This window comes from Polyodon spathula, chromosome 20 (genome assembly GCF_017654505.1).
Source record: "Polyodon spathula isolate WHYD16114869_AA chromosome 20, ASM1765450v1, whole genome shotgun sequence".
NCBI lineage: Eukaryota > Metazoa > Chordata > Actinopteri > Acipenseriformes > Polyodontidae > Polyodon > Polyodon spathula.
This window is the reverse complement of record NC_054553.1, coordinates 2,051,276-2,123,364: the sequence shown is the minus strand read 5'-3', so window position 1 is coordinate 2,123,364 and position 72,089 is coordinate 2,051,276. Positions and strand designations below refer to the sequence as shown.

The 72,089-nt window shown below is 37.8% G+C and overlaps 3 protein-coding genes across 11 annotated transcripts; 1 reads left to right on the top strand and 2 right to left on the bottom strand.

Annotated features, from left to right (window-relative positions):
* Nucleotides 1-12,580: 12,580 nt before the first annotated feature.
* LOC121295237 (V-set and immunoglobulin domain-containing protein 4-like) lies at nt 12,581-24,548 on the bottom strand. Of its 3 annotated transcripts, none has more exons than XM_041219672.1 (8): nt 23,891-24,548; nt 21,273-21,635; nt 20,742-21,008; nt 19,089-19,133; nt 18,404-18,439; nt 17,305-17,415; nt 16,409-16,430; nt 12,581-15,714 (listed from the first exon to the last, which is right to left on the bottom strand). In XM_041219672.1, exons 1-8 carry the CDS (start codon nt 23,943-23,945, stop codon nt 15,588-15,590), a joined length of 1,026 nt encoding a protein of 341 aa, XP_041075606.1. In that variant the 5' UTR covers nt 23,946-24,548; the 3' UTR covers nt 12,581-15,587. The 3 variants fall into 3 exon arrangements, with proteins under 3 accessions (XP_041075606.1, XP_041075607.1, XP_041075608.1); XM_041219673.1 differs by lacking the exon at nt 23,891-24,548 and adding an exon at nt 22,463-22,498; XM_041219674.1 differs by lacking the exon at nt 17,305-17,415 and having other exon boundaries at nt 23,891-24,547.
* Nucleotides 24,549-26,140: 1,592 nt separating this feature from the next.
* On the bottom strand, nt 26,141-34,755 carry LOC121295235 (heat shock factor protein 3-like). 7 transcript variants are annotated; one of them, XM_041219670.1, is made up of 15 exons: nt 34,524-34,610; nt 33,005-33,854; nt 32,700-32,845; nt 32,215-32,342; nt 31,630-31,754; nt 31,317-31,392; nt 30,749-30,810; nt 30,584-30,665; nt 30,159-30,286; nt 29,520-29,765; nt 28,877-28,982; nt 28,354-28,422; nt 27,898-27,958; nt 26,485-26,709; nt 26,141-26,287 (listed from the first exon to the last, which is right to left on the bottom strand). In XM_041219670.1, the coding sequence occupies exons 5-15, from the start codon at nt 31,707-31,709 to the stop codon at nt 26,217-26,219; spliced, it is 1,206 nt and encodes a 401-aa protein (XP_041075604.1). In that variant the 5' UTR covers nt 31,710-31,754; nt 32,215-32,342; nt 32,700-32,845; nt 33,005-33,854; nt 34,524-34,610; the 3' UTR covers nt 26,141-26,216. The 7 variants fall into 7 exon arrangements, with proteins under 7 accessions (XP_041075604.1, XP_041075599.1, XP_041075598.1 ...); XM_041219665.1 differs by lacking the exon at nt 32,700-32,845 and having other exon boundaries at nt 26,485-26,568; nt 33,005-33,113; nt 34,524-34,755; XM_041219664.1 differs by lacking the exon at nt 32,700-32,845 and having other exon boundaries at nt 33,005-33,113; nt 34,524-34,752.
* Nucleotides 34,756-39,585: 4,830 nt separating this feature from the next.
* On the top strand, nt 39,586-58,465 carry LOC121295858 (hephaestin-like). The gene is made up of 18 exons (XM_041220959.1): nt 39,586-39,765; nt 40,582-40,826; nt 41,599-41,811; nt 42,021-42,200; nt 42,636-42,884; nt 44,226-44,394; nt 44,891-45,018; nt 45,608-45,739; nt 46,436-46,647; nt 48,359-48,509; nt 48,803-49,015; nt 49,928-50,126; nt 50,484-50,623; nt 52,997-53,128; nt 54,860-54,966; nt 56,727-56,952; nt 57,659-57,798; nt 58,265-58,465. The coding sequence occupies exons 1-18, from the start codon at nt 39,605-39,607 to the stop codon at nt 58,463-58,465; spliced, it is 3,198 nt and encodes a 1,065-aa protein (XP_041076893.1). The 5' UTR covers nt 39,586-39,604.
* Nucleotides 58,466-72,089: the final 13,624 nt, after the last annotated feature.

The following is a 72,089-nucleotide window of genomic DNA, read 5'->3' as shown; positions in this document are numbered from 1 at the left end:
CTGAATCTAAATGCTGGGACCCTTATTCTGATTAGTTTATGTAAGGGACATTTCTAATATACACTGCACATCGGTATAACGTATTCTACAACCGAAGAGTTTGAAATAGAACCATTAGGGACATTGGGCATTGAACCCTCAATTGGCATAGGTGCAGAAAGACGGCCAGCTGAGATAGTTCAAATACTGAGCTTAACATTTGAATAAAGTTAAAGTAATGGTTAGGGTTAGGACAATGGCTCGAAGAGAATGTTTCATGTGTTTGAAAGAATGTAGTACAGTTTTATACTGGCCCTTCTGTCTGCACCAGGTAAAGAGCGTGGTCCGTCTTTTCTGCACCTATGCTCCTTAATTTAAAACATCAAATTTGTCGATAGAAACAGGCCGGCTGTGCAAGCAGCTTTTCACAGCTGCTGTGTGTTTATAACACAAAGAAAGTGAAAGACAGCAGATATAGAGCCTTTAAAGCTGCCAAGTTTTCCCAACTACTCTTAATGTTACTTTAATTAATGTGAAAAGTTTGTTTTGGATTTCACACAGCTCCTTGCCACTCGTCTAGCCCAATCAGACCCGGGCCTCACAGGATTACTCAATGATATTGTCTCTCTCCTGTTCAACAGTGTAAATGATGATCAGTTCTTACTGGGTTTGAACTTGGTTAAGCAAAGCAGTGGATTGATACACTCTTTAACAAATTGAAAAAACAAACAAGAGCCCCTTTGTTTCTATAAGAGCCATCCTTTTGACCTATATTTGAGTTGGATTATTGCAAGACTCCACTTAAAAAGCACATGTCTGGCTTGTGTAAAATTAAACAAGTTTGTTAATAAAGGAGGCTGTCGTCTAGCCTCCAGGAGTTATAGCAGGATAGGCGCCCTTTAAGAGCTGATCCATTACACTGGTAGCACAGAAAGAGAATGGCTATTTTTACCTGCGTTTCCCTTCTGTTTACCAAAGACCATCTGGGAGCTTTAAGAGAAACGTTCTCATTAGATTCTTTGGCAAAACATGAACTATTTTAGAACATTTTTTTTCTCTTACTTCTTTCTTAACTCTTCCTGTCTGAGAATTTGCCTTCTGCAGCCTTTCTCCTGTGAAATAACCGAGAAGCCTTTACCGAAAGTGACGCAAATTATCAATCAAACACCAGAGGCCTGTGGATGATACCCAGTTGATCATATTCCTGAAATCAGTTCAAATTCTTGCAGCACTAATGTTTAGCAAAATAAATCAGGTTTTTATTAACCCTAACCCTTAGCTAAAATGAATAATGTTTGTTACCAGTTAATAAACTAAAAAAATGGCCCTTAAAATAAAATGTAACTGTTATATTTTTATGGAACAGCACTAGTGTTCTACCGTACCTGTGGCACTGAAACAGTAGCAGTTTGAAGAATATGCATTGCAGTATCACTAGTGGAATTCCACTGTGTAATTACAGAGCAAGGTTTTGCTGTCAGTAGGTTACCAGGTCAGTTAATATGCTGTGATTAATTAACACAGACACACACAGTACTAAAGTATCAAACTGCCTGGCTAGTATTACAGGGGCACCAGGATGCATTGGCTTTTAAAATATAGCAAAGTTTCTTTTTAGTACTTGTACATTAAATGCTGATAAGAGAACCCAGTTTATTATGGGCTCAAATAAAATCCAGGGGTGTTACAAATGTCTCTTACTTTCTCACAGTAATATGTACCTTCAAAATAATTAGGATATAGTCCAGCAATTACAGGGGGACACTTTGCATTAGGTACCTCTAACTGGACTGTAATTGCATTGTAATTGCATGTGTGTGGTTACCTAATCGTTCCTTTGTAATTACAGATGATTCTATTTTCTTATAAAATTGGTGTGTATGAATGTATTTGTCTCAAATATGCATTGTACAACCCTTTCTAAATGCTGATTTCATGCAGTGCCCTTCCTTTTTTTTTGTACAGTTTTCTATTTCTTCTCATGTTCTGTACAGGACTTGAGTCAAATCCAACACACACACACACACACACACACAATCAATCGCAGTGCAGTTTAGTTTGAATTCCTTCATCACAAAGCTATTTTTCCCATAAGGCAGTGAAGCAGAGATTCACATATAATAACGCTTCAGGACCTGGGGTCACAGGAAGTCCAAAGGGTCAAGCTCACTCCAGTGTGTCAAAGGGGAAAGGTCAAAGGTGTCTGCTCTTTGTTTTGGAAACCATGGCAACAATGTGAGTGCCTTTTTTGGAAATGTATTTTTAATCAATAGTAATGCGTTCCTGGGGGAAATGACAGCCAATAACAACTAAATCAGCCAAGCGATCAATAAAATCCTTTTTTTAATCAGCTTGGGCAAAGTACATACAGTTTCTTATTTACAAGGCAAGTGGTTAATTCCCAGGACAGTTATATGAGATGGATCTCTGTCTGGGAGCATAGTGTCTTTTGCTGAAGGTCTTTGAAACCAAAACAAATAAGATTGTCATTAGATGTCATGTATTATTTGTTACAGTGACTGTATGAGGTTGTGCTGACTTGACTGAGTTGCAGGTAGGTCATGTGGTTTTACTCAGAGGCAGGTCTGAATGCCAAACAAGGCAAACAAGGTCATTTAAGAAAATCAGTTCAAGAAACTGAGCAGGGTTATCATTGCATTTGATTGCAAGAGTACCTAAAGAAAATTTTTAAAAAACATACATATGGTGTATGTTTAAATTAGTGAATTGCTAATTAGTTTAATTTCTGTTAAATTCACTCTGTAAATATTTTATGTGCATAGATTTTTAATTAAGTTCTATAAGGGCACACAAATACCCTTTTATTGAACACTCACATTCACTTAAAAGACTGATTGCATTATAAACAAGTTGAACATGATAGAACTCGAAATACTGCCATTTCATGTTTTTGTTTGTGTTCCTGAACACAAAATGAACCTAAATAAGCATTTCCTTTTCTTTATATTTTTTTATAGAAACGCTTAATAACTTAAAGGTGAACTTTTTCCAGTGCTTTCGACTTTGCCTTACTGTGGGCTGCGTGTTCAGAACCCTCATCAGAGCAGGACAGTAAGGAATGGCTGCAGCATGGTCCTGCTCCTCTGGCGTGTGTGGAGGCTCTTGAAGTCACTCCGCTGCTGTGGCTGCTTATTCCTGTCCCTGTGCACAGACCCAGAAGCGGGCCGTTCCCATGACCAGAATTAAAACCTGCAGTCTGGGAACATTCCTCAGGGTCAAGAGCTCCCGGAGGGGGAGTGGGGGGGGGGGGGCTTCCCAAACAAAACAACTTCCGAAAAACTGTAACATGCGCAGATAACGAGGTGCGTTAAAGGAGAAGCTGTGACCTGTTCTGTGCCGTACAGTGCAGTATACCTGACCTCAGCACCTGCACTATGCACTTTACCAGCAGTGAGAGACCTGCGTCTGAACTCAGTTTATTTACAGTTAAGAGACACATACTCACACAGCACTTCCCATCACTCCACTACAGGTTAATATACAGTACTAGTTCAGGCTAGGTCCACATGTTGTTTTCTGCACTTGTCATCTTTGGGTTTCATTTTAATTCATAGGATTTTTCAATATTGTGAAGAATTGTAAAGAATATAATGGTGCTATATGCTGTAATTGTGAATGTTATTATATCCTCTTGTACTGAATCATATTTTATTGTATTGCATTATCTGAAGAGTGACACACACAAACCCCTGAAGGCTGCATGAATACAGGTAAAGCAAGTTATAATGACAACGATCATTTATAAGCTTGTTCTCATTGGCTTTATTTACTTTAACCGTTTTCTGAAATTCTTCTATCTGACCTGCAGATGGTGCCAGTTTCTGGCAAATAAATTCTGAGCCATCACCCTGGTGTAAGCATAGCAGAGTGTAGTAAAGCGTTCAGTAGTAAAAGCATATTGAATGCATGTATGTAATGTAGCTTCCAGAGCTGGGGTTGCTAAGATGAAATGCAGTAAAAATGTTGTGTGTGTGTGAGCAATCTATCTATTGATCTGCCCAGGTCTGCCTGTCTATCTCTAGGACCCATTTACATCTGCCTTGACTGTGTTTACAAGTTTCCTATTTACAATGGGTAAAGAATGCCTTGCTAAGAGGAACTAAACAATTGTAAAATGTAACAAAACGTATTTGTGCTATTATACTCCTAGAACACTGCCAGCACTCAATTAGAGGAAGAGTGCAGGCTGGTTATCTGTCTTTGATTTCAACAAAACCACTTCCGCGACAGCATTCTACACAAACAACATTTAAAAATGCATTGATTACCGGTTTGAGCAAAGAGATGGACCCTAACTGCACTTAAAAAGAACAATAAAGAAACACATGACCAAAGTTACCAAAGACATTTTACCCATGTATACTTTTTTATTTTCAGAAAAAGATTTTATCTTTCAGCAACAGGGCAGTGATCTGCATTCATGGTGATAGATCTTTCCACTTCCTCTCATCTCACTGACAGGGTCCCTAACTGCAGTGCATCACACAACTCTGCCTGTTACATTTGCTGTACACAATCTTTTTTTTAAAGAGGATCTGTGGTTTAATTGCCATCTCCATTGTGTATCTCACCATCAAGATCACCTGTTTCTGTCCTGAACTCTGCTTTCGCACACTGAAGACATCTCATTGAGGATTCTTGGTTGTGCACAGAACAGTTTTTTAATGATTCTTTATCGGCTAGTTTCACAGACCCTTATAAAGGTAGTCCAAGATTAGCGCGAATCATGGTTCTGTGAAACCAGCAGAGAACAGTTCATTTCTTTTCCTAATTTCTATTCCTAATATCCTAGCATGTGTGTTTTATATCAGCATTGTTTCTGTTTAAATTGTAACTGACCATGCTTAGTGACTATTTAAGAAACAAATAGTCAATTTTCAATAAGCGGTAAGCTGAATGTTTCATGTCAGGAGATTTGAAAAGGGCCTCTGTTGTATTCCTGTGCCCTCTGCAGCAGTGATTCTGTAAGGAGTTCAGTCAACTCTCTCACCCTTGTGGATGAGGGTGACACGGTGATAAGGTGAGTTCAGTCAACAGTTTGTCGGGATGAAGATGCACTGTGTCACCACTAGGAGCAGCGTGAGGAGAAAGAAGTGACTCATTGAGTAGAGTTCAAATTGAGTTTATTTAACCACTCTAGCGTTGTTCTCTCTCCCATTCCCTGGCAGTATGCCCTGTATGTGACAACATACTCTTATACCAGGTAAATCTAATTACACAATACATAACAATCTAAACAGATCAAGACAAATGGAAATGTTGAATACAGTTTTTGACCTTCCCAACATGGTGTCCACAGAGAGCGACCTTATTTGTGTTCCCTTTAAAGAAGTCGGTGCTACAACTACAGTATCAACCCAAATCTAAGGGCCCTAAAGCCCTAAGTGTATGGCCTAAGATGCAGACTCCTTCACAGTGAGTCAGTTTTGGTAGAAATAAAATCAAAATGGGTTGAAAGTTCATGTACTTTGGCAGAACATAACTCTCCAATGCCTACTGCTCTCATTGGCCTTACCTACCCATAACCATAACTGAATGCTGAAGACCTGGGATACTAGCTGCATGATCTACCAATTGCAACTGTTATTAATCTATCTGTGTGTGGAGCTCACTGTGGCAGAACAGGACTTGCCCTTTCCTGTATAGTTATGCAGATAACCCAGGGGAACTCAGACTGGACTGCCCTTTGCCAAACTGCTGCCTTTGTGACCGTATTTGTAAAGGTAATTTGAAGTTATTTTATACAGAAACTGAATAACTGAATGATCCATTTAGTTCAGGATGGAAATCACAAACAGTGTGGAAACAGTCTTATACTTATAGCAAGCCATGAAGAAGGGTCCTTTGCACTGACTTTCACCTTCAAAAGCCTACAACGGCATCTACCGGAGCTTAACAAGATTACCATGGCTTTATCATATTTATGGGTGATTTAGTATGTTGGTATATGCAGTATATGCTTTCACTGTGCCTTATGACACTGAACCAAGCCACTGCCTAAAGATATTAGAGATAGCAGTTCTATTTCTGTGTTTAGGTCCAAAGTGAAGTCTGGCTATGATGTTAAAGGCTGATGGCCTTGCAGTCTGGGGATGTGGTCATGGTTGGATGGGAAGGGTATGGGTTTTGTTCTATTTTGTTTTCTCTTTTAGATGGTTTGTTGTAATAAGCGTTTTGATAGACTCCATCATGACACTATTTTACCAGTGCATTGGGCTTGCTTGTGAAATGCCCTATATAAGTGTACATGTAGTTTCAACAGGTTTGAAAAGGGTTCCGTTTTTTTTTTGTATTTGTCCCTTTGAAATCAAGCTATGCTAACTAAACTGCTCAAGGTTGCAACAGTGTCTTCCCTTCATCTTTCTCTTTTACCAGCCACTCTCCTCCGATTTCAATGCTAGAATACAAATTGCCACATAAATATCCGGCTGATGAAAATCAACTGTTTTTCTTAAGCAACGCTGTTTACAAAAGCCCCCGTGGTTATGCACTTCCCTTTTATAAATGATTTGGCAACTAAAATCGAAGATGTTGAAATGGCACTAAGTGGACAGTGGACACATTATATTATTCTTTTTTAAGTGTTTATTTTCCTGCACGTTACAATATAGAACCAGAGCGTCACTGGAATGCTATTCAATAAACACAACAGCAGTGATGTTTAATCAATAAACCAGCATCCTCTGAAACCCAGCACAGCCAGCATCAATTGCAAGGCTGGGCAATTCCTTGTCTAAGACACTAGAACATGGGAACTAACAAAGTAGTTTAGCACAAAGTAAAAGGTGTGCAAGCCCATCAGGGTTAGGCACTCCGAAAGCATCCATTTGACATGGCACACTGCATTAAACTTTTGTCATTGCATGGCAATCAAATCTGAGATGCTAATTTCATCCTGGACTGGAACATTGGAAATAAATAAAGATGAATTATTTCTCACTGGAGAACCCCTCACCCCCAGCCCTGTGAATATTTAGGTTGAATATAGGAGTGCACAGAGAAGCAGTGCGAGATAGTTTAAGAACTGCTATGCATCAGCAAATTAAATATACAGTAGCCTGAAAGTGTTAAGCCTTCATTTAAATTGAGGGCTTTTCCTTTTTTTTTGGCCACCAGCTGCCTGGTTATATCTTCTACTCTCTCCTCTCTCTCAAAAGCCAATATATAATTTTATATATATATATATATATATATATATATATATATATATATAGAGAGAGAGAGAGAGAGAGAGAGAGAGAGAGAGAGAGAGAGAGAGAGAGAGAGAGAGAGAGTGTACTTGTACTGCTAGTGATTGTTTCACTTTCTCCATACATTAAATTACAATGCTACAGCAGCTATTAATTTAAGCTATGTTAATGATTGTTATATTTACATTGCACAAAACATTTGGTGATGATTTCAGTGAGCTGATTGCCACTGCCCCTGAAGCCAAAAAAGGTCAAAATTGGAGAATGGGTTCAATACTAAGAATGTGAGAACACATGTCGAGATCTGGGGTTGGTGATATGACAGGAACATATGGGCCAAAAGAATGTTCAGACCACTGCATCATTACCAATAAGTCCAGAAGTGAAAGTCAGGGAGGTTATTAATGAACACACATAGGGTAACCATATGACTCCACTTACACTTGGACCGTTTGGGTCAGCTCGACCTTTTCTGCTCACACCCCTAATGCATTCTGGTAAGTGTAGTCCTGCTGTGAAAGGTACGTGAGACAGGTAAAATGTAGTGTAAGTGGAGTCATATAAATATGGTAACATTTACAAAAAGGCCCACCCAAAAATGAGTCACAACCAAGCAGTCACAGAGCTTAACAGAACAATGAATACTGGGCTTTTTAGTGACTGGGCCTGAGGATTTGCAACAAGCTATTTTGCACCCCAAGGTTGTCAGTAAATGTTTCTCAAAGCGCATTGTTATTGCTTGACACCCACAATGTACATTTTTAAATGCAAAACCAAAGAGATAAAGCAGTGGTTATCACCTTTAGAATGTGAAAATAAATAAATAAATAAAACACCCCAAACCACACCAAGCCAAACCGAACTGATGATAAGAGGAAGTCGGTAGCATGATTTTCTTTTAGCCAGTTCAGACAAAGCCTTTTTTTTTTTTTTTGTGGGTTATTTTCCTCCCCCATCTCTCATGATCAAACTCACTGTGCTTTTGACTTGCAACATAAAGTGACCAAAATACAATCTCAATGAATAAGAAGAGACACTGCTCTCATTCGGTAGACGTGTGCATTCGAACATTAAAATGCATTCAACAAAATGCAATCCTAGAAAATGATACTAAATAACTGTTCACTAGCTCCATGCACCACAGTCATTTACACTGCACATGTGGCTTGGATGCTACCGGCTATAGATATCAGTGCTAACAAACAGGTTATATGTGTAGCAGTACTAAGCTGCATTATTTTAAAGAGTATCCATAGCACAAAAAAGTACCATCATTATGATGCTGCACAAGTTGTAAGAATACTACACCTAACCCATTCACGAACAACTTGGCCTTTCCTTGGAGTACATCAATAGCATGCGTTTCAACCTGGCGTCCATAAAATAAACACTAATATGAATGAAATACTACTGATTTAATCAAAGCTACATGACCTGTTTTTACATGTAAGTACGGTGCGTATGTATGAAACCCAGTAATAATATACAGTACATATGGGAAAAAAAATTTTAGAGAGAAGTCGCATATATCTAAATATATGATATATATATATCTATATATATATATATATATTAATTATAATGTAGACAAGTTTGCTTGGAAACTAGAAGTAATGCAGACAGTTGAAGCTGCTACCGTGTGTTTCACAACTGATATTTTGACATTTTAGTCACAGATATTTCCTGCTAACTAACCTCATGGTTATCTTCCCCATTTTTTGCTTCCTCTTGAGGCCTTCAAAATGTTCAACCTTCCTGCCCTGCTCTCACTAGCTTTTGACACGACAGAGAGAGGCAGTGAATTGTACTGCAAGGAGGAGGAGGAGAAAGAGGAGGTGCTGGGGACAGGGCTCCAGAAACAGGTGCCTGGGTACGTGAGTGCTGTCTTTTTATTGTGATCAATTATCTTACATGTATTTGTTAATATGTAACACGTATATATATATGATATATAATATATATATATAGATATATATATATATATAGATATATTTTCCTCTCCCTCTCTCTCTGTCTTAAAAGAGAGAAAAAGAATTTTCGATTTTTTCTTCGCTATTTAATGTGAAAATTGAAACATGTAAAACTGACTTTGTACATCACGAACGACTTACTTTCATTAATTGCTTGCTAAAATTTCGTTGATTCCAGTAGGTTTAACACTCCAAGGTCTCTACATTGTGAGCTATGCATAGGGTTGTATGCAACGAACCATTTCAAGAAATATTAAACTCTCTCTCTCTCTCTCTTTATATATATATATATATATATATATATATATATATATATATATATATATATATAAAGCAAGAAACAACTCAGGACAATTGAACTGATCTATCCTGGTCTGACCTGTTTCCTGAAAGTTAGTTTTATAACATGAGAAAAATTGTATTTTGTGACAACTTCACCAAAAACAAACTTGTGGTACATTAACAACATTGTGCTGTACTCATTGCTAGTTAAGGTTCAAGGTATGTAGTGTTACTGTTCACGATGATAGATATATTACAAAGAATAATGTACAAGTACCCAAATACCAATGAGCTTATTATCTATGACTCAGTATACATGACTATACCTATGGTTGCTTCGTGTTACCACGGCAGCGTGCCCATTATCCAGAGTATTAGATGTACTTCCTACACGCTAATGACTTTTATTTTATTTTCAATAAACTTGCAGAGCGGTTAATACAAAAAGTAGTAAGTAATTAAGAATGTATTTGTATATTACTGCATTGTTTTCCAGTGAAGTTTGAAAGTGTCAGTTTGTGTGAATAGTACTTGATGTGGGTGTAGTACCACAGTGAATGGAGTCACAGTGAGTGGAGTTACATTCCACCCAGGTGCTCTGCACTGTTTGGAAATGGCCGGTATTTTGAGTGGTGCTCTGCACTTGTGTGACGGATTGCTCATTAAAATATTTTGCATATTTAATAGGCTTGTGTTTACTTGCCAAAGGGAAATTTCATTTGCCTAGGTGGGACAACAATTTGACAACCAACAGTGTTAAAAAAACAGAGTGAAATCTTTTCTTAGAGGTTTGTCTTTCATGCTCTTTAGATTTATTTACATTGACATCATTACAGTCTAAATCCGTAAGGGCAAGTCCATCCTTCTTGACTCCTGCAAGTAAAGTCTGTGCAATGCAAGCTGCAAGCATGGTTTCTGACAGGCTAAGTTAGTTGTGCTGCTGTATCTGCGTGGAATCTGTGTTTGCTGTATCACCTCGCTGAGTTAGCACGACAGCTGGAATTGTCTACAGAAAGACATTCACAGAAACACTGGGATTATTTTATCAATCTTCCTCCTGTTTTTTTTTCTTTTCTTTCAGATCGATGGCCGCGCAACGCGTACTCTGCCTCTGACTCTCAGGCCTACCGCGCTCAGTGTATTTGACAAGCTGAGTTGGACACTCAATTTGGTATCAGTGTCAGTTTGTCAAATACCCCAAGCGAGGGGCTGCTTCACACACTGCAGGTACTGAGACCAGTCACCAGCGCCCATGCTGTCAAAGAAGAAACCAAACGGCAAGCGATCAAGCATGCTTGTGTTCAAGCCTATGCAGAAAGGCAGCGCGCCTTGCGTTTTACTGAGCTGCAAAAATGTGATTGTCTTATGTTCAAATACATCCCCTGCTATTCCCCAGGCTGACCCTTGTTTATCCCACTGTGTGTTTCATGTATAATTCACATATCTCTTCCCAAAGAAAAAGGTTTTTGTTTCCGTTATAATATGTGTGGTATACCCTGATAAAAGTATATCAGCAGATGTAATATAGCATACACCATATGGTAAGATAGCCAAAGCAATTTTGTTCCAAAGAGCCATTCATTTGCAGTTTGTTGGGTGTAGGTTTCAAAACTGAATTTCCTATTTAAAACAATGGTTGACAAACCAGACTCTCATTCCTCTAAAATGTGAAGCGAAAACCTCAAAGAAAGATTGTGATTCTGTTAGGAAATGCAACGTTAAACCTCTAAAAGCTAGTTTTATTTCAATAATGTAACACCAATGTTCATGTTTTAAAGGCTTGGAACACCATGTCACGTAATTGAATAATATGGAATTCTTTTGCAGTTTCTTTTTTTATAATAAGATTTCACTTGAATAAAACATTAAAGATACACTGTTTTGATAATTAAAATACTGTAAGTCACAAATAATACATATATTTATGTGTGTATGTGTGTGTGTGTGTGTGTGTGTGTGTGTGTGTGCGTGTGTATCTACATTGCCACAACACAGTTTAACTTTGTAATGAAACTTTCGTCAACTATTGACTGGTTTCCCATACCCTGACTACTACTAACCTTGGACCCCCTATGTTACTGTAGCTAAGATAGTCCAAAATTAGTGCTAATAAGAGTCTTTGAAACCAGCCAGTTGTGATCTTACATATGATCGGTTTCAGACCCCCGTTAGCCTAAAGTAACACTAGGTATTCCAAGATTAATGTTAAAACCATGGTCAATGATTAGTGTTCTGTTGGATTGAATAAAATTTAAATATAACATACTGTGAAATAGCATTTATGGGCAGATCAGATAAAGTACTCTCAGTGTTGGAAAAAGGATGCTGCAGTGTAGTGTGGTGGATCATGATTAAATGGGAAAAACCTTTGCTTTCACAAAGGATGACGCGTTATGTCCAAAGAACTGTAGTTGCGTGTTCCAGATAAAGAACTTTTCTCAGAAGTGACAGAGATTACCACAGCAGTGAAGAGGAAGCCAGAGTTTAACAGCGTCACTATTCTATGCATCGCCTGTCTATCTTGAATGACTCGAACATGAGAAAAACAACAACTTTGCTGTAGTGTCATCTAGCCCTTAATATTAACTAGAAATAAACAAACACTGCCTAAGCCCCTGCATTATATATCTGAACTGTTCGTTTCAAATTGCAAACAATAAAATAAATAAATAAATTAATTAATTAAAAAAAAAAAAAAACACTGCCCTACTTGAAACACAAGCCTCAACTCCACCCTGAGTTAAATCACAGACAGAAAGTGTTCTGGACTGTCGATATTCTTCCAACAACTTTTCTTGAAAATCAAACTTCATTTAGAAAAGAACATTTCTTAAAGCTTTGTGACTAGGCCTCTAATATGCATTTAATTCATTGACACACTTCTTAATTTTCAACTTCATTATTCGCAAGCTTCTCCTTCTCACTTCTTTTACAACTCAGCTTCACATGCTCATGCTGTTTAATGCACCTCAGTGGACACACATTTCAATAAGTCTTGTGATGCTCACTATTTATCATGCATTGCAGTTTCTTGTTGCATTATAACGGACCAAACAAAGGGCACAGGGATGGAGAAGCACCAAGAATGAAAGCAAACAACACAGCACTGACAGAAATAACCACATGACCACAGAGAGATAGATCAGAGAGATAATTTTTATCTTGCACATCCTTCCTGAGTATTCAAGTTTAAAGCTGTTGAAGATATTGATCAAGGCTAACAGTCTGTGTACAAATCCTCTTTCAGTATTGTCTTGGGGGGAGGGGGGGCATATCGGGTGAATGAACAAGACTCTCACCTCTTGGGTCACAAGCAAAATGAGTTTAGAATTCTGCCAAGGCCACAAAATCAGCTTGCTTAAAGCAGGCAGTCAGAACACAAGCAGTGATAGTTATACAGCCCAGTATAGCTAAATCTGGGGTGTCCAAAGCTGGCCTTTCCACTCCTGGTCTGTGTGCCTTATGTATCCCAATTTAGAGGGAAGAAATGTTGTAAATTAGTTTTAATAGTTAGCTCTAATATTAATAAAAATATCCAGTCATCTCCCACCTAACACAAGGTAATAACATACATACAATATTTTTTCACTTGTTTGCAACACAAAAAAAGAAAAAAACAATGAGTAAGCACTTTGTAGCTATTTGTTTTGTGCAAACGCCTACTTAGGCTCTCAATGAATGTCGATGGCCCTCATGACTTCCAATGCTAACTACGGCTTTGAGTAAAAGAGGATGTGTGATATCCTGTGATCAGATAGCTAATTATGGTTCAGTAATATCCAGAAAGGGCTACAGAAGGGTTCTTCAAAGATCTGAGGTCTTACTAATATCAGAGACCTTACTACCTGCCAAACGCATACAGTACAACACAGTACATATTAGGAGAACATGAGAAGTGTGCTCAGATCAACAAACATTATTTAATTGGGAGTCTTTATTCATTGGACTAGCAGTCTTTGTGGGCAACTACAGCTACATAACAGATCTTCAGAGAGCTGAGGCTAACAATGAGATGCTAAAGCACACACAAGGTACAATCTAGTGCACTGTAAGCATAATTGGTCACGCTTCTTCAGTCTGTGTGGGTCTGGTATAGTAAAAGAGGTCATTTTATTGGCATTCGGTTGGTCCAAAGTTCAATCATCACACTTAATGTATTGTCACTTATGTGAAGGAGACGCTCGCCACACAGGCTCTCTCAGGCTCTTTTCCCTTCAAAACACGACCCAACACACAGGAACTGAAAGAAAAGCGCTCGCGCACACTTCAATTTTTACAAAACAAATCAAAACCCTAACTCTGTTTTTGGAGCGCTGACTGCACACGTCAGGAACCTAGTTCTAGTAAGCCGGACAGCTAAGCTGCTTGCTGGCTCGAAAACACACAGTTTCACAAAAAAAAAAAAAAAAAAAAAAGGAGTAGTTACCCTTTTTTTACTACGATTGAGCACCTCTTCAATCAGGCTCCTTCACACAGCAGCAGCCCTGTAGGGACTGGCTGCTTTCTTTAAATACCCTGTACCGGGCTATAATGCACAGTACAATACAAATAATTAAACAAGTACGCTCGAGGATGTACACAGGATATTAACCCCCTCCCTGATGTGTTACACTTGCAGAAACATGCGTTTATAAATAGTGATTTAAACAATAAGCGTGACTCTGAATCATTGCAAACAAGCACAAATAAACTACCATACAAATATGATAATGGGAATTGAAGTTACCAATTCAAATTGAGTTTTAGATTTCCCAGAGCATGGCAGGATCTCTGAATGCAGACAATGCATTGGACCCTGCAGTTTTACGAGTCAAAAACATTCTGTTTTGCATTCTAGTTTGATAATGCAATGCATCCATAATATAACCACATGTAAGCTATTTGAACAGTCATTTAAATGCAAAGAAAGGGCATTTGACTAAAGATGAATTCTTAAGTTGCTGTTTTGATTTTTAAGTGTTTTTAAAATAAGGTATCGAACCCTTGTTGAGTAAAAGCAAGCCATCCTAATTGTGTTTTATTAAAACAATATACAATATTTTCAGATGAAAAAGACCATACTGTAAACAAGAATTCCAGTGCTAGACACTGGGAAACTATAAGGCTTTGTTAATTGACTGAATGCCACAAATATAATTCAAAATATAGCAAATACAAGAGCAACCCCCTTAAGTCTCAAAACACAATGTAATTACACTGTAATTAGATGTGCTGTTACAAAGTAATTATATTGTTACTACACAATGATGTGTAAGCACATTGTAATTACAAAGTATGCAAGCAACTGTCTATAGTTATCCTACTGTAATAAAAAATGTTTTTACAATGTAACTGCACAACCATGTGTAGTTACTGTGTCATTACAGTGTAATTATGACATGTATAGTAATATCAATACAACTATATTTCTGTACCTATAAAGTACATCATTGGGGAATGCATTGGACATGTTTTTTATGCTTTATCTTTTAGCTTTACAAAATGTTTCATACTTACAGTCCAATTGTTAACACAGCATGTCTTCAAAAAATAACTCTAAGAGTTGCACTCAAGCTGAAAGCATAACAATGAGCTGTTTGTAAAATATGTAGGGCAATTTGTATGGATCCCAGTACTTAATAGCTGATTTCTGCAGATAAAGGTATAATAGTTTGCTTCTGAATGCAGTTGTGCTAATGAAGGTTTTGTTTTCATGGTAATCCACTCTTTATTAAATTCAAATGCTTGTCAGAGCAGATTACCACAGATATCGACACACACGATCAGCAGATCGGTCCTAAACATGGAAATAATATGCAAGAAGCACTTTCAAAGTATGCAGAGATAAGCCACAATTGATTATGCATTGCAGTTTTCTACAAAACAGCAGTTTTAGAGGTTGCAAGACATAATAAAAGTTGTGAAAAGGTTACTGCCCCAGTGCATTGTGTAACCTAGCCCTAACATGCAACTCCTGGTGACTGAGCAGAGTTCTGGAAGATTGCAATTTTGAACTCTAAACTTTTCAAAAGTTTTTATAATAGAGATACTCAAACCACTTTGATTTTCATGATCACCATGCATGAATGCAGAACAGCACCATTCCAGATGACTTTGCTAACTAGGGCAGTTGTTTGAGTACTGATGCATTGATTCCTGAGCTGGCTCATGTCTTAGTCATGGTAGCATACTCATTCTCATTTTTGCATATCATCGCTTCATATTCGTTTTCGCGAGCACTGCATTTTTTGTCTTCCATGTTGTTCTTTGCCCCAGCAAGATGAGAGGAAAAACTACAAAAATAAGAGAAATCCTTACATGTTATAGACATTAACGAAGTTACCAAAAACAGATGTCTGATGCACAGTAAGGGTGCAGAGCAGGGGCCGCATTGTCTTCTGGTTTTCATTCCAGCTCTCAATTAACATAAGTGATGTAATTATTTGTTGAGTTGGACGTATTTATTGTTTGTCAAGGTCTTTTACAGTTGATGATTTAAAAAAAATGCACTTGATTCAAGATACATGACCTATGAAACATATTGAGATTTGGAGTGTTACATTTGTCCAATTAAGCAAATCATTAGACCAATTAAGTAATTGAGAGCTTGGGTGGAACGGAAGCCAGAAGACAGTGCGACCCTCCAGGAACTGAATTTGACACCCGTGCTTTAGAGTACACAGCTAATACATTGATAGCTGTTGTGTTAACGATTTCACTTTGTGTTACTCCTAATGTGAGCACAACCCTCCCCCAGTAACACCTTAGTCACCCCGTGTAGCTTTTCCTTTCTGCTCTGGACTTACATTTTGAATCCTCTTACCACGTTTCTTTGTGTTACCTTCTGTAAGCTAACCATAATAAAGTTAAGTGCATAAGCCTCCCACCAGTCAGGTTCTACTAAGTAAAGAAAATTAAACGTATACAGCAACTATAAAGTAAACCCAAGTGAGATTGAATTACTGCACAGTGCAGAGTCATACTTACGTTACAAGGTCATATGCATTTTCTAAGGAAGGAAGGAAAAAAGAAAGAAAGCTTTAATTAGATAATAAGAAACACCACATAATTTAGTTTAATAAATGCAGATGTTTTTTCCATTGCTTGCAAGTCATATTGTACTAATAGGCTAGCTTTCTGACTCAAGAAAACCATTCTAAAGTGTTATTAACTTTAATAGTTGCATTTATGGATCATTAGGGAGAATACATTTGAAATTGAGGCTTATTAGACACAATTAACATTGGCAAATCTATTCCAGTGAATATCAAACAGTAGGAAGGGAATGGTGTTGCAGAATAGTCATTCATACACTGTGTACTGAAACTCAGCTCCACAAGGCATCATTATACATTAAAATGATAACCTTTAAAGGAGTTATAATCAAGTTTTTATATTCTATTTCCTATCCTCTTAACAGCATTATGATTACCCCCCCCCCCCACATACACTTTCTTCAGCTACATTACTACTGTTTCACACTTCAATTTGAAATCTGCAGATATTTCAAGTATATTTCAGTTACTTCCTGGTATCTAATCATGTCATGTGACTTGCCGCACAAGAAGTGAGTAGATACCAGGAAGAAACAGTTAGTTCATTCCGGCTCAGGTTTATTGTTTTTGTTGCAAAGCCCTGGAAACAAGCTTAACAATAATTATAATGTTATTTGTCACCTCCCACATGGAGATAAAGGACAACACAACAGCCATTTAAAAAAAAAACTAAAATAACCTTCAACAGAAGAAAAGGGAGACCAGGATTATAATTCTGCCAGCCTAAACCTAGCGATAACAAAAGCACCTGCGCCTGCAAGAATGATCTCACAATAACAGTGCAACACAAACATCCCCATAGTGTCATGGTTTTGATGCCAATCATACTTTGCTTATTCCTTTTCTTCATAATTATGACGTTGGCTATGATGACAACGAAGAGCACCAGGATGCAGAGACCAGCAATCAGAATGTAGACCCTTAACAGAGTCCTGTTCCCTGGAAGAAACACAATGAAGTCACTGCAAGAGTCCAAGAGAAGCGGTACTAGTAATGCAATAACAGAGGTGTTGTGAGAGTCATGAAGAGGTTACTCAGTAAGCCTGAAAAGAAAGCTGAGACACCCACAAAGACGCTTCTCCTCTAACTTTATTGCTAAGTTTGTTTTTAGGAGGTGGATTTAGTGATAGAGAAAGTTGTTTAAACTAGCAACTAGTACCCTTTTGGAGTCATGCAATTATCTTATCAACAAGTATGCTAGCAGTTGGCATTAGGTGTATGGCCAATTCTTTTAACTGTTTAAAATAGTTTTGTGTTTTATAAAGAAATGTGATTCAAACTTGTATGTAGTTATACTGTATGCAGTGATTTGGTATACACATGTTTTTAGCATTATTTCTATCCAGCTTTATTGGCTGCAGTGACCTCTGACACAAATGGGGTCAGTGAGAAGGTTCCAGCTGGAGCAGCCTGCTCCTGTTTTACAGCAGTAGCTTCAAATGGCACTTTAGGTACCTTTTAACAAAGCGTTAATTTTCCCAATTTCTTATAACCCAGAACCACTCCAAATGATTTCGAACACCATACAATTGTGACTACTTTCTCTTTAAAATGCATATTTTCAAACTGTCTGGGCAGAATAGGTCATTGTTTTTTCCTACATGTATCACTGACCAGACACTAAGCCAGAGCAACAGTAGTGAGAGGATGTTTTTTCCGGTATGAAGAAACCTGGTGAAATGTGATGTAACATTGGGGGTATTGCAATGTATGGTAACCTGAATCTTTGAGTGGGCAGCTTCCTGGTGTCATGGACTAGAGAATTTTTTTTTGTTTTGTTTGTTTTTTTAAAAGAAATAAGCCAGTAACTTTTCATTTTTGACACATGGGTTAGTTTGTCCTAAAAGGCACCTGCACCTTGTACCCTCTGGTGTACCACACTAGTTAACAGAACATGGATCCTTGTGTTAATATACTTATTTGGTACCTTTTTGATGCGAAGCAGGAGAAACAGCATTTCCATCTGCAAAAAGTTTGTTTAAATTAGCCAAGCTTATTTCTCATTTATTTCACAAGCTACAGTCTAAACTGGCAGTTACTTTTGTAACTTTTTGTAACAAGAACTTCCTTTATTTGTAACTAAAACACGTTATTTTTACTGTTTCTGTGGAAGAGGATGGCATGTAAAAGAAGCTTAGTATTTAATCGATATAATTGCACATCAAGTGCTATGTAAGTACAAAGGTATGACCATTACAAGTTATATGTTCTTTCGTAGCCCCTATAGTACACTAGTACATTCACTATTTGTAATTACAAAATCCATTACTGACCAACAAAGAAATTATCAAAAGTATAAACTATCAATTTTCGTATGCAAGCCACATACACATTCTGTCATTACAAACTGTGTGTAAACTAACACACATCCAAATTACTATATACACTAAGTACATAACACTTACATGTTCAGACTATAGCCTAATGAACTATGAACTGACACAGTGCCTAATCATGTCAGGTCACTTCAGATAAAGCATCCACTTCACATAAATCAACCACTGTGCTGTCTCTCCTTCACTTCTCATTAGCCCACGAAGGTACATCAGTTTACTAGCACTGACATCAGCCTGTTCTGAATAAACTTCCTGAACTCCTGGTCTCGTGCTTACCTTTCTCAGCAGTACGCGCTGTAGATGCCATGGCTGATGTAACATCTGGAATTAAAAAGTAAACCAGCACAAATAAACACATTTTAAAAAAATGTCAATCTTTTAAAAATAGTTAATCAAAGCTTTGCAAGCATCAAAGCAAGATGGTTATGGAATACGGTATTGGTACATAGGGAAATCAATGGTGAGGCGGTAGAATATATATATATATATATATATATATATATATATATATATATATATATATATATATATATATATATATATATATATATATAATATAGATGGATCCCCACAACCATACAAGCTGGGGCTAGATTAACATACCAGAATACAGCAAATACCTTATTTTGGGTGCTCATTATGTGTTTACGTTACTGTTCTGTACCAATTACAGCATTGCAAGTCCGCCCACACACTCTCAGCACACTCAGGCTCCTCTCTCTGCACTCTAGAGCATTGTTATCAGCCTGTAAAGTCATAAACATTTGCAAAACCAAAACACTTGTCAAATCACAGTTAGCTCGTTCAGTGGTATAGTAGCTATAGTCTTCAGATGTCGGTTTGATCCGCTCTAAGAGAGAACATCACAAAAAGCTTTTGGTTCTTCTAGCACTAAGACATCATTTTGTTAACAAAGTCAGCTACCCAAAGTGTGTTTGGGTTTTAGTTGCCTTGTGAAGCCCATTAACATGATTAGGAATCATGACCAGGTTCAGTGCTGCTGGTTTCAATATAAGAAGTAGACGTGGGAATATTCGTTACTAAATTAGAGAAATAAAGAAACAGAAAATACAACTGTGTGTGACTGACGGTGCAAAAGAGAACTGCTGAAGGACCCTGTTTTGTACTGCAAGTGTTTCGTGCTTGTTTTGTTTGCCGTGTTAACTGTACGGTTTGTCATTTAGACAGTTCCAGAAGCTGTTGATTAAGGCCAGCACCCAAATTGGACTTCACTGAAGTCGTACTCACTGAATAAACTGTATTTCATCACTTGCACTGCAGCAATCGCTCTGGACTTGTGATCCTGTTTGTTTTCTGTGTGTGTTTAAATACTGTGTCTACTATCTCAGGACTCAAACCCGTGTTTATTTGAATGTTTGTTTAATTATATTAGCTAATAAAATCCACACAAAATTGTAGATGTTTGGTTTTACATGATTTATTTATCTCAGGGTCTCAATATTACCATTCCATCATCTCGTGATCATGAGATCATTCATATGAGGGTCTCAAGAAAAAACAGAAGTAATGACTAACATACAGAAAATCAAACCTCTACAGTAACAGTGCAAGAGAGCCCTAGGCCATTCAGGTCTATAAAAATATGTATAGCAACAGGACGGCCCCCTCTCTTTACTCTGCTGGCATTAGATACATACTGAAGTTATCTGTGGCAAGCTCTTGTTATCCTGCAGTACTCAAATAGCCATTATCTAATCGGTCAACTTTTAAAGACATTTTGAAAGGTCTGTAAGTGCTATTAAATTAAAGCATTAAAACTGTTTTAGGTAAGGCCATGCAAAGTTGTGGTAATAACGCAATGCACTGTATAATTCCTGTATTTACTTTCTTATCTGAACTGTTTCTACTGCCACTCGTGTGCTGGATATACATATCCTCTACTGTTTTATGACAAGTGGATTCGCCTACCTTGTACAATAAGTTCTATTGGATCACTCTGTTCAACTTTCTTTCCAGGAGCAACATTCTCTGCTTCACAATAGTATGTTCCTGCATCAGATATGCGGAGGTCAGCTTGTCTTGATAACCTTGTTTTGGTCCCATCTGGTTGCTTCTTGTACCACATGTATGTGATGGGTAAAGACCCAGCAGCTGTACAAGTGAGCCTGATGCTTTGACCCGCTTGGATGTAGAGTGGGGACTGGACATTGGGCATAACTGGTTTGGAAACAGGAACTAGAACACAATTAAAAATAAAACATGATCACTGACAGGAACAATGTGTATATCTATATTTAAAACCAATTCACTTGTCAAATAATGTTTTAATATAGGTAAAAGAGTTTCGTACAGACACCTTCCATCTATGGAGCAGTGCTTCAGAGGATTCATTTGTTAGGTAAATGGTATCCCGGACATGCAAACTGTATTATATATTAGCTGCATCTCCCTGGTGCAAAACTACTGCACATATATTCAAATAACACAACTGACTCTTACCCTGGATGACAGATACTTTGATGAGCGTTGTGTTCTGCACTGTGTTTTCACTCCCATTTCTCCAGGTCACTTCACACAAGTAATCTGCTCTGTCCTGGAAATACATTTCTCTCAGAGTGAGCGAGACATTCCCGACCTGGTCAGTGCTTGGGACGCTTACTCGGGATCTGTACATCGAGAGGGGAATGCTGTAGCTGAGCCTGTCCCTGTAGAGAATAGTCTTAGTGTCTCCATCCTTCCTTATTGCCCATTTTAAACTCACTTCGGAGTATCCCGGTGACAGCTGGTAAGTGCACGGTATGGTAACGTCTCTGCCCAGAACTGCAGTGATGCTGGGCACCGCGCTCAGGTTTTTATTGGCATCTGTTGGTGAAAACAAAGAAATAAATAAATAAAATGCGCAACTCATGTTCTGATATAGAGCTTTTGTGATTGATTTCACCCAATTCATTTTTTGTCCTAGAGGATTCTACTAGAATAGTTAAAAAAGGAAACAGGCCATTCATTTTTCAGTATATCATACATTTTATTGTAGTTATATATATATATGTGTGTGTGTGTGTGTGTGTGTGTGTGCGCGCGCTATGGTTCATGTGTAAAATCAGTAATTTTATAGATAAAGCAATAAATGTGTAGATTTACCAGCTCGGCAGTCAATTTATAAAATTAATAAGGAGATTGTAGTAAATGATCTCTTTTAATTACATCCATGATCACTGTCTGGCAACAATAACTATACAATTATTTTTTTTTTGCATATAGGACAAAACATTCATATATGGTCTGCTAAATACATAATATTAATAATACTAATAATAATAACACTATGCAACACAATTTTTGTTCCTGGGTAGTAAGTGTTATTTCCTAATTGCTTATGCCTCAAAAGCATAGAAAATGGCTATTATTCCCCACAAACTTTGCTTTTGTGACCAGGACAGTGATATTTTGAAATGTACCTATTTCCAATGAGAAAACAACATATGAATCCAAATTAACATGTATTTATACTAAAGTAATACAAAAACGACTACAAAAGATTTAGAAGTGAGTAGTTTTTCGAGATTTACGATTATACTGTAAATCACTTTCACGAATCAGCCCCCAAATGTAGTCTCCCATCGTGTTCTCGTTATACTGTCCTTGGTAGTGGCGTTCAAAGTCCAGTATATCCTGGTGGAAGCACTTGCCTTGCTCCTCTGAGTACGCTCCCATGTTCTCCTTGAATTTATTAAGACGAGCATCAAGGATATGGACTTTGAGGGACATCCTACAGCCCATTGTGCCGTAGTTCTTCACCAGAGTCTCAACCAGCTCCACATAGTTTTCAGCCTTGTGATTGCCCAGGAAGCCCCAAACCACTGCGACAAAGCTGTTCCAAGCCGCTTTCTCCTTACTAGTGAGCTTCTTGGGGAATTCATTGCACTCCAGGATCTTCTTTATCTGTGGTCCGACGAAGACACCGGCTTTGATGTTTGCCTCAGGCAGCTTAGGGAAGAAGTCTTGAAGGTACCTGAAGGCTGCCGACTCCTTATCTAGAGCTCTGACAAATTGTTTCATAAGGCCCAATTTGATGTGCAGTGGTGGCATATGCACCTTCCGGGGGTCCACCAGTGGTTCCCACTTGACGTTGTTCCTCCCAACAGAAAACTCGGTCCGCTGTGGCCAGTCCCGCCTGTGGTAGTGTGCCTTGGTGTCCCTGCTGTCCCAAAGGCAAAGATAGCAGGGAAACTTGGTAAAACCGCCTTGGAGACCCATCAGGAACGCCACCATTGCAGCCTCTTGATGCCATCTCAGAAAAATGCAGATATGTATGCACTTAGGCAGCTGGAACTAAACTGAACTGGTGGGCTTAAGGCACCTGTATTTATACTACTATTTATATTACTGGAAAGTTCTAGAAGTTACTCCAAGTTTACTCAGCACTGAATCTATCTGGAATGTTCTGGAAAATAGGTAAATTTCAAAATATCACTGTCCTGGTCACAAAAGCAAAGTCTGAGGGGAATAATAGCCATTTTCTATACTTTTGAGGCATAAGCAATTAGGAAATAACACTTACTACCCAGGAACCAAATAAATAAATAAATAAATAAATTGTTACACAGTGTAATAATAATAATAATAATAATAATAATAATAATACACACTATTATTATTACTACTACTACTACTACTACTAATAATAATGCAAGGAGAGATGCATTAGTTTAGAAAGACTAATCAAATAATAAAACAAAAAATCCAAAGGCTGGAGTTAAATAAATAATAAATGACTTAATTTACCCAAGTATTTACAGAAATCTTATGCCATTAAGGTAGCTTACACACCTGGATCTCACATTAGGGAGACACTGTATAATGGTAAGTAGCTAGTGAATAGATACATTAAAGACAATGAAGTGTCTCCCTATTCTGTGATCCAGGACAGGTTATATAAATATATAAACAATGTAGACTACTGTATCATTAATCAGGCAGTATAATAATATAGTGAAAACATTCAAGAACAATTACACAGCTGATTTTGCATTCTAAAACACTTCTAAAGATCATTTTAATTAGGGTTACCTACATTGTGCGAAACCTATCGATAGTGTCAAAAATAAATAACTCACCAACACTTGAAGCATTAAATGCCAGTGGCAAAATGAATATAAACAGAAGCTTCATTTTGGACAACAGACACCCAAGAGTGGAAAAAAAAAAACCTGATTTTTTTTTTTATACATTTACTGGTGACATGACTTCTCCTTTTTCTCTTTCCTCACATTATGCAAGTGGTTGTAACATAATTTTGATCCTTGTTTTTTATCTGCAGAGTTGCCGTTTTCCATTCTTTGTGCTCCTCGCTGCAGTGATATCAGCCTGAGAAAGCTAGTCTTATTTTAATACTGCTATTTCATATGCTCATCAAAATCCACCAATAATTAGGGGAATAGTGAAGCCATGAGGCATGGTGTTGTACTGCGAGAATGCCACGGTGGAGAATCTCAATAAACTACAAACAAAATCAACAATAATATTAATTCACAACAATACAAATGTGTTATTTTTGTTCCTTTGGTCATTGCTATACAGTTGACACAAGGCTCCTCTTTTTTTTTTTTTTTGCTCAGCATTTGCACCTATAATTCATGTTTAGCCATTTCCAATAGAGCCATTTAACTAAGTGAGGCGATTCTAAGACATTCAAGTAACCACAGCACCTTTCTCTCTCTGACATAAAAACAGAGAAGTATTTAAACCACAGAGGTCTTCTAGGGCAGACCGAATCTCCCACTTGTTCTAATCTAGTATTTCATGGCTAATCACTAACCTACACACTAATTAAAAAAAAAAAAAAACATGGTTTTTAGTAAAGTCTGCTGGAAAACCTTCATCACCAGGTCAGGAACCAGGTGTCCAAGGCTACATTTTAACAGTTTCACTATCACTCCGGGTGACCGCTATTATGTGATTCCGAAATAACAATAACCTCTTTAAGTTAACTGTATAATCATGCTAATAGGCACAATGGTTACTTATTTGGGGAAAGCAGTTACTCATTTGTTATGAATGAATAAGCAAATGCAGGACTTGTGCTGCAAATTATATGCTTTAATTTGCAAACGCAAGGTATGTTGTGGCAATAAAATTGTACGTAGATTTCTATTTGATTTTCACCAGCTCTGTTACGAACAGTCCACAACTTATTATCTACCATATAAAGGAAAGCTCTACGTATGTGCATATGCCTATTTGCATGATAATACAGAAATTAAAGCAGCTTTTTAGCTGGAGGAAAATTGTAAGCACAAGCAAATAAGAGGAAAAGGGGACAAATATTTATTCAGATTCGATTCGTATCTGAAGTCCCCCAATTTAAAATCGTGGCATGAGTAGGCCCCATTGCATGGAGTTACATGGTAGGCTTGAAATAAAAAAATATATATAAAAACACTAGAAAGTGACCCTACAATGTGAAATGCCTTAGTGCTGAGCGCATTTTACCACATACTCTCATGGACTGCTTATGAAAACATCTTTTTTTAATGTAGATTAAAAATATAATACATTTTAACATCAATAACATTTCTGTACAAGTAAAAAAAAAAAAAGTATCTGCTAGAGGTATTAGGAGCACCAAGGCTTCCTAACACATTAAATTAAAAATACTTTGATTCTACTGACAATGGGACACCTTAACTTGCCTTTAAAATAAATGTACTGCATATGACTAATTTCTTACACAATTCCATTGTACTTTTGAGTTTAGCAAGAAATATTTTGTAATGTAACAAAATTACCCTATGACTTCACAATTACAAAATAACAAGAACAATGTTATTATTATTACTATATATGTTTTGTAATCATTTGCTGGCAATGTAACAAACCTCCCTTGAGTTTCCATAATAAACGTGTTTGTTTAACCATTTCAAAAATAAAACAATTTCCTCAATGTGAATTCTAGTTTTGCTAATGCAGTGACTTTTACCGAAAGATGCACCGGGATAAGATGGTCACTTAGCACCTTCAATGTGTTTACAAGGTTACTGCAGACTGATGCGAAAATATTTGCAACTGGTGGGAAAATGCCTAAAGTTTGGGAAGTTTTCTGTTAAATGGATGCATGGATGACCAAGGATGTACACGGAAGCTGTTAGGTACAGCAATACTCCTCCCCTGTATCTCAAGTATTTTAATTGTAGGTATGAACTTCTGTAGGCTAGCACCTGCTAAAGCTGTTATTTTAGCTTCATGGAATCAACAGTCATCATATGGAGTCGTGTCCAAGGCTGTGGTCACTGTGACCGACACATGCTTAATGCAGCAGCTGTCACAAGGCAGACATTTAGAGAAGGTGTAAGGGTTACAAATGTCTATCGTAGCATCAAAGGTATGCAATGTTTTTTTTTTTTTTTTTTTTAAGGTTTTACAGAGATGCTTCAAAAGGAGAGTTCACAAGGTGTCCTCATTCAACATGTACAGAACATCTTTTGAAAAAGATGGATTGGGTGTGTTGCCTGGTCCTGAAACAGAAGTTACAAAAAACGTATTAGAAATACTACTATTTAATAAACAAGATACATATTACACCTCTTTCCCTTAAATTTAGACTAACATGGCATCAGTTACAATCAGAACAAAGTAACCTGTGATCTCTTCAGTTTGTTTACCAAAGACTTTATCCTTTTTTTGAGCCAGATTGAAGGGGAAAAAGAATCACCTTTGTTCTTTTCCTCGTAAAGCTCACGAATGCCAGTCGTTTGGTTGTTAGGGCTGTATTCCACTCTCATGTCAGTTGTGCAATCTGTGAATGGCACAGAAAACTCTTCCTCAAGAGACAGAAAGGAGGGCTCTGCAGGGCCAGCCACCTCTGGCTCTAAACTACAGCAAAGCTCATCCAGTAAGGTTAGCAGGGGATTGTGTGTGCACTGAACTACATGCTTCCCTGTTGGAAAAATAAAGAAAGGAAACTTTCTTAAATGTTCTTTTTTTTCAATGTACCGGAAAATCACTGACTCTTGTACATATTCTTGGAAGTAATCTAGACGTTCTCCTGTAATTGCTGAGTTACCGTTTGGGAGAATGTTTTTTTCCTTCCATATGGGACATTCCATACCAACTCAACCAAAGCTGTTGCCCGACTGTTTCAGATTTTGCTAGAAAAATTCACCTGGGGGTTTTCCGGCCAGATGAGTTCAGAAATGCTAATCATTGTGATCTAGCAAAAGTCAACCTAAAGTGAAAAAGAGACCCTGACTCGAAAAAACACCCTGGGCTGAACTTAGATGCTACCATCATGTAAAGCACCGCGTTCAACTTGTAATGAAGAGGGCTTTTGAGAATACCAGGAGCACCTAACTACCTTTTGGCAGGTTGCCAGACGATGGGGTAAGTGATGAGTTTTATTCAAACTTCAGCCCAAACCTTTACCCTGTAGGGGATGTGGGTCCTAAAATGTTAGTATTGTTGTAAGAACCCAAGGGACCAGTCTTTCAAATTTTGTGAAACACTTTTGGTTTCAAGTCCCCCCATTGGTCACTAACCCCTTCTGCAATTTGAATGTTTAGTATTTCTACTAAGTTCAATAAAACATGTCACTTGCCCCTGGTCTGACAACTTGCCAAAGTCAGTTAGGTGCTCCTGGTGTTTTTCTGTCGAAAGCCCTCTTCATTACGAGTCGATCGAGGAGCTACACGATGGAAGCGTCTAAGTTGAGCCCAGGGTGATTATTTTGGTCAGGGTCACTTCCTCACTTTAGGCTGACCTTTGCCAGGTCACAGCTTGATGGGGAAATAAAAAATAAAATAAAGATTAGCATTTCTGAACTCGAAGACCCCCCCCCCCCCCATATAAATTCTGCTTGACTTGCAATAAAAAAATATATACTTTTGCCATGCAAATCTGCCACCAAAGGAACCAAACCTAATCTAATTAAGAAGAATTAAGTTTCTTATTTTCTACACTTGAGTGATCAAATAGCCTTATAAACACAATAAACAGTCAAAAGGTATAATAGCATTGACTGTGGAAGAACATTTGAGCGGTTGATTCATTCAGCCCATGGTGTCAACCTAAGATACTGGATTTAATGTTTATTAAAATGAATAAATGATGCTGAAAACAAGCAACCTACCATTACTGCTGTCAATTTCATCTGTCTCTGCATTGTCTCTGGTTTCAAAATATTCTGACATCTAAAAAACACAACTGAGTTCATGAACTGTTCACGTGAAACACAGGTTACACACATCTATTAAAGCAACAGGTTACAGTTGTATAAGCTGTGTTATGAAAACTGACTCAAATGTGTTGGCTCAAAGCACTATTACCCTCGATAAGTCAAAATTACTATCTCTGATACCACTCCACCAATATATTGTTCCCTTCCCAGTACATCAGCTTTTTACTGTTTCAGTGTAAGTCAACTAAATCTCTGTTCCAATTTCTAAGTATAATTTGTAGATGTTCCCCTAATTCAGTAATCATCACTGATGACACTGATCTGCAGTTCAAATTTCGATTTAAATGAGAATAAAGACTAAACAAATGTATACTAATGCTACAAAAAATGCACTATTCCTTTACTCACAATTCCAACATTAGGAGAACTTGGCGATATGATGTTCATATCCTTAGCAGAAATGCCAGGATTAAAAAGCTGTAAAGAGTAATACAATGGTAAACCTCTAGTTTAACCATCAAAACAGCTAGTATAACCATCAGCATTGTACAGGATATATATATTTTTTTTTTTCAATTACGATTTCCAAGGACATTTAAATGTCTGATTAAGAGCAACATATTCCTATAAAAATGTACACATGAATACTGAACAGTTCTACGACATATACTTCTATCAGATGTTATAAAATGCATGTTTATAATAAGAAATCACAGCTATACTATAAACTGTATAAATTAAAAACTGTATACTATAAACTATAAATTAAGCTACAGTTCTGATGTAAGTTTAAACTTAAGCTCTTTCAGTACTGTACAAATATTTGAGATAAACTGACTGTACATTACATTTCTTAATATGTTTATTTATTTAATTTTTTAACATTTAGTATTTTTTGTGTTCTACATAAAATGAAAATGGAAATACTTACTTCATCAATCAATTCAGGCCTGATGTTGAACTGATTTCCAGACAGCTGTGTGTGCAAGTTTCCCAAGCTGATATCAACGCTACCCAGGAAATCCAAGACCTCATTCCTAAAGAATACATCATCCATACAAAAGAATGTGTCATTTGTTCAGTTTCTTGTCAGTGTTTAAAACAGTATGTGCACAAAAAATAAATAATAAATAAAATAAAGATCATGTAAGCTCATATGTTTGGCCCCAAGGCATGAATGGGGTTATGTCCAAATACAGAAAGGAGCAAATATGGAGAATGTGCATCCTGCAAGAATACTTGTTCATGACAAACAAACAAATAAATAAATAAATAAATAAATGACTTCTGTTTCTGCAAAAATGCAGAAATATTTATTTTCTGGCAATTATTTTACCCTTATTAAAGTTCACTATAATAAAAAGCACAGCAGTGTATTTAAGCATATGTAAATTATGGTAAAGCATAGGTAAGCATTGTAGTCCATAGAGGTACAGTAAATGATATTAAAAAACATAAACCATACAGTAATAGTATAACCATGAAAAAAATACAAAAACGTATATTCAGATTTACTGTGGTAACCCTTTATAAGGGTAAGTATTGCCTGTAGCAATGTGTTGGTATGTGGATACCTTTCCCCTATTGAATCACCCTGAAGAGCAACCTCATCCCCAGCCTCATCGAGCATGGATTCAATTAAGTTGTCTGGAAACTCAGCAGCACTGGCCTCAGTGCAGGCTGCTGTGGTGTCTGTATTTAATTGCTTGGTTTGAGGAGGACTGACTGAGGCTGAGATTGGACTGCTTGGTGCTGTCTGATCATCCTTTCCAGAAGCGGAGTCACAGGCCTCAGTCGTTACTTTACCTGACAGGCCAGCCCTGCAAAACATAAACCTTGTTAATAGATGGCCGGTTTGTCACTCTCATTAACCTACATGAAAGAAGTGACACATCAGAGAATTATCATTTACAGCTATCACCAGAGCTAAGGAGGAAGTGTATAATTCTAAGCAAAACCACACCTGCACCTGGCCCTAACAGCAGCTAATGTTCTTCTTATCCCACCCAAATTGGCATAATTGCGATACTGAAGTGGATGTGTGACGGCTAATTGGCTTTAGTTTCAAGGGTGACTAAATATCATCTTTCTAGTTGGTTTTATTGTCAGTGACATGTCATTAAAAAGGTATTGTCAAAGTACACAATGGCCTTCATTCACATGATCTACCTTTGTGTGATTGCGATTATATTATACAAGTCATTCTAACTCACCTCTTAACTTTGTCTTTTTCTGAGAGAGTTTGAAAAAGCTCACCACTTTTACCAGGCTCGGAAATATTTGTGATGTCCGTAATGACAACCCTGCTTGAAAGGGTAGCGTCATTACTGTCTGAGTAACCCTGCAAAGAGAATTGAAATCTTACAGACTAGGGGTTTTGTTCGGGTTCTTTTTAATTACTGACTATTATGAAGACTTCTATAGTTGAATTAGAATGCCATTTTAATATCAGGGGCCTATGCACAAAGCATTTATCTGTCAATGATTTTATTTTTTTCAGTCTGTTCTCGTTAATTGCATAGTTTAGTATTTAAACTGTATGTAACTAACAGACCATTTATATAATAGAGCCACAGCTACACAAACATTTATCATAATGTATTACCCTGTTCTGATTAGCTGAAATGTGGGGACTTACATTACCACTCTGTTCATCGGCTCTGAGAACATGAGGGTGGCTGTGTTTTGCGAGAGGTGCTTCTTCTGACATCATGATCGGCCTAAAAATAAATGAGACAAAAGGAGCTTGTGATCGTGCCTCTTGACTAAAGCAAGAAGACCAACAACCGCATCATGAAATTACCTTTTTCTTTTGATTCCAACAACGCAATTTTCATTGACAAGACTTGCAATGAACTGAATCACCTGAGGAACAAAAGCACACGTACATATTTAAAACACAACGGATAGTTCAGATAGCTTTTGAAATGACAGCAGCTATAGCCAGACAGCTAAAGAAACACATACATAAAATGAGGGTATGTTCTCCAGTGAACTGCTGTAAAAGAATTGCAGCTTTAATAGAGGCAAAGCTGGGCAAATAAACTTGAGTTCAGGGAGCTGGGAGTTAGTTATTAAACGAAAGTTACAAGCTTGAACCTGAGTTCAAAATGACATGACATGCTTTTGTTTCATCCTGATTCCTTCTATTTGTTTTCATTTTATACACACAAAATGTTATGTTATTACAAACAATGCAACATCAATAGAATATATACTCTCATATTTCGAAAATCACAAGAAAGTGACAAGGATTCATTAGTGCATTCAGGCAGCACAAGAATACTGGGTTACCAGTTCACAGTTCACAACACACACACACAGTGAAGAGCTGTCTGGACATCGAACGGAAACGCTCAGATTTATTTTACCTTGCTTATCATCTTCTGTTGTTGACTGTGCTTATTTCTGAGAGAAGCCAGTTCCTTCCACAAAGCTTTGTTTTCCCTAAAATAAAAGTAGGCACAGCTTATTACCTACTCGCACAGTCTGCTACATGTTTGTAGTCTTAGAATAAAAAAGAGGTAAGAAATTTGGGTTTCTACCATGCCTGAAATTGCTTAGTGTAACCTTTTTGTAATCATTAAAGAAAACTTAAATGCGTGCTGACTTTAGCAATTTAACTAAGTCACACCCAGTTACAGCAGTAATAGCAGCTTGAATTATTTTGAGATTATCAGTTACCTCTTCATGGTTGCCAGTTTCGAATCCATGTCATCCTGTTTACCTTTCACTTGATGCACATCCAACAAAACTTTGTGCATTTCTTCCTGGCTGATCTTCGTTGCCTCTGTTCTGACCGAAGACACCTACACATATGCAACGCATTAGTGTCCCTTACTTATAACTGTGAATATGCTTTATTATTAACAATTTAAAAAAAAAAAACACAGGTTAGAAACATCACCTGTAATTGACAAACCCAGCAATGGAAGACCCCAAAAGCTGTCTAACAAGGATGAGCAATACTTGAAGACAATATCCTTAAGGAATAGAAAGAAGACAAGCATTGAATTGACAACAGAACTAGCAAAAGGCACAGGTGTACCTCTCCATCAAATCAACAGTACGAAGATCACTCTTGAAATCAGGACAAACGATGTTGCAGGAAGAATACCTCTATTAATAAAGGGGAATAAGACTAAATGGCTAAAATATGCATAAGAACACAGAAATTGGAGTATCGAACAATGGTCAAAGGTGCTTTTCACTGCTGATGGATGGACAACAACACCTGTGCCTTCTGACTGTCTTAGCCCAATTGTATACCTTGCGTTTGATATTTTCCAACAGATCCTCTTTGCCTTGCTCAAAGCAAGGATGATGAAACTCAATTCCACCATCCTTTTCTTGTTTAATCAGACCACTGTCCACACTCACCACCTTTCGAAACCCATCTGCAAACAAACAAAAGAAGCTCATTTCGCTATTGGAAAAATCCCTCACAATTCAAAACTCTTTCAACACTGCAAACCAGTATACAGATTAAGGAAAGAACTCCTCTCAGAACAGCTGCCTAGTAAACTCATGCAATATGTTACATGCGGTTCTATGTTTTTCACTATTTCATTACAGTAATTATCTTGGCGACATTTTAGTTTAGGGATCCGTTATAAGTGGTTATAAACAATGGCACAAAAATGCAAAAGTGTATAATTGTGTTACTATTTCTAACCATATTCTATAATTGTAAATAGCATTATTAATCACATGTTTACAGATTGTTTATATTTACTAAAGTGTTGTTATCTTACCACAGACTTACTGTAAGGTTACTCAGGGTTTTTTTTAATCTCCACCCTGCCACGATAAGTCACTGGTTGATTGAATCAACCACCAATCTGTATTAATCAGACACTAAAAATCTGTGCCTGTTGCAACCCAGCTGGATTTTCAGGTACTATAAAAACAAACAGTCTATAAAAATTCAGTTGTGGCATTCTGGAACGATATAGGTTGATCAAGTGCTGAAATAATTAAATTTTACACATATGAAATAGATGCATAATTACATTTTTGACAAAGATTTTAACCACAAAAAAAAAAAAAAAAACTTTACACATATTGAGCTGTCGGATGAAACTTGACATGTTGTTGTGCTTGAAGTATCTTGGAAGGATTTCTGTTGTGAACTTCTGTTCATCCACCACCCTGAAATTCTGTCCTCTCTAAAGAACAGGACAGAGAACATGTCACTGCAAATGGCACTCTTTGTGATCCAACACAGAAAAATGTTATAAAATATTCTTACGGTAATATTAAAACAAACAAACAAAAAAAAAAACAGCTTAGTTGAATGAAAGTTGTTGCTTGAGTATTTTTGCAAGTCGTACAGTTATTTATTCTTGTAAAAAAAAAAAAAAAAAACTCTTTTACACTTGCATCGAAATAGTATATTATAAGTATTATTCATTAACTTAATACCAAGACATTTATAAACTCTTTAGTAAACACCAAACAATCTCTAAGAATGATGACCAGAAGTGTAGTAAGGTGCTTTTCTTCTTAGAATATATGGGCAAAATGTGGTATTCCTCAGGAGAACATCAGTACCATTATAAAGAAGGTAACTGACTGCATGGGATCTCTCTAAATGTGATGTGTGCTAGAAATGCAGGTATATTTACACAAGGTCAATAGGTTCAATACTCCCTTGTAAACCTAATCATTTACTGGCACCAGAATCAATATCATCTCTGAATTAAAACCTTGTTGCTACCAGTGCTTTGCATATTTAGTTCTGTTTTTAACATTAATGCATGGAAAACTTCCTGTTTAATTCCAAATGTCACTTCCCCTTAATGATGTACTGGCTATGTACTGTGCAGTGCTGCTGGGATGTCCTATTGCTGGCATTCTTGTCAACACAAGGGAAGAGATTTCAGCAAACACCCGTCACTGTTTGGTTACTAAGAAACAAATCATCTTAAAACAATTACTCATTGCCACACCAGTAAAACTGCCAGATTTAAGTAAAACTGTGATGTCATCAAATCAACACAGAGGAAGCAATTCTGCAATTAAAAAAAAAAATAAAATACACTAACGAAAATGTTTGGTATATTATTGCAAAACAATAAATAATTAAGTCAGAATTCAGTAATGGTTTCGTTTATTTATGTTATATATATATATATATATATATATATATATATATATATATATATATATATATACACACATACACACACACACACGTACGTACAAGGCAATATATTTGGGCTACATAAATGTGCCCTTATTAACAAATCGAGGACTTTTGTTACTGTTATACCCAATTGTTATTTTGTGAATGAAACTTCTAAATGAGCTTCATGATTAGGATACAGCTATATCGCAAAATAAATACAAGTAAATTAAAAAAGAATGCGATGCAGCCTGCTTCACGCGGCCTAGCTGAGAAGCTTTAAAGTATACAAAGTTTATGTAGCCTAAATAACAAAGCAACTAACGTGCACGCTACAACCAGGTTTATAGAGCACTGTAACTAGGGTGTGTTACAAAATACAATAAAAAAAAAACGTTATACTTAAAGAAAACTAGTCTACTCTGAATACGTGTCCGGCTTTCGGCCTTACCGAGCTCCAACATATAACATCACTGGTGCTTGGACTTTCAACCAGCGTCCAGAGCTTGGAGACAAATCCTGGAACATTGAACTTCTGCTTCATGATTTTGCAGATTGTACAGAAATAATAAATGCTTTTCTACGTTAACGAAGACAAAGATAACATTTCAACAACGTAACACGCACACAAATAAACGAATTATATAATTAATGTTCTTGCTGGGTGACGTAGCACATCTTCTTGTCTCTGACTGGCCAGGGGTCCTAGCTCCGGAAGCCGCTTACGCGGCGCAAGGAATGCTGGGGTACTGGAGGAGTTAGTCCTGAAGGCGTTTTATAATACGGCAATTGGTTTAAGGGAATGTAATGGAAATGGTATGTTTTTTTTAATTGGATGCTGTAATACAGAGAACAGTAGTTGTATTTTTGTTGTACATTACAAAGATATTCGGAGACTTTCAGTGATCATGTCTGCGGTGGACGTGAAATATACACACAGACACCTTAACATTATCTTTGCCTGTACTTCCCAAAAGCTACATGAGAGGATATTAACAGCAAACACACCAAAATAATGTGTCGTGTCTCTGCTTCACGCAACGAAAACTGCATTCAATAGCAGTTCTGGTATTTTGCAAAGATTTGTTCTCAGACCGAGAAGCTAAGCTGAGCTTGAAAAAGTGATACCGATGTTTGTCACTGAATAATCCATTAAGTTTCTTTCAACATTTTAAGTGAAGAAACGCAGTGTGTTGCACTGTGTTACAGTTTGTACATTAGTCAATGTCAGTATTTATCAGCAGGAGGAAATGTGAAGTACAGTTACTGCACTTGGAGAGGGGCGGGGTTCTGCAGTTCATACTGTCACATGAAGCAAGGAGATTGCAAAGCATCACAAACACCCACGAAGAGCCTTTTGCGTACAGACATCAACTGTACTGTATAAATCATTCAATAAGAAAGGGACTGGGGTATTTAGAGATTTCGAGTTATTGTTTATTGTGGTATGAAAGGCGCAATATACATAAAATGAAAACTAAATTGAATGAGTGCAACACGTCTTATTTCACACGAATCATTTAAAATCTGTTATATAATGAATCACTACACCAAACTATGTGAGACACCACACTGCTGTTTAAATATACAAACGTGTTGCACTGTATATTAAAATATTAGTGTACTAGCGTCCATGAATTCCAGTAATATGAAGCACATCAGCACATAACACAAAAAAAGGCAAAACGCAGATAGTCATAGAGAATTGTCAACATGAAGTCCTGTCTGCGTTCATTTCTGTCTTCTTTGTGTGTTAATGGGATCTAAAATACATTTGGGAAGTTCAGATTTAACGCAATTATATAAATGTTGCTAAGTGACATCTTACAGGTAATTGCTACTGTGTGGGAAGCTACTTATAATTTTATAATTTTTAAGGAAGTTACAGGAACAAGAAAGTAATACAATTACTAAATGGAAAAGTTGAATAGAGTAAAACACTATGAGGTTTTAAAAAGCACTAAGAAACAATTAAAACAAAACAAAAATGTACAAAGAAAAGTTAATATTCCTTGTGGGCTAATCTGCTGCCTCAACCCTGAAATGAAATGGTGCTCCCTCCAGTCCAGGACAGGCTTGAGGCTTGATCGTGGGGTAGGGTAGGTAAACTCATATTGCAGCTGTTTGTGCTATTCCTACAGAAAGGGTTATACTCAGTTTCTATTGCTACCAGCCCATCAAAAAAAATGCATCTCAGCATTTTTATTAGCTCCTACTTTTATTAGCAAACCACATGTTAAAGATACCAAGTGGCACAAACGACTGGGGTGTGCTGAAGAGGCTTTGAATTATATTGCAACTGCTTAGATTATGTGAACCGATTTTCCTGTTATTGCCTTCATAAAACCTGGTAACCCAGTCCTCCACCTTAGTGATTCATAAGAAAACAGTACTCTGAGTGTACAAAACATTAGGAACACCTGCTCTTTCCATGAAATAGACTGACGAAGCGAATCCAGGTGAAAGCTATGATCCCTTATTGATTTAATCTGTTAAATCCATTTCAATCAGTGTAGATGAAGGGGAGACAGGTTAAAGAAGGAATTTTAAGCCTTGACACAATTGAGACATGGATTGTCACTGTGAAACAAACAGACAATCTTTGGTCAAAGGGTTTGTTTTTAACTAAGAACAAACATTACTAAAACATGCCTTAGAGAAGAGCTGAATCCATACACTTACAGGCTCTTATTATTGATCCCCTGACTCAGACAATGCTATCAGTATCAACCGCACCCATTTACTTTACCTCCACTGGTAAATACATTCAAGTCGTAAATAGGCAAATTCCTCTGACTTGGAAGGTATTCTTTTATTGTTAAGACTTTGAACTGTTGGATAGCAGCAGAGCGCACTCCTGGGAGTTTCCAGTGCAGTGAGCTACACGGTCATTTCAAAATGGAACAAAGCTGCACTTTCTAGTGTTTGATAATGAAAGAAAAACCACTGAGGAAAAGTAAGTCCTTTTCAGTTAATTGTTTAGTTTTTTAATGAAACTCTGCTATCTGTGTTATAAAAGGCCTTATGTGCACAGGGGACTGGCTTAAGCCAGCAAAACTGATGAATGCAGCCATTCCTGTGCAATGGAATTTAGATTGTCCTGTGCGGCGTAGAGCCATCAAGTGTCAACTTTAATGTGATTACAATGCTTACCTCAAAGTCATATCAGTCAGATTGATATTTGTTTGATAATGTTACTAAAATAACATGCCGAAAACCTACTGTAGCTGACTTCGGATGAAAACTTTAATCTTTTTCTGACTTTGACATGTTTATGAAGAGACAAAAGTAAAAAGTAACAGTATTGCTGGAAATAGGTTGAGTTTTAGTTTTTTTTGGTTTTAACAGCGATTAAGGAACTGAATTTACAAGCCATTACAGTCTTGTGACAAACTTTGTGTTCAAGGAGTGTGTTGTGCCCTGGGACACAGTTTTGAATCAACTGTATTTCACACTAAGTTTTGAACAAGAAAGGACATGCTTTTCCAAGATTCTGTACATTGAGATCAGTATTCAAATCTCATAATTATCACAAACAATTCATTGCACATTTAAAATCCCATCATCTCTCCTGCTTGGTTTGTATGTTGGCTTTGTATTTTTAAGGGTTTAAGTATTTGAAATATATAAAATATTAACTGCCCCATCATTTATCTGGTACATGTGGTGCATATCATGTCAACATTCAACTATAATTAGAAGCAGCTATACCCCAATTGAAATAGTTTTTAGCTATCTTATTGGAGTGTCCAGTATACTAGACAAAAGCACATAGACAGGTATTGAACAAGAAAAATACAATGTGGCATACACACATACAGACATGCATACAATGAAAGAGAAGCTATTATAATCTAGTTCAACAAAGCGAAAGTGAATCCACAACGTGAATAGGGAAAGTTGTCAGAAACCCCTAGGTCACTGTGATCAAGATGGAAGTTGATCTCACAGATGGAAGAGATGCTGCTCAAAAATGAAAGAACAGATAAACTCTAAGATCAGTTAATAAAATACAATGTCTACCGTACAGCAGATGCCACATCAACTTGTTTTACTGATGGGCGAAATTTTGATTTTTGGCGAAATTACATTTGCATTTAACACATTTTTGTGCAGTACACATTACACTACCATCAGAGTACAATTTCAGCCTTCTATTACAGTCTATCTTGACTGAAACAGGGAGATGCAGCTTGTATATAGTAGAGAATACATATTGCATATACTGTACCACATTCAGTTGCACCACTATATCAACAGTAGTTGAAAAAAATAAATAAATATATACACACACACACACACACACACACAAGTCCTGTCATTTTTAACTCAAGAGTTCCATGTGCCTGACTATTATGAAACATAAACCCCTTTTTCTTTTTCTAATTGATGTTCCCATCTGGCCGCTCTTAAAACTTAAAAAGGTCCTTGAATCACATTAGTGAATTAGATGCATTATGACTCAGCCATCAGTCTTTTCGCTGTACACTGTAAAATACATGTACATTTAAATTAACTGAAGGGTTCAGTCTGCAGTCACGACCTATGCAGAGGCACAGCCAAATGACCATTAGTATACTACTGTAATATTGAAACTTTGTAGGAAGGTTAATGGTCATATACAGTATAAGTAACACCATGTGAAAAAAGATAACCCTCTTTTTAATTCATTAATTTTCTTCTTGACTGCAAGTGCAGTCATATCCAGATGATTCATTTAAGCAAACTGGACTGCCATCCCATCAGCTTTCTTATAAAGTGCTGAAAGCATTAGCCGAAACCTTTGACAACTAGATAGCATCAGCCTTTTTGATTGGATGACATGAATATAGAATGGTGAAATCATGTGTATTTTAAGCAATAGTACAGGAATTAATGGTACTGTGGATGTTAAATTAGTTTTTTCTTCATGAGAACTCTTAGCGTCTTTAGTGAAAGTCATTGCTGTAGAAATATTTGCCTGATTTTAACTCTAGTTTCTGTAGTATATCTATAAATAACTGAGACACACAGAGGTCGATTCCACAGAAGCAATATCACTGAACTGTTCTGTGTAATTGAATTGGAAAGCCCTTTTCACCTTCTCTTCCCTTTATTGCCAGGTGCTTAAATATTACACACACACACACACACACACACACACACACACACTTATATACGCACACACACACACAATCACATACACACATATACGGAAACACATGCACACACACACACACACTTTTGATTGATACATATATACAATTGCTTAGTAGATATATAAATACAATTGTAAGTATGTATACTGTATTTAATAGCCAAGTAGAAAAATAACTACAGAAAGAATACCCCAGATAACTAATTAAATATGTCTGATAATCTCATCCCCCACGTCTGGTAGCCTAGTTAAGATGTAATGGCATTAAAAAGACAGCTACCATAACCATTGCTATGAAATGCTTGGGATATGGGGGTGGGGGTGGGTGGGGTTGAGTTTCCAATTTAAACTGTGTTTTGTTGTCTTGCAAGGGTTCAACCTGGAAGCAGACACAAATGAAAATGTCTCTGGTGCTCCGAGCTTTTTGCTTTTTGAACCTGCTGGTCTCAATCAGATGTGCCACCAGACTCTATTTTTTGGGAATTCGGGAAATTGAGTGGGATTACATTCCGACTGGCAGGAATGAAATAACAGGACAAAACTTCACAGAGGACGAGTAAGTAGAATATGCTAAGGGTGTGCTCAGGTAATCTGTGGAAGTCTGCCACCATTGGTTTAACTGCAGTTGACCGTTCATGTGTACTTTCACATTCTCTTCCAGTCCTATTACAGTATAGCATTTGGATAGTTCGGTGAGAGCAGTGGACATTCATTCATTTGAAGATAATATCAGTTATGATATGTATTCCTTCTGGTGGGGGTTGTGTCACATCTTAACTACAGCTTCTGAGATCTTCTCATGACCTATCCGGTGACCTGGACTTGTACAATTATATTATACATTAGGTATATAGGTTCCAATAGTACTACCAGCAAACAGCGTGAGGTGAAGTTGTCTCCAAATGACTGCAGTTGCCCGCTGAAAGAACTGATTATTACTGCAGCTTGGATTTATAAGCAATCGCTTTCCAATTGCAAGGTGCAATCCGCCAGGGGTCTCAAAGCATTTTCAATTCTGGCAGGAAGCTTGAAAACATTTTGATAAGGGAACAAAGTGTTAAATTCAGTAAGCAACTGAGTGGAAAATCAATTCAAGATTGTTTTATTGAAATTCAAAATGAGAGTAATTAGTCACACATTGCTCTATAGAGCACATTATTTCACAGAGTGAATGAATTACCCTAAAGGCTAGAATACAAAGTGCTACATGTGGCACAACATCCTGGACTCAGGGTTCTGCAAAGAGCATTCTAATTCATCTCAATAGAACTAGCACTCGAATTCCCCTTGTACAGTGGGTACAAGTATTTAACTACCAGGCTTTCTAAAAATGCAATGTTTACTCAAATGCGTCCTCTTTTTTATTTTACAGAAAAGCTGCTAATTTCCTCTCCGGAGGTGCAGATAGGATAGGCAGTGTTTATAAGAAAGCAGTGTATAAACAATACTCTGACACCACGTACAGCACTGAAGTGACCCAGCCTGCTTGGCTCGGGTTCCTGGGGCCGTTGATCAGAGCTGAAGTGGGGGATGAGATCATCATTCACCTGAAAAACTTTGCCTTGCGGCCTTACTCCATCCATCCGCATGGTGCCTTCTACAAGAAGGACTCTGAAGGCAAGTCCTGAAACACTGGACAGATCACAGTCCTTGTTCTGTTTGTGCATGTTGTTACTATTGCAGTCTTAAGTCTTTTCATTTACTTTAATATTACTTTACATGAGTGTCCAAAGTTTGCCCTTCCATTTTTGGTCTTTGTTCCAACCATGTTTCAAATTGTTTAACTGAACTGATTAAACCTCCCTGCACACCCTGAAATTGTTCATTATCTCATTTTACCCGTGAAACCTGGAGTGGAATCACGACCCTCCAGGACTGTGATTGGACACCCCTATCTTTAGCATTTTTTGCTGCCCTTTTCCCCTAAATGTTATTTGGAGAAGTAGGCATTGAAAATCTTTTCCAGTTTGAGCTGAGTTTCAGAAGGTTTAAATTCTAGTTCCGGTAGAATATTGTTCTGAGTAAACACAGCCGAAGTGTACCAGCCCACCTTGTTGAGAAGACTTTTTACTAAAATGATCAGAGTCCAGCATTCTGAGCAATCAAACCTGTGGCACAAGCTTGCTCTGAACCGATTGGGGTTATTATAGGAATCATCAAACCTGTAGTTCTTCAAGTAATGACTGCATTTATCCAGGTAACTATGGAGGGGGTTCAGCTAGATTACTGTCCCGTGATCTTTTTAGTAATTCTTAGCAAATTATTTCTGAAAAATCAGAACTGAGTGGAGGACAGTTCCTTCCCCCTACTTTGGTTGTGTTTCCTCAGAATGGTGCATTTTGCAGTAGAACTTCAGTTTAACATTAACCCTTTGCTCCTCTTTGTCCAGGTGCTCTGTACCCAGACCTGACATCTGGCAGTGCTAAGCTGGATGATGCCGTTCCTCCAGGCGGGTCCCACAAATACACCTGGCATGTGGACGCAGACCACGCCCCAACAGCTGACGATCCCAGCTGTCTGACGTGGGCCTACCACTCCCATGTGGACGCACCTCGAGACATCGCATCCGGCCTGATTGGGGCGCTGCTCACCTGCAAGCCAGGTCAGACCTGAACCCAGGAATTTACTGTAACTGCGCCTCTGCAGTATGATTGACTACAGTGTTAAATCCTGCGGTTTATGGGATGACAGTTTAGCATGTATTACAAATATACTACTATGACTAGCACTACTATGACTACTACTACTACTACTACTAATAATAATAATAATAATAATGATAATAATGATAATATTGTGTGTGTTCTTAAGGCATCTTAGATGGTGTGTCTTTAACTCATTCCGATGTGGACAAGGATTTCCTGTTGATGTTTATGAATGTCGACGAGAACCTGAGTTGGTACCTCGAGGAGAACATTCAGAGGTTCTGCAGCGATCCCGGGACCGTGGACCGAGATGACGAGCTGTTCAGAGACAGCAACATCATGCACTGTAGGGTTTAATCCTTTAAAGGAGTGCTAATCAAGGCTGTGAAATCCGTTGACCCTATGGAAGATCTCTTGGGTCTTAGCTGGCATGTTGCACTTGATGAAAGCACTGTAGATCCATTCTTACAGGTCTCTGGTTTCCAGTCTCTGTTTGTGTTCTGGTTCAAATTTCAATAGTCAAGCTGCAATCAAATCATGTGACTAGGATACAGCTGTAGTTTTTTAGTATTTGCATAGCCTGAAAATGAAGGTAAAAAAGGTTAACCAAAATAAATGACAACAAAGGGTTGGGGGGCAGGCAGTAATAATGTTAATAAAGCTGATAAGGTAAGAAATTAGATTTGAAAGCATCGGCTAGCACTCATTTTAGAATACAATAATAAGCTATATATATATAATATTGATATCGGATGGTGTTTAAAATGTTTGTTTAATGCAGCTATCAACGGCTACATGTATGGAAATCTACCCGGCTTGGAGATGTGTGCAGGAAACTCAATATCGTGGCATTTATTGGGGATGGGAAGCGAGGCAGACATCCACACTGCCTTCTTCCATGGGCAGGCACTGACTGTGAGACACCAGCGCACTGACGTGGTCAGTCTGTTTCCAGCCACTTTTGTGACTGCCGAGATGGTGCCCAGGAACATCGGGAAATGGCTTTTGAGCTGTAATGAACACCTGCCAGGTAAACAAGGCCTTCATTTTTCTCTTGTGTTCAGTGCAGATCAATAAAACACTTATAGTATGGATTTACGAACAGTTATCTTTTGAGTGCAGGTGCAGAGATAATTACCAAGCCTAATACAAAACTAGAGTGCTTTCAGTGGAGTAATCAAGACCAGTCTTCAATTCTAACAGTGTGGCTTATTTGAAAAGGCACTTTATAGAGACACACGCAGACACGCATACACTCACACACACACACACACACACACACACACACACACACACACAAAGATAACATGCTGTCTATCTCTCTGTAATGCAATTGACTTCCTAAGAGAGATCCTAATCAATCCTAATTCAGCACGCAGCACAGGGGCAGCTTATAGTTGCAAGCTATGTTATTTTTAAGAAGCACATGAAATTGCAGGTGACAATTAGGAATCATGAAGGAGCAGGTTAGCAATACACTGACATAGGGAATGGTTAACATCTTTGAGACTAAAACAAGATCCCCGATGGGAATCATTTCCCAAGCATTCAAGACATTACTGAATCTCCTTTTGTTTTCTAAGCCGATCAGCGTGGTGAATCAGGCCATAATTAGCATTTTGTCTGATAATATCACCTGCTAGATGAGCTTCATATTAATACCTTGCAGCTTTCCTAATTAAGTACGGCTGGGTGTTGCTGATATGTTTCCTTGATAAATATTCAATATTGCAGAGTAGGCAACCATGTCTTTCCGATGTTTGAAGTTGTCATGCTCCGAAAAATGTGCAGATTATGTCACTAAATGCCACCCTGGTTAGTAATTCAATTACACGTATCTAATTTAGAGGTTTAAGGCTTTTCAAAATATGAAAGCGCTTTCTTCTCTGTGTCTGTCAGATCCCCCTAGCTAGATACAGCTGATAAAATGTGATTGCTTGTTGATAAACAATTTATATAGATAATGGAAGTGAGGCTACATTAAAAATATAACACACATTTTTCAGTATATTCTATGTATTTTGATAGATTTTAGAATGGGGGAAAAGGGTAGCACTCATAGTCTGTATATTGTTTCAGATTCAACACAGTGTAATTTTCTTGGCTGTCATTGCTCCTGTTCCTCTAAAAGCAACTGGTGCAAATTTCAAACTGAACAAGGCATGTCACTGAACTACTTACCTCAGCCTTATTACCAATGCAACACAGGTGCAACAATATTGTCAGTGCCAGTCCTCTTTCTCCCCTAGGACTGCAAGTCTGCTCACTCTCTCTCTGTCATTTCTTAAAGAAAGTTACTTTGAAAGATGTGAGATTTATGTAGCGAGACCAGCTGCTGTCAAAGGTGTTGTTTTTGCCTTGTTTTTTCCAGCTGGTTTAGGAGCCCTGTTTAATGTGAAGGAGTGTTTCAAGATGTCTTCAGTTAATCATTTGATGGAGAAAGTTCGAAAATACTTCATCGCTGCCCAGCAAGTGCTGTGGAATTATGGGTCTTCGAGGACAGAGAAAGACGCTGGGCAGGCTTTGGAAAAGGATAGTAGGTAAATGGTCCCCTGAGACAGTGAAGCACCAATCACGGCACTCCACATATGGTCACTACAGCAGTGTAGTGACCGCGGAACGCTCTGATAGGTCAGTGGTGCACAACTGTGGACATCCGGTGGCCCTGACACAGTAATACCTTGGTACTGCTTTGCTACCATGGTACCATTCAGTGTATTCATTCACACCATTACAATACCTAGGTATGCCAAGATATGAATCATACCATTCTACCAATGCCTTATAGCACTGTAAATATCCTTGTTTTAATGGCCCTTTGTAGCAGGTTCAGTTTACTACTTTAGAACTAGATAGATAATACAATTATATGTTAAAAATGTCAATTATTTATGGTCTTATTTAGTGATTTAAAGGACGGCGGTACTTAGATCTGCCATTGCTTAGATCAATTGAATCAAGCCTATAATGTGTAAATACTGGAGATAATGTACTAGGACTATAATGATATTTAAATAAATAATAATTATCTTGCAGCTATTCTGATCGTGGCGAGGACAGACTCAGTGGGGTATATTGGAAAGCGCAGTATGTGGAATATACTGATGAAACGTTTTACACTGAAAAACTCAGGACTGCTTCTGAAGAGCACCTGGGGATACTTGGTAAAGTTTATTCCACACAGCAACTACCCTCAGCTTTGTCTCGGAGGCACATTTACTCTTCATCACTCATTAAGAGTCAGGCGTAGTGCAGACTGCAGTTTCACGCAGAAGGCAAGAATGAAGCAAACAATGTCATAGTATTTTAATGTCTTCTATTTTCTATTGATTACTCTACTTAGAGAATTCTTCAGTCCTGGTAGAGAATTCTTCAGCCCTGGTCAATAACTTGTTGTAACCTGTTGTGCTGTGGGTGCTAAACAGACCTCATTATTGTACTCAGAAATATACTTATTGCAGGGTAAGACCTACCAACCCAACCAACCTAAAATCAAACATCAACACCTTGTTCTTCATGATCAGATGAGTCAGGAAAAGCTGCTGTTTAGTTCTTGAGGCAATGAGTTGGATTCAGTGGGTTTAATTGAACTGACCAGTAATTGAGAGCAAGCAGGGAAAGGAAATGATGTTTTAACAGGCCTGATAAATAGCCTTGCCTCTATTTCATTCTTTAAAAAGCCCCCTATAAGCAGCCGCAGCTTCGTTTCTCTTCATGCTGCTGCGCATGTTAATTTTTCTTCCCTCGCTGCAGGCCCAGTGATAAAGGCGGAAGTCGGAGATACGATCTTGGTCACTTTCTTAAACAGAGCGTCCCGACCTTACAGTATCCAGCCACATGGTGTCATTTACAAGAAAGAGTCTGAAGGAACCCGGTACAATGATGGTATGTGCTTGCAGTATAATCATATATATATATATATAGATATATTATATAATATATATATCTATATGAGTATATATATATTATAATATAATATATATATATATATATAATATATATAATATGGGAACCCACCTGTAAAAACCCACAACTAAAAACCCACTTTATATACTAATGCATATGCTGGTATGTGATTAACCTTAAAATGGTACACAAGCACCTTTTTGTTTTTTGCGCTACATGTTCCCATGTGTACAACTGTTTACATAAGGTGTGTGTATTGTTTTAATTTATTTTTTTGTTTTTTACATTTTGACCACTTTATTTAACTTTTGAATTGCATTCCCTGCCTCAAGATGGCTTCCCAGGTACCCGCATGGACCGCTCAGAGCTACATTTCCCACCATCATCCTGCTCACTGGTAAATCCATCTCAGTTACATGTGAGCATTTAAAAAAAAAAAAAAAATTAAAACAATACACCCACCTTGCGTAAACAGTTGTAGCAACACATGGGAACATGTAACACAATAAAATAAAAAGGTCCTTATGTACCCTTTAATAGATTTGACCTTGTTCAAAATATCACCAGTAATCCCTAATGGATGAAAAGGACCTGCATTAGACTTGGTACTAAGGACCAGCGGTATAAATGCAAGATTCAGAAATGTTAACATACACAGGGTAAATTGTTTTGCAGGTGTTTCGGGAGACGGGGAGTCTGTGGAACCTCTTCAGAGGTTCACTTACCAATGGACTGTGCCTGAGTATGCCGGACCGACCCCTAGAGACCCGCCCTGTTTGACCCGGATGTACTTCTCAGCAGTGGATACCGTCAGAGATACAAACTCAGGGCTGGTAGGGCCGCTGCTCATCTGCAAAGCTGGCACTCTGACAAGTGGGAACCACCAGGTAAAGCATGGATAGCTCTCGTTGCAGATTAAAAACCAGAGATAAACTAAGCAAATCAATTTCGGTTGCAGTGCTGTGGCACCACAGTGCCAGGGCTATGTACAAAGGGCAGTTAAAGCAAGGACATTTACAGTGCTACAAGCCATTGGTAGAATGGTATGTTTCACACCAGTGGTATCATAATGGTGTGCAGGACTACACTGAATTGTAACAAGACAGCATAGTAGTGCCAGTGTGCGGCTGACAGGAGCAACATTCAACACTTATTCCAAACCCATTGCTAGTAATGCTTGGTAATGCTTGTGGCTTAGCTTGTTACGATTTCCTGAGCTTAACAGACTGCTAATATAATACTATGCCTGTTTTAGCTTTTATCTTGGGTTACACACAGAATCAATGGTATAATGCTAATGCACTGCAACAATCAACTCCCTTAGATGCAGTTAGAATCCCCAGTGAAAGAATATCCCACAGGGGTTTTGAAAACCATGAATGTTCCACTTTGGAATTTTAGACACCTTGGTCTATATAAAAAATAATTGTAGTAATTTTCTGGCCATTAAAAAAAAAGATGACTGGGCAGTATTTAACACATGATTTATAAAACTACTGCCTGGTGATTTTACTGGCCAGTAATGATTCTAGATGTGATTTACCGTCACGGATTGTTACCGAGAGATTGTATCCAACCAATTTTCAGAGATATGCAAATGAACTGTGTCCCCTACTTAAGACGTCAATGGCATACACCATCTGTTTACACTGTCCTGTGAGTCAAGGGGAAACCCATGTACTCTCAAAGCAATCTCTCTGAGTCACAAAGCAATTGTCTCCTACTATCTATTCCTGAGGTTCTCCTCGAAACAGCCCTAGCTTCTGGCCCGGGAATCAACAACAGACTGTCCGGACATGCTAACAACATTACCCCTGGCTTAAATAATTTATGTGAATCAACTTCTCTCACAGGGAGTACATGTTTGATAAAATAAGCAAACCAATTTATTTTAGCTTGCACAATGTGGTTTCAATGAGTTTCACTCTTTATTATTATTATTATTATTATTATTATTATTATTATTATTATTATTATTATTGGCTGTTTAAACTATATAACGTTTACTAATTGGCAAATCAAAATAACTGAAATTGTACAAGGAATGCAGCTCTTCATTGTTCTTTTAAAAGTTCACCTTTGTAAATTTGCAGGGTAATACCAAGCGCAGTTCAACATGTTTTTCCCAAGCTTATGTAGCAGAGCAGAGGCTCGGTGCGAACTGGCGACCCCCCCCCCCCCCCCCCCCACCGCAAATGAGCGTGTTAACCACTATGGAAAAGACCTGGGCACATCTGTATTCACAGTTTTAGAGCTTATAACCTCATCGCATCTCATCTCACTGACGGGACACAGTCCGTAATGGCAGTGTATCACACAACACTGTCTGTTACTCTTACTGTGGTTTACCATGCTTTACCATGCAGTTTACCATGTGATTCACTGTGCATTTCTGTGCTTTGACAGGATTTCAATGGAATGTTATGCTATTGCTTTACTACGCTTTGCTAGGGCTTAAAATTACATAATGAATGTCTGTCAAAATATAGTTTTATTTGTTTTGAAAGTATACTATACTGTTCCAGTGTCAAATCCGCGGTGGTGTTTTGATATCTAAGAATCCTGATTCCATGAATCTAATGTCCTTGCTCATGCCAGAAAGAAGTAGACAAGGAGTTTTTCCTGCTGTTCTCAAAGTTTGATGAAAATCTAAGCTGGTATCTGAGACAGAGCCTGAACCACGCCTCTGTGAACGTCAACAACATCAATTTCGAAGACACTGGGTTCAGGGAATCCAACGTCATGAACGGTATGTCACAAACTGCAGGGGGTATAACATTTGAATCATTTTGTACCTTGATGCTTCACATTCACCTAACCCTAACCCTAACCCTAACCTTAACCCAAATCATAGCCTTGCTTGTATGAACTGACAGGAAACACTTATTTTTTACAGCGGTTCTTTAATTGCAATCCGTGTAGATGAATGCTAGTTTAGTTTTTTCTCCAATAATTTCAGATTCAGCCCAATTATTACCTTGTGAGTGACAATCAGTCCATACCCTTTGACTGTGATGCTCCGTGTCTTTGTGTTGATTTCAGCGATCAATGGCTTCTCTTACAACACCCTGCCGGGGCTGCAGATGTGCCAGGGGAGCAACGTGTCGTGGCAGCTGCTGGGCCTGGGCAGTAAGGAGGATTTCCATTCCGTGGTGTTCCAGGGAAACACCCTCCAGCTCCATGGCAGACACAGAGACTCGCTCACGTTGCTGACTCACACCTCCGCATCGGCTCTGATGCAGCCAGACAGCATTGGTAAGGGCAATAAGTTACAATCAATGTTCAAATGGGTTGAGAGGAGGCTGGTTGTTTATACTGTAGTACTCATAGCAGCTTCATAGTAACAAGTAAACAGTGGCATGAATCCCAGTTATTTGGCTCATTAATTGATGAAAAAAAGCCACTGTTAAAACATCTTCATCTTTTGTTAATGGCTAGTTATGATATATTATTTTAACCCTGTGTTCAATTATATGGGTTTGATGATTACCCTGTGTGTGTGCATGCATGTGTGTATTGGCATATATTCTACAAAGCCCTTACAATCTGTTCTAGGTCAAGACATGCAATAGCCTGTCTAAATGTACTATTACATTTCTTTTAAGTTTTATGACAGTTTAATCCAGATCCATCATGGTGTGCTGGGTTCCTGGGACAGACAGTAACTGATTGTGCCTCTCAAGCACCTCTTTTGTGTTCGTTTTGCTGTTGTCTGGATAATGATCTCCTGTTCAGGCGACTCTGAGAGATGGAGTGCTCTGTCTCTTTCCGTCATCTGTCTAGAGAACTCACTGTTTGTCTACCACTCGGTCATTATCATTTAAGAATAGAGTATTTTACGTAATATGTAACACAAACAAATTGTAAGAAGCGTGAGGTTATCTAAATTATAAAAGGCGCAGAACTGTCGGTATAGTGGTACATTTGATTTTAACATTAGAATAATAATCTAACTGTATTAAATAATTACCACTTTTAATGATCCATTGAACTTAAACTAAAATGGCAGTATATAGACATCACTAATAGTGAAAACAGTTACAGGTATATATAAAAACACACACACAAGAATTGAGAATTCAATTGGCTTTTTCTGTGTGATGGATTCCTATTAGGTACCATGTGGAGTGACCACTGACCCACAGAATTCTGTCTCTCTATTCCCAGGCAGTTTTGGGATCATCTGTCAAACGAGTGGAATGAAGCAGGAGTACCAGGTTCTCAAGTGTAACGAAGACGAAGCCCCTTCACTGCCGCGCTACAGGATGCAGCCGACATACTACCTGGCAGCTGAGGAGATGGAATGGGATTACTCTCCGGAGCGGGTCTGGGAGCTTGAGAAAATGAACAGCTCTGCCCAGGACAGGTGATGCAGAGAATTCTAACAAGTCTCATATAATCTGGGTTGATAAGGACAGGACTGTCTTCCACACTGAATTACAAACTTTATTACTGGCAGTTAAGCATAGTGTTAAGCAAAGTGTGCTTATTGTTTTATTAGTTGCCTGTTTTATAGCTTTCTAATAAATCCAAAAAATAGTACTTTTATGAACGGAAAACGTTTCTGTAGTCGCTGAACCTTAACAGACTTCCTCTGGAGTGAAAGCATGCCATCTTGACCTTTTTCAGTTGAGCTGTTGTTAAGATTGTGATTTTGCTGTTTTAATATTCTGGTCACAATCATTTAATTACTTGTTCTGATATTGAATAATTCCGTCCACAGTTACGGCCACGTCTTTGTTGGCAAAGAGGAGGGTCTGATTGGGTCAAAGTACCAGAAAGTTGTGTACAGAGAATATACAGACGGGACCTTTACAACACGCAGAGAACGAGCAGCCGATGAGGAGCATCTGGGAATACTGGGTATATCTCTACCTTGTAAACTTACTGGCAGTGTGGTCCAGTGGTTAAAGCCCAGGGTTTGTAACCAGAAGGTCACAGGTTCAATTCCCACCTCTCACACACTGTGTGACCCTGAGCAAGTCCCTTAACCTCCTTGCACTCTGTCTTGTGGTTGAGATGTTAAATCAATTAACCTTTGATTGATGTGCATAAAAATAATGACAAAGCATTTGCAGTTTACCTTTAAAATTTAGTAATTGTTATTATTTCAGAGACTTTTATAAACAAATGAATTAGTATGAATTTAAATTATAAAAGAGCAGCGAATAAGTCAAAGTGAGGGATCCACCATTAAATTTCAATAATAATAATAATAATAATAATTTAAACAAGTAACTTATCAGAAGAAATAGAATCTACTGATAATGTATTTCTTACAGCAACTCCACAATGATTTCTCAATAGCTCTTAGCTTGCCAGGAATTGGACTAGTTTCATGTGAATGAGGTGCTGAACCATACAATACCCATTACCAGCCTGTAACCCCCAATACATTGTGTCTATCAGCACTGTGCTTTAACATCAATCTTCCTGTGTGTCTATCTGCACTGTGCTTTAACAGCAATCTTCCTGTGTGTCTATCTGCACTGTGCTTTAACATCAATCTTCTTGTGTGTCTATCTGCACTGTGCTTTAACAGCAATCTTCCTGTGTGTCTATCTGCACTGTGCTTTAACAGCAATCTTCCTGTGTGTCTATCTGCACTGTGCTTTAACATCAATCTTCTTGTGTGTCTATCTGCATTGTGCTTTAACATCAATCTTCTTGTGTGTCTATCTGCATTGTGCTTTAACATCAATCTTCTTGTGTGTCTATCTGCATTGTGCTTTAACATCAATCTTCTTGTGTGTCTATCTGCACTGTGCTTTAACATCAATCTTCCTGTGTGTCTATCTGCATTGTGCTTTAACATCAATCTTCTTGTGTGTCTATCTGCACTGTGCTTTAACATCAATCTTCTTGTGTGTCTATCTGCACTGTGCTTTAACAGCAATCTTCCTGTGTGTCTATCTGCACTGTGCTTTAACAGCAATCTTCCTGTGTGTCTATCTGCACTGTGCTTTAACAGCAATCTTCCTGTGTGTCTATCTGCACTGTGCTTTAACAGCAATCTTCCTGTGTGTCTATCTGCACTTGTGCTTTAACATCAATCTTCCTGTGTGTCTATCTGCACTTTGCTTTAACATCAATCTTCCTGTGTGTCTATCTGCATTGTGCTTTAACAGAAATCTTCCTGTGTGTCTATCTGCACTGTGCTTTAACAGCAATCTTCCTGTGTGTCTATCTGCACTGTGCTTTAACATCAATCTTCCTGTGTGTCTATCTGCACTGTGCTTTAACATCAATCTTCCTGTGTGTCTATCTGCATTGTGCTTTAACATCAATCTTCCTGTGTGTCTATCTGCACTGTGCTTTAACAGCAATCTTCCTGTGTGTCTATCTGCACTGTGCTTTAACAGCAATCTTCCTGTGTGTCTATCTGCAGTGTGCTTTAACATCAATCTTCCTGTGTGTCTATCTGCACTGTGCTTTAACAGCAATCTTCCTGTGTGTCTATCTGCACTGTGCTTTAACATCAATCTTCTTGTGTGTCTATCTGCACTGTGCTTTAACATCAATCTTCCTGTGTGTCTATCTGCACTGTGCTTTAACAGCAATCTTCCTGTGTGTCTATCTGCACTGTGCTTTAACAGCAATCTTCCTGTGTGTCTATCTGCACTGTGCTTTAACAGCAATCTTCCTGTGTGTCTATCTGCACTGTGCTTTAACATCAATCTTCCTGTGTGTCTATCTGCACTGTGCTTTAACAGCAATCTTCCTGTGTGTCTATCTGCACTGTGCTTTAACATCAATCTTCCTGTGTGTCTATCTGCACTGTGCTTTAACAGCAATCTTCCTGTGTGTCTATCTGCACTGTGCTTTAACATCAATCTTCCTGTGTGTCTATCAGCACTGTGCTTTAACGTCAATCTTCCTGTGTGTCTATCAGCACTGTGCTTTAACAGCAATCTTCCTGTGTGTCTATCTGCACTATGCTTTAACAGCAATCTTCCTGTGTGTCTATCTGCACTGTGCATTAACAGCAATCTTCCTGTGTGTCTATCTGCACTGTGCTTTAACAGCAATCTTCCTGTGTGTCTATCAGCACTGTGCTTTAACAGCAATCTTCCTGTGTGTCTATCTGCACTGTGCTTTAACAGCAATCTTCCTGTGTGTCTATCTGCACTGTGCTTTAACAGCAATCTTCCTGTGTGTCTATCTGCACTGTGCTTTAACAGCAATCTTCATGTGTGTCTATCTGCACTGTGCTTTAACAGCAATCTTCCTTTACAGGTCCCCTGATCCGGGCTGAGGTTGGAGATATTATTTTGATAGTTTTTAAAAATAAAGCCTCCCGCAAGTACTCTCTACATGCACATGGTGCCCAGGAGACCAACAGAGGCGATATCCCTGCCGCTGAGCCAGGTACGCAGAGCAGAGCTCCACTCCCTCCTCAACAGGAATGGTTAGGACCTTTCTTCTGCATTTCAATGCAGCATCTCACACATCCTATTCACTTATAACAATAATTCACTGTTTTTCAGTTTTTGTTACACTTAGTTCGAACAGTTAAAAAGTTTGTCTCTCATATTGTGGGAATGTTGTCATGAGTTCCTCAGAGTGAGTTTGAAATTCCACTGACGTCTGTGTCTGTTGTAAGTGAAGATAGTAGCGAGGACTGTTAGCTGTAGAATATGAAAGTGGCATTAGAAAAAAAATAATCAAGAAACAAAGGAATGTGAAGCAGGAATAGAGAGTAAATTTATTGATCATTTTGCCAAACCTAAAACAGATGAAGACCTAAATATCATTGCCAGTGGTCGGTTTTCCAGAAGTATTCTGGCAAAATGTAAGTAGGCTGTAAGCTTGTTCGAAGGATGGCTAAACAGCATAAACGCAAAAGCTATATGAAATGTGAAAAGCTAAACTGAAAATGCAAGCCCTTTTCTAATTGTTGAAATGTGTAATACTATAATTAACTAATTGTTGACATGAGTGTTGCTTAATAAAATGGTATTCACTTTTCTGTTGAATGGTTCTGACTGCGGTGTCATTGACGAATCAACAATATATCCGCCCTTCACTCCCCTTCTCTTGATTAGAGTTAATCAATCAAAACGTCAAAAGGTGACATCACAGACATGTTTTAAAAGCTGACAAAGCACAGCAGGAGTTGGAAAACCCCATTGATTTAATGCAAGAGTGTGTACCACTGTCTGGAACTTCACAGGAAGAAAGTAGCATACTAGTTGATATTCAGTTCAATCTGAGTTGTACACGGGCACAGTGATAACACACCTCTTATTTGCACTTCAGATCAACTCAGTTGGTTTATGCTCCCAGTTAATTTTTACCTGGAGCAATTAAGATCATTAACTGAAGACAAAGTCGTTCTCATAACAGAAGGCAGTTCTAACACAAACATTTAGTCCATTAGCATGTTTAAGAACATAAGAACATAAGAAAGTTTACAAACGAGAGAAGGCCATTCGGCCCATCTTGCTCGTTTGGTTGTTAGTAGCTTATTGATTCCAAAATCTCATCAAGCAGCTTCTTGAAGGATCCCAGGGTGTCAGCTTCAACAACATTACTGGGGAGTTGATTCCAGACCCTCACAATTCTCTGTGTAAAAAAGTGTCTCCTATTTTCTGTTCTGAATGCCCCTTTTTCTAAACTCCATTTGTGACCCCTGGTCCTTGTTTCTTTTTTCAGGCTGAAAAAGTCCCTTGGGTCGACACTGTCAATACCTTTTAGAATTTTGAATGCTTGAATTAGGTCGCCACGTAGTCTTCTTTGTTCAAGACTGAACAGATTCAATTCTTTTAGCCTGTCTGCATATGACATGCCTTTTAAGCCCGGAATAATTCTGGTCGCTCTTCTTTGCACTCTTTCTAGAGCAGCAATATCTTTTTTATAGCGAGGTGACCAGAACTGCACACAATATTCAAGATGAGGTCTTACAAGTGCATTGTACAGTTTTAACATTACTTCCCTTGATTTAAATTCAACACTTTTCACAATGTACAAAGTATATTCTCTACGTTGTTGCGATTTTTTGATGAATTTCATTAATAACCCAGTAATATTACATGCATGCTTGTTTAATCCGTACAGAGTTTGCATTGGTAACTATTAGTCTGTTGTTACTCTGCACAGGGGAGATAATTACATACAGATGGAATATCCCAGAGAGGTCTGGACCCGGCCCAGCGGACTCTGCTTGTAACGCATGGGCCTATTACTCTATGGTAGACCCAGTAAAGGTAATTGCTTGTTTATTGGATTTTTCCATTCGGCTGTAGTTGTACAAAAACCTTAAAATGAGGAGTACAGCAAAGTGGTAAACTTTTTAAATTAAACTTTTAACTTTGCCCAACTAAAAAACACAGTTCAACAAAAACACTTTTCCACGGTTGAGCTGAATGGTCTGAAAACATCCTTGGAAAGATTAGTACAACTGCTTATTGCAGGTTTTGAACCTATAGGGCCAGATGCATGGCAAAGTCTATAAAGTTCATCTGGCTAACCCTTATAAAAGTTTACCATATTTTTGCACTTTATTTTTGCAGTTTTACCATGCTTTGAGTATAGTATACCTATGAGTATACTGTGCATTTTCCATAGATTGCCCTGGTTTGCCATGCATATAGATATGCTTTACCATACCCCACTATTTTTTTTTACAGTGCTTCCCTATGTTGTATCATATTTTGCTATGCTTTTACTATGGGAACCTTGTATACGGGAAGATCTAACTTTTCTGTAGATTTAGAGGACCAGTTTAAATTACCTGACTGCACCTGGCCTCTGATACTACAGTTCACCTGGTCTCTGATACTGCAGTTCACCTGGCCTCTGATACTGCAGTTCACCTGGCCTCTGATACTGCAGTTCACCTGGTCTCTGATACTGCAGTTCACCTGGTCTCTGATACTGCAGTTCACCTGGCCTCTGATACTGCAGTTCACCTGGCCTCTGATACTGCAGTTCACCTGGTCTCTGATACTGCAGTTCACCTGGTCTCTTATACAGCAGTTCACCTGGTCTCTGATACTGCAGTTCACCTGGTCTCTGATACAGCAGTTCACCTGGTCTCTGATACTGCAGTTCACCTGGTCTCTGATAATACAGTTCACCTGGTCTCTTATACAGCAGTTCACCTGGTCTCTTATACAGCAGTTCACCTGGTCTCTGATACTGCAGTTCACCTCACCTGTGGGGCTTAGAAACACATTCCTCCTTTTTGTATTTCTAGAGATGTTGATTTTGTGCATTACAAACACTTCAAATCAGATCCCAAGTCTTTAAAATGAAAGGCTAATGAACCATCAAGAGTATTTAGTGTTTTATAATAATGCCTTGCAATCAGATGGCCGTGGCACCAGCTGCATGTAAAATGAATGAATTCTTTCTGAATTAAAAATATTTTTGGCCGAGTCATGCTGTAACCTTAGCAACTGTAAGTGGATGTATAAAGATGATAAGTAGGTAAAAAAAAAATACCACTGTGCATCTGAAAATAGCTTGAGAATCAGATTTGCTTAAATCCTTACGAGAACTAGCCTATATATTTGCAATACAATATGCATTCTGTGTATAACATACACCCTGTTTTAAACGCACATTACTGAGCTGTCTTGGGCTACCTTGCATAACACTTACTTTGTATAACACTCTTGTTATAACATGCATCTTATGTAAAAACACACCTCATGCATGCTGCTCTATCAAAAACACCACAATATGCAATACAGAAAACTAGCACCCGAGTATACTGCAAACCTTCTATACAAAGTATGATCTGTGCACAAGATGCATGTACTTTGTAAAATAGTATATGCTTTAGTTTTTTTTTTTTTCAATGGCAGGATGTACTCAATATGTGTTGGGTAAAAACATGAAGTCAATATGATGTTTACACAGTACTCAGGTTGAGTAGTTGGTGATGTACTGGGTTGATCCACAATACTGTTGCACAGACCAGACCAGAGTTTTAACTTCATCTTCTTCATCTTTCATCTAGGATTTGCACAGCGGCTTGATTGGTCCTTTAATCACATGTCGGAAAGGTAGCCTTAATGCAGAGGGAACCAGGAAAGACGTTGACAGAGAATTCAGCCTCCTCTTTTTAATTTTTGATGAGAATCAGTCCTGGTACCTCGAGAAAAATATAAAAATGTACAACAAAAAAGAAATCAGTGAAATCAGTCAGCAAAATGAAAGGTTTCGTGAAAGCAATAAAATGCATGGTAAGTTGATGCACCTCCTCTAACATAGACATGTAATAATAATAATAATAATAATAATAATAGAAACAGCAGGCAGATGGTGTTTCTAATCTAGATGCTAATGTGAATTGATTACGTGCTTGATTGAAATGACAATTTTCAACCAGGGTGCACGGACAGTCTGGGTACGACATGTTTCATTTGGATGTAAATAAGTCCACTCAAAAAACAAACCATGTGTGTGAGACATCTCCAATATACAGAGCACACAAAGGAGTTATTACTGTGCTACATGAGTGAACACACACAGCTGGAATAGGGACCCCTGTACTGCTACGACACACAATATTTCTGTCACTCCATTTACACAAGTGGCTTTGATACATTGGACTTTTAACAAATTGCATGCCATACTTTGAGACCAACGCTTGTGGTATTAATATTGCTTATGAGTATATAGTATGTCGCTGTGATTTAGATTAAAGTCAGACTTCAGACAGACTTTGAAGTTTTTCTGCAAATCCTGATTCCCTTCAAACTCTTCAATTATTTTACCTTTTTTTTTCTTAACTTTGGCTGATTGGATCAGGCACGCTGATAACACGTCACTGCATTAGAACAGCATAACTCTCTGTTGTATTAATAGTGCAATCATTCTGTAATTTATTATTTAAAAACAAAATAGAACATGTTAGTAATCCATTCAGGTAAAATGTTTGTCTTTCAGCAATAAATGGGAAGATTTATGGTAATTTACACGGACTTGAAATGTATGAGGGAGAACGAGTAGACTGGTATCTCCTAGGAATGGGACAAGAGATTGACATGCACACAGTCCACTTTCATGCTGAGAGCTTTACATATGTGGTGAGTGACTTTTTATTAAAGAGCAGATTCTCATAGTTGTTTTTCTGATTTTCAGGGAGGATCAGCCAAGAGCAATTATAGAAGTGTATCTGTATTGTGTGAGCATAGCATACGCAGCCTCATGGGGACGAGGGTTTACAGAGCCTGTTCATTTTCATAATGATTTGTGTCTGCATCTCTCAAAGTGCGTATGTATCTAATGCTGCACCAGCACTGTGGATAAAGGCAGCTATGCAAAATAATTGAATACTGGCAACACTGTGTTGCATGTTTTTAACATTTAACAGCTCTTTGAAACAAACCATCACTTTGCAAATATTGCGTAAGAATCTCAGGACATCAAAAGGATATACACAACATCACTCTGCCCCTATTGTATCTGTTGTGTTGTGTCAGCAGCAAAGACTAGGATGCTTCCCAGTGCTGCTTGTTTCTCATGTCGTGTTATTATCCTCAAACACTTCAGGACGGGACACCCCACCGGGCAGATGTGTTCGATTTGTTCCCGGCCACCTTCCAGACGATCGAGATGGCCGTTAAGAACCCAGGCACCTGGCTGCTTCACTGCCATGTCACTGATCACATCCACGCAGGCATGGAGACCACGTACACAGTGCACCCCAAGAGAGGCAAGGAACCCTGGGAGACTTCTGTACCTGAACTATAGTTACACAGTGCAGCATATTCAATAACACCAAAACTTGAATTAAATGGGAGGAAAATACAGTATCTTGAAACTTCTCTATCTATCTATCTATCTATCTATCTATCTATCTATCTATCTATCTATCTATCTATCTATCTATCTATCTTATGTAGTGCATGGTGGGAGAGGGGTGTGAGTGAGGTGGAGAGGATCGGTAAGCCGCCTTTTTTATATGTGGTTCTTATTGTCTATATAAATAGTTATATCTTTGTTTGTTAAGTAATTTAGAAAACATTTGCAAACTTTTGCAGCCACTATTGCCGGCTCAGGGGTTTTTTTTTTCCGCTTGAAAGATTGACTCGTAAGCATGGAGTCAAAATAGTTACAGAAGGCTTTGTTCCCTCATGTTAGCAATTGGGAAAGTAGATGGATATGAAAATATAAAGGCGGCGTCTAGAATGAATAGATCGTTTGAGGCTTTTTCAAGTAAGACTGATCTAGCACATAAAATAGTAGAGAATGGAATTATTCTGGATGACTCTTTTACTGCTGTTTCGCCATTAGCGGTGCCAGCGAGAAAAATAATTAATTCAAACGCGCCTCCTTTTCTAAAGAATGATCTAATTGTGAAGGAGTTATCACGACACGGGCAGATTGTGTCGGCTCCAGAAAGAACCCTATTGGGATATAAATCTCCGCTATTGCAACATGTAGTCTCCTTAGGAGACAGTTGTTTATGGTTTTAAATAAAACAAACGAAGAGCTTAATATTGTTCTAAAATTTAAAGTAGATGGCACTGATTAAGTGATTTATGTGGTACTTCAGACACTATGAAAGGTTTCAGTTGTGGGATTGATGGGCATTTAGTTAAAAACTCATTCCCTTTAAATGCAACAAGTAAACCTAAAGATGTGTTTATTGTGAAGCTTAAAATAACTGGGAAGAAATAAATGATCTTGTAATTTTTACTCAGAATTCACGTTTATTTTATTCCAGAGCTTGTGATTGAGACATTCGGCATTCCAGGTATTGTATCTGATTGTATTTTACAATTGAATGCTAACAATTGTCAGTAAAACAACTTTAATTTGCAAAGAAAATAATGTTAACACCCGCTCAGAAAACTTTTAAAATGAAGAAATGAAGAATTTCTAAAATGGTTGAGCACAGGAACTGGTTCAAGATCTCTTAAAGGAGTGTTTTCCAAGGTTTTAAAATCCATTTACTTTAACATCAGCAGCATTATCACCGATCCTGACCTTGGCTTGATGAGCTTTTCAAGCACAACAAAGAAAAAATAAATCTCTTTCTACTTAGTGCAGTGTCACTTCCTGATTTCAGGCCATAAACTCAGCTATAGAACAGGAAGTGGTTTCATACCAGGAAGCAGCAGCAACAACAGCTGGACTATAATCTATGATGGTGTCTTTGAAATATCTGCAAATTGCAAATTAAAAGCATAAAATACAAGCAAAGAAGAAGAGAAGGGGCGACTGGTGATAATATTGCTAGTGCTGACAAGAGCCAAGACATCTGATTTTAAAACCTTGGTTTACACTTTTAATAAAGGGCTAAAATTGAACTAATGTCTTTTTTTTCATAATGTATGAGACGACCTGTAACCCACATGCATTCACCTTTCAGTTGCAGACCCAGGACAGGGGAAGATCTCGCTATTTGGGATGAGCCTGTCAAACGATGAAGCAGAGCTCACATTGACCATCGCTCTGGTTGGAGGCATTATTCTTCTTCTCATCTCCCTAGTCCTTATGGGAGTACTGGCTATCGTCTCAAGAAAGAAGAAGCGAAATAGGAGTTACCTTGTACCCCATTCCTTACTTCTGCCATAGTCAAATGAAAAAACTAACGTTGATACAGTGCATTTTACATATTTGTTGAAATCTAAACAGATGGTAAAATCAAAGGACCTGAATTCTCCAGCATTTGTTACAGGCACTCTTTAGAGTTCCATCTGCTCAAGTCAGCGAGCGCTAATTGATTCCCCAGATGCACGATGGACTGAAAACAAGATGCCAGTACTTTTTTGATATCTTCAGTTCGTTGGTGTCTGCATCCTCTTATTTATGGGAATTCATCCTTTCTGCCTTGGGCAATGTTAGGTTGATGCGAGCTGCTGTGTGATGGTCTGATTTATTGCGTCCTAGTTGTTCTTGATGTTAATCTCTCAGCAAAAATGTAGCGTGTAACATCTTTCTAATGTTTGAACAGTCTGGAAATCACTCTCCTTAGCCACTGTTACCGGCTCTTTAATTTTTTATTCTTGTTGGGGTTTTTTGGGGTTTTTTTTTGCTAATGGATTTTACCAATACCAACTCATACAGTACAGTACCTTAGTCGATTTGAATCAGATTTTAAAACAAACACATACACAGACAAACACACGCCCTCACAAGCACTCACACACTCACAAATAAGCAAGCCCACACATTCTTTACTCTGCACACCTCTGCCATTATCTTCCAATCAATGCCTGATCACTGTACGACCCTTTCCAGGAGAATCTCAGTAAGCCTATGCTTCGATTTGCTTACTGAGATATAATATGAACCAAAACCTACCGCTGACTGACAAGACATGTAGGGAGCATGGCAGAGAACACAGAACAATACTGATGTCAGCCTGTTAGGAAAAGTGACACAAGATCTGTTTTATACAGTGACTGGCCCTCAAGTTCTACCGACCTGCTGCAAGATTTTTTGTGTAACAGTAGAGAGGACAATCAAGGCTGATGAATATTAGGTCCCATACGATATCACCCTATAAAAAAAAATCTTTTCAAACTTGCTTTCCTCCTCAATAACAGTATTGTGTGGGAATAATAAGCTCATATAAAGTTATATGAAGGTGAGCTTCACAAATGATAGAAGTCGGTCAATCCAACATATTCATAAGTACGAAAAACTTTACCTTTGTAGATTATTACCGGATTCAGGCTTGCACTAATTGGAAAGCACTGGCCCTGAACTACATGACTGCAATTTGTTTTAATAACCTATTCTGTTCTATTTCTTACTTCTACAGAATGCTTGATAAAAATAGGGATGGATTTTCACTCAAAGACTGATAGCATCAGTTCCATTTTGAAATTCGATTTTAGGCCAACCGTATCAATTAGGCTAATAGGAAGCATAGCCTGTAGTACTTTGGTGCTGTTACTGCCCTTTTAAGAATATTTTATCTCTCATTAAAGTCTACAAATATATTTTCTATGTCCCTTCCTTTCAATTAAATGTGTTTTCCCAGTCACTCTTAATGGCACATTTGATTACTGTAGTGTTGCACTTAGTGCTGTGCTGTAAATTATAAAAGCAGCATGTTTATTTGAAGTGTTCACTAATGCTTTCATCTTTTGTTTCTTGTTAGCTGGAAGGATACTTCAGCTGTCACGTTCCTTGTAGTTTTTACATGATAATTTATTATTGGGTGTCTGTGGTTATGGATGAATTAAAAACTATTTTATTTATGTATTTATTCATTCTTTAACAGGAATAAACTCGTTGAGACTGAGGCCTCTTACAAGTGTCCAGGCAAGATGACCAGAATTTGATCACTAAAAACAACATCACTCTAAAAAAACAATCTCAATCAATGTGGGATCAGAAACATTTACACTTCAATAATTCATGGAACCTACTCATTAAAATACATGTACTCTTAGTCATGGTTCTGCTTTTAACCGATACTATTGTGTTATTTATCTGATGCAACTCGTCCCAGCGGACTGAGTGATTACCGAGCCAGCTGGTCACCTTGCACTGATGTTCATGAAAAAAGAAACTTCCTAAAGAGCCATGCAGCTGAGCACTGTAGCATTATCTTTGTCTAAGGGATGGGCTGAGATTGGGTTAGAGACAGCAAAGTGCTGCAAAATCACACGGTCACACAAAATCAATTCCAGCTGTCTGTGTGGAAATGCCTTGGGGCCATGTCAATATTATCACAAAGAGGGAAGAGCAATGGAGACCATATATGCTGCTGTTGGCTACAATGCCCCTGAACATAATGGTAGTCCTGCACTTTAGGTTATTGTAATGTCATAGACAATTAACAATGCATGTATAAATGGATTTTAAATAATGTTATAAACATTATTATTATTATTATTAATACTAGTATTATTATTATTATTATTATTATTAATAATAATAATAAAAACAAAATGTTATATCAGTCGTGTTAAATTAAAAGAATGTGTTACTAGCAAATATAATTTATTAGATGACACACAGTTCTGGTTTGAAATTACTTATGTCATGCATGATTTCTCGTTTTTTCTCACTTAGAAAAAAAATTGATTTTTAAAAATTGCATGCTGGGTGATAAGTCTATGATTAGTTACCAAATCTAATAATAAAAAAATGGAGCAAAGCTCATTATCTTCTAATTAAGCTATTAGAGCCCCCCTTGCGTAATGTAATTAGTGTTGCGGCAGCCGCAGAGAAGTGGAAGGCTCGGGGTGTCATTGTTAAAGCATGACTGAAGCACACTGAGCTCCTCTGGTTTCCTCAATACCAGGCTTAGAATTTAGCAATTTCAAAAGTATGTGCTTACTGGCAATACTTCGGATTAGGATCCCACTGCATTCGATACCTCAGAGGAGAGTAAGAGTACTTCTAGCTGTGCAAATTTAGCAGATTTCCCACAGTAGCATGCATCCATTCTAATTGGAACAAATTCAGTGTAAACCCCTTAGACAGCCACTTTACTGTAATAAACTTAACACACAGCCCAAAGAGAATCTACAGTGATACTGCAGGTTTTGCTGTGCCTATTTCATGTACTTAATATTCTTTACCAAGGTTAACCATGTTTTTTCACATTGCTTTATCATACATCATAATTTGTGATTGGGGAGTGTTATTGGCATGTGGTATACACCTGGTATTCCCACTGGCATCGCTTTGACAGATAGATGTAAGGAAACCAGGGTAATATTCAGATTTAATTGCAGCTGAATTTTAAGTTGCTGGCCATAAGGCTACGGGATTATTGTTTTCCAAGGTAAAAGGTAGTGGAATGTGTTAGGATGAGAGGGTGAGAGTTAAAAATCCTGTACTGTCGAGTGTGTCTAAATAAGGGCAAATCCCCTGTCCTGTATTCCTTTTCACATTTGTATTCAAGGATATCAGAGCAAACTGATCAAATGTTTGTCTGTGTTACTAACGTGCAGAGTAATTGTTGTTCCTATGTGTCCTTGCGAGGGTCTCAAGACAGTAGATAGAAACCCTGTATTCCCATTCAGCCTGCACAAAAAGTTCATTTTGCTTCTTTTCATGCCCATCGTCCTCTCATCAAACCCCGGGTGGATCTTTAGAGTCAGTGAGTCATGTTCCATATGGGGGTTGAAACAGCCTTATCATCATAGTGCTCTGCTTTGTGTCCTGACCATGCAATGTCTGATTCCAATGCAAAATTCAGAGATAAATCCATTGCAGGGCTTTTAAAAGTCTCACATATTCAAAATGTAGAAAAAAATAGTAAAGGTGTAAAACTTTTTCAAAGTATTCAGCTACTTTTTTTTTTTTCATTAACCAGTGGACTAAATTGCCTGCTGTGTATTTAATCCACAGCCCTACTCCAATCAAAAAGCCAATAAGGGGGTTTGATGCCCAACAAGGATGGCAATTTGATCTTATTGATTTTGCTCAAGTTTGCAAGGGATCAGCCAGTGAAGGGGTGGAGGGGGTGGAGGGCAGGTTCTGTAAACCATCTAGACTAAGTACTGCTCCCTTTGAGTTCTTGATGGATAATCACAATGCTAGGCTGTGAGGGATGTCTTAATTAACCTGTGGTGACTTGAGAAAGATGCCTAACAAAAGGCCTTTGTGGATTATTTGACAAACAAACACTTGCAGAATGAAGCAGGACCCTAGTAGTTTATTTCCATATGTAAAAAAATGATAGCTAGATCTTTGCATGTGATTGGAACATTAAACTCTCCATTGACAAGGTGAACAAAGCAGACATCTGCCAGTAAAAAATGATTGCACTGCTTTGAAATGAAGGCTGCAATGACTGTAATTACACTGAAATATCTGTCTTTGTTCCCCCCTTCTTAACAATATTAAACAAAGAAGCAAAACAAGGCTCTCTTTTGAATTAACGAGTAATTAACGAGATTGAAGTCCCTAAAGAGTCCTTACACACCACTGCTATAAAAACATTGCCTCTGTAATAAGGGTGCTTTATTGATTAACCCTACTGACTAAACATATCATGCTATGCATTATATATGTTTCTCTAAATCAGAATGTAAAAAGGAATCAATAGCACATTACATGTGTTTTAAATACTGTACACTATCTTAACAGCTGTGGTGTCCACACCATACCCAATAACAGAGAACACTGAGGTCAGAGTATTGACTCACACAGAGTATTTTCCTTTGAGATGTGTGCCCATGGTACAGTAAGTGTTTATCTGTCATATACAATAAGTAAAGCTACCAATTTGAAACTTGTTATTGAACCCAGGAGACTGTGAAATACTTATTGTATACGTGCTCTCCAAAGAAGAAAATGCAATTTTGTAAAAACAAGACATGACCTATATATTGACAGTTAATAAGTGATAGCAATAACCTTTCACATTCATTCCAGTGAAAGCCATGCTGAAGCGCTAGCATCCAGGATTAATCTTTTTACAAATGCAGAACACAGAGCATGGCAATGATGAAGGATAAGGATACATCTCTGGTCAGCTTTCTCCAATTTATCAGAAACCATTTAAAATAATAATAGAAGGAACTATAATAAAAACATTCAACCCTTGATATGAAGGAAGATGGTACCCAGTTTGTTTCTTCCTGTATGTTAAGGAGACAGACTGGTTGTGTATTGTAGGATCAGGTTTAGGGTATTCATAGTGGATATATAAATCAAAAGAGTCTTTGTGGCAGGGACAGGGTTAACTGGCCACTCTCCAGTTAGTGCAGATTGGTGCTAATTGGGAAGTGCCCACCTGGATAAAAGCAGGCAGAAATCCTGTGTTTGGTGGTTAGTTTTGAATCCGTGTTGTTGCTGTAAAAGCGAATGCCCAGCCTACGAACTGTGTTTTGTTTGAACATTTTGTGCTTTACACTGCAGTTTTCATCTTTGTTGCCGCGACCCTGCTACAGTCTTCTTCGATGAGTAGGAAGCTGCCAGAACAGCATTACGTTGAGCAAACACCACACTGATCAGATGTGCTTGAAAGGGGAGCAGCTGGCTGGCCAAACCATCAAAGCAAACCTCTGCTGGCGAGGAAGAACCAGGTGGCAGCTGAATAACACGCCCTGCTTCACTGCTAGATCAATGCAACCATGCACTCAAGGTGTGGGAAGTATGACAGGGTAGTTTAAAGCTTTTCATGGGACGCACATCCTGCTCATCAGCACATCAGCTGATGGACTTTTCCACATTTTATTGTGTTACAACATGGAATCAAAATGGATTTAATTACAAGTTTTTGCTACTGATCAACAAAAAAAAGTCCATAACGTCAAAATGAAAAATAAAATCTACAAATTGTTCTAAATTAATTACAAATATAAAACAGAAAATAATTGATAGCAAAGGTATTCACCCCCTTTGCTATAACACACCTAAATAAGCTCTGGTGCAACCATTTGTCTTTAGAAGTCACATAATTAGTTGAATGGAGTCCACCTGCATGCTATTAAGGTATTTCACATGATTTCAGGTTAAATACACCTGTCTCTGGGAGGTCCCACAGTTGGTTAGTACATTTCCTAACAAAAACTACAATATGAAGATGAAGGAACATTCAAAGCAAATCCGGAATAAGGTTCTTCAAAAGCACCAATCAGGGGTAGGATATAAGCATTTCCAAGGCATTGAATATCCCCCAGAGCACAGTAAAATCCATTATTAAGAAACTGAGAGAATATGGCACAACTGTGAATCTGTTTAGAACAGGCCGTTCTCAAAAACGGAGTATCCGGGCGAGAAGGGCACTAGTCAGGGAGGCCACCAAGAGGTCTATGGCAACTCTAAAGGAGTTACAGTCTTCCATAGCTCAGCTGGAAGACTCTACATATGGCTACAATAGCCCGGGTGCTTCACAAAACTGGCCTTTATGGGAGAGTGGCAAAAAGAATGCCATTGTTGAAAAAAACTCAAATCAAATCTCGGCTAGAGTTTGCCAGAAGGCATGTGGAAGACTGAGACCAAGTGGAAGAAGATTGTATGGTCTGATGAGACCAAAGTAGAGCTTTTTGGCCTCAATGCTAAGTGCTATGTTTGGCTCAAGCCTAACACTGCACATCGTCCTGAGAACCATCCCTATCGTGAAGCATGGTGGTGGCAGCATCATGTATGGGGATGCTTCTCTGTGTCAGGGCCTGGAAAGCTTGTGAAGATAGACGGCAAAATGGATGCAGTAAAGTACAGAGAAATCCTGGAGGAAAACCTGCTGAAGTCTGCAAGAGACCTGGGACTTGGGAGAAGATTCATCTTCCAGCAAGACAATGACCCAAACATACAGCCAAAGCCACATTGGAGTGGCTTAAAAACAAAAAGGTCAATGTCCTGGAGTGTCCCAGTCAAAGCCTGGACCTCAATCCAATTGAGAATATGTGGAAAGAGAAAATTCACCAAAGGTCCCCATCCAACTTGATGGAGCTTGAGCAATTTTGCAAAGAAGAATGGACAAAAATTGCAGTGTCCAGATATGCATAGCTGGTAGAGACTTATCAAAATAGACTCATGGTTGTAATTGCTGCTAAAGGTGCCTCTACCAAATGTTGACTCAAGGGGGTGAAAACTTATGCAATCAACTATTTTCAGTTTTGTATTTGTAATTAATTAAGAACAATTTGTAGATTTCATTTTTCACTTTGACATTATGGACTTTTTTGTGTTGATCAGTGGCAAACACTCCTAATTAAATCCATTTTGATTCCATGTTGTAACAAAATAAAATGTGGAAAAGTCCAAGGGGGGGTGAATACTTTTGAGAGCCACTGTACATGTTTTTTGTAGATCTTTACCAGAACACCCTGAAGCAAAATATTATATGCCTGATCTGAGACGAAACGGCCGAGATTCAATGGAGTGGTACTGACTGCTATGGGCTGTATAAATTGAGACAAAAAAAAAAGAAGCACGACTTGTCTTCTGAGCATCAAAGTGTATCCAATGTTCACTAGATCATCCTTGCTCATGCAGCAACATGTTCTCTGATTTTAATCAAAAGGGAACTGATAATCAGCAGCATAGTTGCAGAGAGCAATTTGTGTGTGGGTGATGCTTGAAAGACAAATGCTGTACCTTATACCAGTTGCTACTGAGTACACACACACATATGTTTGTAGACAAATATAACAAAACAATCAGTAACTTAATTTCTTTAAAGACACAGTAAAGCAGAGATGCATCATGCATTGTTGATGTACACTAATGATGACTTATAATAAAATAAACAGATATTGAGGCATGCATATTAGTGGACGTGTGGCTCAAATGTTCCTTCTTTGTTCCGTTTGTTTTTGGGGTTTTTTAGCATCTGAGTTTCCTGCACCTCTTCATGAAAAACTTGTGCCTGGCTCAGCTTGTATCCATTCTTACTTTATATGCATCGACATATGAATTAAAAGAAAACACACCTTTCCTACAACATATTCTCTTCAGGGCTGTGCTTTTAAAATATTGGCTCTTAGCTTTGATGCTTGTCAATTTTGAAACATCAAAGGTATTTAATGAACACAACCAAAGTTGTACTGCCTACGGAATGGCATTCAAAATAATATCCGTACCTGCATATTCATAATTGAAAGGCTCCACAGCTTTGAAGAACATGGGTTTATAATAGAGTACTTTAAATCAAAGCATACCTTCTTCCTTTTCAAATCATGAGTGTTGATAAGAGGAATAATATATGTACAACACTAGATCTGAATTCAATATAGCTCTATATTAAACGTACTACTGGTTCTGCTTATATGACGGAGTTCAGTATCCTTCACCAACCACTTGAAACACATCAAATAAGATGCAGTAAATGGGATTTTATACAGAATTAAGGCACCAATTGTCATCACGGATACCCATTCATAATTGTTATTCGACACATTCCTATTGTTTCCAAAGCATAACTAGAAACATTATTATTATTATTATTATTATTATTATTATTATTATTATTATTATTTATTTATTTATTAGCAGACACCGTACCCAAGGTGACTTACAGTTGTAAACAAAAAATGCACATGAAGAATTATAGTACAGTACAAGATACAAAATACAATGACTTCAGTCCTAATAAAAGCTAAGAATTATTCAGTTAATGACCATATTATAAATCAACACCATAAAAATAGATTAACATTAATTTAATAAAAACATACAGGAAAAAAAGTTTGTCTTGATTTCTTTGTAAGACATTTTGTTCTTTCATATGGGATGAGTCCTGCAAAGGAAAGGGAGTTAAGATCGAAAAGTATTCTGTTCAAAAGCCGAGGACCCACTCTGATAGATTAAGATAATCAAAATGCAAGGATGTTCAATATTTCACTCACAAGGAGGGCACAGAGCCAGCCCATGGTGTTGGCACAAGCAGGCTGCATTAAAATGTTATCGCAGTAGGGTGGCTGAAATATGAACAAGATGTGACAGGTAATAATTAGATTCTGAAAAGATGAAAATGAACCTTATACAGTACACTTATATTCCGTTTTAATGTGTTCCCCTCGTCACCTCAATCGGACACGTTTCTTTAGAAATCTGTTTTATAAAACAAGAAGGCAGATGGGTTATTGGTTGTTAATTATATATGTTAACATTACTGCAGTAAATTGCTTTTCCCTGTGTGTGGCAGGGCGGCTGAATGGTGACATACCCAGACCAGGAAGCTGACACAGAGGCAGGTACTTGCAGGTTGAAAGCACTGCTGCATGTTTTTAAATCAAAAGGATGTCCAAAAAAACACAGCTCACAAAGCCAAAATAAAAAAAAAAAAGTTAAACAAAAACAAATCTCGCACACAAATAATATTCCAAAAACAAGTGCAGTGCTGGTCCTCCCAGCACGAGTAGCAATTGTATTTTTTTTCTTTTAAATCCTTCTCTCTAGTTCTTTCTCCTTCCAAACTACCACACCAAACAAATTATTTTTCTCCCCTTATATCCTCTGTGGCTGGAGCCTAATTACTCATTAATTATTCAATAAAAGCTCTAGTCACATTCTCACGGGTGTTTGGCAGGGATAGGAATTAACCCCATCCCTGCCAACCACCACCAACACACAAACCAAACAAGTACAGCAAATCCTTTTAACCACACCCCCAGGCTAATCCCTTTCTTTTTAAATCAACCCACAGCAACACATTAATCACAAGCAGAGCGTTTCTGCCCTGCCACACTGCTTATACTGTGCTTTTACTGGCTTTGAGTTTTATAAGGATATGTACAAAAAGGGAAGTCATGCCATGGTGGTGGTGGTAGTTCAACCAGCACTAAAACTGGAATGTCATGGTTCTTAAATAAACCTTTAACTTCATGTATGAATCATACATGTGTGGCACAGGTGTGTCATTTCAAGTTGAAGCATGGCAAAGCAAAGACAAGTGACCCAGCACATTTACCATGCTTTATATTATTTAAGAGAGTCAACTATAAGTCACTGAGGTTGAAATTCCCTCTTCAGTATTGGTGTTTCGCTCTCTGATGTGTTTATCTTACTCTATCCTTGCATTCGGGAGGAAAGCATTCACTTATGGTTTTGTTTAATGTCTTGGAGCATGACTAATGCCAAAATTGCTTTCATGCTCAGACTCCTACAGTATATTATATGATAGCTATTTTATCAATGAAACTTCCCCCTCCATGAAAACACTATTAAACACATCAATCACTGTACTAATCTAAAAAAAAAAATCATTCAGTTAACTCAGAAAAAAAACTTTTTTTTTATATGGTACTTAATAATGGGTCCTTTATCTTGCAAGGTAAATGTGAAACGATAATGATGTATATCTTGCATGAGCAACACTCAAACATTCCCTTTGATCCTTGAAACTAGGGCTTTCTGAATACATACATACAAAAATTACAGAATAATATTCCCTTTTAGTACTACTTCCTTAGCCTAAATCTACTAAAATAATGAGGAATAAAGAGTAATCCTGGCACCTTTTTCCATTTTTGAGTAAGATTAAAGAAACACGCACATACAACCTTCCCCTAGTAAGAAAATACTTCTGATTAGATGTGAACTCTTTCAATAATTTATCCCTGATTTGAAAGGCAATTAATACATTTCTTTAGATTTTAGTTATTCATAGCAACTCCTACTGCTTAGAGATATAGTATTTTCCTTATTGATAATACATAGCAGGAGTCAGCTCATAATATTAACCAAGAATTGTGTATCATTGAAATTGTGAAATAACACTGATATAGCACCATTCATACTGCTGAAAGCAAAGAAACTAACAGCAGCCAGGAACATGAATATCAAAGTGGATTTAGTTAATTAAAAAAAGCTTTGAAAAAACAGTCACAAGTCATGGCTCAGATGTTTATGTCATTTTGATGGATTAGTTTGTGATGTATAATTTATAAATGTTAGACTGCCATTCAAATCTACAGTGTTCCATATGGATTTAAAATAAGACCGGAGTGAGCTCTCTAAAACCTCATTATTTTTTATTAAAAAACAAAACAAAAAACAAAACAAGATTTGAAATTTATGCAGAGCTGGTTCGGTACTTATAGGTGACATCATTCAATTCCAGGATGTATAATGAAGTGTTATTTGAATAGCTGTTAGGTAAGGCGCCCATGGTGCAAAACGAAAACAGTTCCAAATCCCCTGTAAATGAAAAGATAATATGGAGCTTGTATTTCACACAGCATTCATCTGTGAATCAGAGGAAGTAATCAAAGTAACAAACAAATCATCAGCAACACAGACACGAAATAATACACAAACAAGCGACAACGACGTGCATGACAGTTAGTATATTTACCTGGAGCTCAAGACACAGTTTGCAAACTGAAGTATTTGGTAGCCAAGTGCAATTGACTCAAACGAAGTATGAAAAATGTCATAAAAACTAAATAAACTTTTGAAGCAAGACAAAACAATCACTTACTTCAACAAGCACAACAAGCACAAATAAATAAAGAAATAATCGAAATGTTAAATTGCCACGCTAGCCTATTTTTGAAAGCTTGTTTAGATTTCCCCCTGTTTATGAACGGAAAATAAAAAAAGGAAACACGAAATAATCATTCTGAAATTTTGCTTTGGGACTGGGAAGTTTGATTAGGATTGGGTTAGTCATTATGAATCCTAATACTAGTTCAGGTTTGGGCTCAGCTCTAATAACCTTAACTTTCAAAATGGAAAAATTAATCATGATTACTTTATTTTGCAATCAGTATATATATAATTTTGGCATTATTCATGCTCCTAGACATTAAACAAAACCATAAGTGAATGCTTTCCTCCTGAATGCAAGGATAGTGTAAGATAAACACATCAGTACTCCATATAATATATATATATATATATATATATATATATATATATATATATATATATATATATACACACACACACACACACACACACACACACACACACACACACATATACATCACATATACATCACTCTGAC

Excerpts from the sequence above, each read along its gene's own strand:
- LOC121295237 (XM_041219672.1), bottom strand. The coding sequence starts at position 23,945 with ATGAAGCTTCTGTTTATATTCATTTTGCCACTGGCATTTAATGCTTCA. Across the intron at positions 17,416-18,403 it reads TCCTGCTTCGCATCAAAAAG|GGAACAGGACTCTGTTAAGG; the intron begins GTACCAAATAAG and ends TGTTTCTTCCAG. Across the intron at positions 15,715-16,408 it reads AATGCATATGACCTTGTAAC|TTTTTCCTCTCATCTTGCTG; the intron begins GTAAGTATGACT and ends TTATTTTTGTAG.
- LOC121295235 (XM_041219664.1), bottom strand. The coding sequence starts at position 34,616 with ATGAAGCAGAAGTTCAATGTTCCAGGATTTGTCTCCAAGCTCTGGACG. Across the intron at positions 30,287-30,583 it reads CCGATGAACAGAGTGGTAAT|GGTTACTCAGACAGTAATGA; the intron begins GTAAGTCCCCAC and ends TTCTCTTTGCAG. Across the intron at positions 29,766-30,158 it reads GAAAAAGACAAAGTTAAGAG|GGCTGGCCTGTCAGGTAAAG; the intron begins GTGAGTTAGAAT and ends TATGTTTTGCAG.
- LOC121295858 (XM_041220959.1), top strand. The coding sequence starts at position 39,605 with ATGAAAATGTCTCTGGTGCTCCGAGCTTTTTGCTTTTTGAACCTGCTG. Across the intron at positions 42,885-44,225 it reads CTGTAATGAACACCTGCCAG|CTGGTTTAGGAGCCCTGTTT; the intron begins GTAAACAAGGCC and ends TGTTTTTTCCAG. Across the intron at positions 50,127-50,483 it reads AACAGCTCTGCCCAGGACAG|TTACGGCCACGTCTTTGTTG; the intron begins GTGATGCAGAGA and ends TTCCGTCCACAG.